The following is a 70,728-nucleotide window of genomic DNA, read 5'->3' as shown; positions in this document are numbered from 1 at the left end:
GTGAAACCCTTCTCACTTTGCTCACGGTGGAGCTCAAGGGAGGGTAGAAAATGAAGGAGGGGCAGACGAAGCCGAAAACAAAGCCGCGGGATCCGCCCGAGACGTTATGTTGTTCGTACTCTCTCTCTCTGTGTACACACTCGACCAGTAGGGACGGTTGGAAAAGGAGGAAAACAAGAAATATGAATGTCATTCGGATATATCCTTTTTTTATTTTTTGGGAGGGTGGGTGGATTATGTTATCGATGGCAACCAGAGTTTCTCTATTTCCGACACTTTGTGTGTGTCACGGGCACTTCTTTTTTCTCTCTTTCCCTTTTACGATTATTATTTTTGAATAATAATCATAAAAGGGTTTTAATTATTTTTGTAATTATTCACTTAATATAGACGATGATGATGATTTTGTGCAACCCACAAAACGGGGCAAACGAAAGCCCTTTACAGCAGACCAGTTGTGGGCCATGCATGAAAATCTGACTGACGAGATAACAGATGTTCTTAAACATATCACTGCAGTGAATTTCTATACACCATTCGGCTGTTTGGGAAAAATGTTCGAACTATCTGGGACTAAGCGATTTCATGAAAGAGACATGACAAAATTTTTAATTGATTAGATGTTTTATACTGATTAGAAATGGTGTCACAGTTTCCCTGGGAAGCCTGGTCAATCGATGTATTTCTTATTCTTCTTATTCCCCACCGCCGTTTCATTATCAGGACTCTTATCTAAACCGTTGTATACTGGTGGTATAGACAGAAAGGGAAAGGTAAGTACCTTTTGGATTTCTATAAGTAATGGGTATCTATTATGTTCCAATTACAGCTCTGGTAAAATATCGTTTTAACTAATAAACAATCAGCCGAAATTTCAGAAACTATTAAAGCAGTTATTGAAATGAAATGGCCAGTATACTTGTTCTCACGTGAAAATTTGCTCGAACCAGAGAAAATCATTCCTTGAAGAAGAACAATGACTTGCTAGATGATACGGAAATGCTTCCATTTTACGTTTCTAAAATAAGACTGAACAACACGATTTGAAAAATAACGAACTCCTTGTCCACGATGATAGCCTCGAGTTGGACGATACGAATATGTGTTGCATTATTTTACAGTATTGTTAAGAGAGATGGTTTCACTACTAGTGATTCCAATATTAATTTATTATAGACCTTATGTTAATATTATAGCTTTTCATTCCCCCCCCCCAAAAAAAAAACTACTTCAAGAATTAAAAAGGCATTTTGTTTGGAAAATAATACTGAGCAAATAATGAAAAAGGCAAGCCGAAGTAAACAAATATCGTGGGATTGAAGATATTTTAGAAAGGATTTTGCGTTTTCATTTGCTGTTTGGCGAGTAATCAAAATCTTTTTGATTTTTTTAAAGATTTAATATATTATCGTTACATTAATTTATAATAACAAATTCAATTCGAATAATGCCTGATGCAGTACGTAAACTATGCTAAACTAAAAAAAAGGAGAAAGCACACAGATTAACGAGGGATCCAGATATTCCCATCTCACTTGAAGGAAAACAGTACTGAAATGAGGGGTTTTTAAACGTTTAATCAAAGAAGATAAAAAAAACAAGAAGTAATTTTTGCCATATTCTCAAAGTAACTTACGTCACTGCATTACGAATTGAATTATTATAAATGTCCGAATTGCCATTTTCAGAAACTGTAAATCCGTCTTTACAATGAACGATTTTATGTGCGCAACGAACAACGTGTATGATTTACCCTTTTTGTTTGCTACAATGAACTACGACAAGGCGCTCCGTACAAGGGTATCTTCACAAAACGTTGTTTCAACAAAATGCATGCTGATGGAAACTGCGCATTGGATTGACAAAAAATTTCCAGAGTGATGGACGTTGGGCTTTCCAATTATGTGGTCCGCATTCAGGTCCAAACTTATGCGAAACATTTATTGACGTTCTCGAGAAGGAATTTTCTAGAATTCAGAAAGTATGTCAACTTATCGGCACCTTAGAGAGACTATTTGTTGAATTCGTTGATGTAATGTTAGTGACGCCTAGCTCCAAATACCCATCCTCACCGCAACCATGATCGGTCAGATCTCCTTCCTAGCTTCTTGCTGGGAGTTTATGACGTAATATGAACAAGAGAAAACCACTTGCTGATCCAGACAAACCATTGGGATGGGGAGGGGGGCAAGATGAATCATAAGATATAAAACACACACTTTTTGAAAGTCAACATATACATAATTGTATGTGTAACGAACTAAGTGGCTTTTACGTTGACGAAAAAATAGCTCTTAGGTTAGGTTATGTTGCCCAATTTCAAATTTTGTAATCTGCTTATAACAATAGTTATAATGAAAAAATACTTTGTGAATTAGAATTTGTTGATACGTTTCTTTTTTCATGATTTCATCAATCCGATGTAACGGTTGTAACTCCCTTCGAAGAAATCGCTCGCCAGCATAAAACAGATCCTCCGTATTTGACTGTAGGAAAAATGCACTCATTGTTGTAGTGTTCGAACGTTGTTCTTCTAATAAATGTCCGCCTGTGCGATCCAAAATTTTCGAATTTCGTTTCATCTTTAAATAAAATTTTGTTCCATTGCTTGTCCGTTCATTTGACGTGCTCTTCAGCAACTTTAAGACGTTTGCGAATGTGTACTTTACGGAGCAAAGCTTTCTTACAGGCCACTCGGCCGTTCATGCCAAATCCAAGCAGACATCTTTTTACGGTGGACAAAGAAACTGGCTCATTAACAGATTGATCTCTTGTGTTAACACGGACAAACTTTTTCTGCGACTTCTTTTCGATAATAATTATAAATAACGCGCTGATTTTTCTTATATTTTACGCTTAACAACACATTTAGTATTACGGCCGAGGACAAAATTTCCTTTTATCTCAAAACGTTATTAATATTGCACACACTCCGGCCTACAGTTTTAGAAGTCCGACGAAAGGTAAAACCGCTCTCTCGGAAACTAAGAATTTCAATTTTCTCCAACGAAGTTAAATCACACGCTTTACCCATTTAAATTCCTTCTACGGGACTTGTTTCCGCCACAATGCAAAAAAAAAGTATGAAGCCTTTTCGGCTGTCAAAGGAATATAGAGAATGAAGTAAGGGAGATTTAAGTGGGATGGGTGAGATAACCAAGGTCGAATCAATCACCAGACTTGACAATGTCAAGTTGAAATCAGACAGATTTAATTATATTATTAGACAAAAGTGTAATGTTATACTTAAAACCCCGCCACTGAGTATCTCTTGTTGTTTGTAGTTTGCTGCGCCTCTGGTGACTCAATGATAAGTTTTGATTTTTGCTCCCTAACTTTTCAGTTAGCCAACTTCAAGGGATAGGGAAGGGTTCTAATAACATTAAAAGTTCTCTTACCAGGAATATGGGAAAGATAAACAGCAAGGGATTTTTAACTTCTTTAATTATTGAGCAGTTTACGTTTAAGTGAGGTTAGGATGAAAATGATAGATATCAGTCAATTTTTCAAAATTAGATTATTACCTGGAATTTCATGACTTTATTCTGCCTCGATCTGGATTCCGCTGACTCGACTGGATGCGGAGAGTAATATAAATTTGGAGCGGGGGCCTTCCAATTCTTCAGGATTTTCTTGACTGTGGTGTGTAGAAATCCTTCACGCCGTAGGTTCTAAAAGATATTGGTCAGTACATAACCGTAATGATAGCTTGGGAGGGTGTGACGAAAGTATTCAGCTGGTTGGTCATCAATCGGGGCTCAGTTAAGGAAATCTTTAGAGGAGGAGGTGAAAATCGTACGGATTGGAACTGGTATCCGTCAGTGAATAGAAATTCATCAACTCAGCCACCTGAAAGAGTATTGTGCTTAAAACTATGCCATTTTTGTGCATAACGCTTTCTTTTGATCCGGGGCAGCATAAAGAGATTTATTTACTGCTCGCACTCACGACTCCTTTGATCCTCCGAAGTATGGGGTCTCCGCTGGCTGAAAGAACCATACGACTCCAAGCGCTTTTAATTCCCTTACCAACACGCCGTCACCGTATAGTGTCTCATCGTCATCAGAAAGTCACTTGAATGGAAATATACAAGGACGTCCACTTAGACGTGGCAGACACCTCTTTCAGCGCATCCGCAAATGTGTGCATTAGTCGCAAGTCCTCACAATATTTTCCACATTTGAAAAAGACAATAATCTCCTTCAACCGCGCAATCTTGGATGCTCCCACCAGGTTCTTCCGTCGTTAAAGACAGGATCGTCCCATTTAATGTAATTCACAAATAACCAACCAGCTTGATCTTGGCTTTTGTGGTAATCGAAAGGCAACAGTTGTTCAACTAATGAGTTGAACATTCCGGAAGCCTTAGACAAAAATCCCAATCGGATGTATTCTACACTAGTCACACGGAATCCTAGTGTGTCCGTGGAGGGATTCTAAAAGATTCCACTTTATCCGGGGTCGCCACCGAAACTGCAAGTAGTAGATTTATCAGCAGTTTCCCCGTCTGCAGCCAGCTGGATTACTTCTAATAAATGACCTTTATTTGGCACCAGGTGTGTGGCATGAAAGTCTTCATCTGCCAGGACCCTCTAAACTCTAATTGCCTTTCTCGCCGCGTAATCAATTCGGCCGAGGCAAAATAGAGTGTCAGCGTTGATATTTTTTGAACTCCTTCGGCCGTTTCTGTCATATCAGGTCCGGTAGGTAGCACTGATGGCAAAACATAGAGAACAAGACACAGCAAACGTGACACTTTTGATTTCACAGAAGGAAATGGTCCCATTTTTTCGCAGGCCACACGAACCGGTGATACGGTCGATGGTTGTATATAAGACGGATCCAGCTAACATTGCTCCCCTAGTGGAACATGCTATCCCCTTCACGGAATCACCACATCTGAAAGAGGGTTCTGCAACGCGGATACAAAGTAACGAAATTATGTAAATACTTCCTCGAGATTTGGTGGCCAAATCAAACACATTATGTCTCCGACCATCCAGCAACCTTTGATAAGCTATAGTGAGGCAAGAAATATTTCTTTGGTTACTTACTGACTTACTCGGGCAAGGGACGTCGGTCGTTTCATTAATTTTGTTCCGTCATGGCTCGTTAGTAGTTCTCGTAGTAGAAAAAACGAAATATTAATTGTGTTCAGCGAATCATAACATGGTAAATCTTATTATAATGTTAGCTTAACCTAATTGATTTCTATTTTGATCATCTTGACAGATTAGCCCCTTGATAGATGAAAGGTGTGTCATTGTGGACAACAAGATTCAAATCGTCAATCATTTTTGACATTGCAATGTTGAAAAGTTCGTTTCTTCGAGATGGACACCAAAAAGTTTAAAATAGGTATTAGCAAAAGGTAGTAAATATAAAAATAACTTGATGCAATGCAATCGTCTAGTTAAATTTATTCAATGAATTGTGTAGCGATAAAATCTACAAAAAAATTTTATGAGCCATGGACCTTACCGTCAGATCGCTTTCTCTCGCTATTCTCCCCATTTCTTTTCACAACGTATTCAAACTGAAATTCTATATAATACATAAATTGAAATTACAAGTCAGATTCGTTAATTCGAGACAACAAATTTGCTGAAAATGAGTCTCGGGGAAATTTTTGTTTATATTTTGATAGAGCGATCTTGGGTTGTTGTATATTTGCAGTAAAAATATACAAGCAGAAAAAAAGAAAATTAGTTAGGATAAAAACATTATTTTACCAATCGCATCTTTTTGGAGAGGATAGAATTCTTTACACATAACCTCAAATGAATTATCCGAATCTAAAATACGGCTACAGCCAACGATTCAAACAAGTCGCCTAGTTCTTTAGACACTACACGGTGTAGTGTAAAGAAATACCGTTTGGCAGGTGTAGCTACACCTGCCATTTCTTTGTAATATGTTATTTAGTACATTATTTATTATGATTTAAGTGCAGTACGGTAAAGTAAGAAAATGCTATAGAACGGAATACCACTCAATTTTCGTGAAAGATTACATACAATGAATGAAATGTTCTGCAACATTTTAATATAAGTCCCTGCAAGTTGCACTAGAAAGTCGACATATTTGTCAAAGTTTCAAGGCTGAAAGTGTTTTCCCTTATATTTAGTCATTTCCCGTTATTAAAAAACACCCGTTTAAATATTTTAAAGACGAACTGGAGTTTTTGTGCAGTGCAGAGTTCAGTAGAATTTGTCAAAAGCTACAAAAAGAAAACTGGACTACGAAATTAATGAGGATATGAAACCGGCCAAAAGGTGAAGAGTAGCGAATGATAAATTCGAAAAAAGTTGAAAATTTAAATGGAGTTAATTACTACTTGAATTTGCACCCTCCCATCCCATCATAGAATGTAAGCTAATTCTGTTACCACTTCTACGTGGTTTACAGGACTTGGAAGCTATCCTGCACTACCAATTCTCGATCAAACTTGTTCTCCTTGATTTTATAACCCATTCTACCCAGGCAAATACTTGAGTGTGAGAAATGAGCGATTGGAATACTTGGCTGACTCAAAATTGGATAAATTCAATAACAAAGACATTATGTTATAAAAAATCCTAAATGTCTGTGTTTCTTACCTCAAACATTCTGTTGTTTCTTCTCCTGTTTTTGCCTACCCTAGGGAAGTTTGATCCTAGAACGATGACGGAAATTGGCTACAGATCGCTATGCAAGGAAACTTCAGGAGCCCTGAAATATGGATTCCATAAATTCATAAAAAAAAATTTGGCAAATATCAAGTTACAAAAAATCAGACAATTTGTTGTCAATCAAGAGCGTTGTGGCCACACATTCTTGAAACAGGTGAGAGAAACTTCAAAAAAATATTTTGGGTCCATAATTTATTGGGGTAATCCTCAGAGAAAAATCTAGACATGGAGCCAACTGGTAAACCTACTAAACCTTCTAAACCTACTAAAACCGAAATTCACCCATTTCATTTGCTCATCTAGTAAGTTTTAATCATTGTTGAATTCGTTGCCTTTAGCTATGTAGTTATTGGACCTTTATGTACCGTTTTCACAGCTACAATCAGGCATTTGGAGGAATTGGCTTCGACGCGTTGGGCCCAGATGAAGTCTGTTTTATCAGACAAGACGACAAGTGTCGGGTCCCAATTGGTTTAACGGCTGCTAAAGAGCAAAGTCCCTTGCTAATGCACGTCGAATCTCGAGTCAGTCTACCCGATCACGACTGGGTTGTAGCTGAAAGGCACAAGCTAATACCTTCTGTCTATGCTGGGATAAATATTCAGTCAAATGGATTAGTTAGATCGACAAGCAGTTGGATATTCCGGCCGGACATATATCGCTATTAGATCCGGCAAGCACTCTTCGTCTACGGCATTTAGCCACGCTTTCGATTTCGAAAAGTTATTGCTTCTTCCCGAATTTGATTCGACAACTAAATCTGGAGAAGAACGTCTCGTCAAACCAATTGATGGTGGTCTTCACTGTTAATGGTGGGCCAGACGAAAATCCCCGGTACCAGAAAGTTATTAAATTGCCATTCATCATTTCGTCAAGCACGACCTTGACACTTGATTCATAGCTACCAAAACACCGGGCAGAAGCGCTTTTAATAGGGTGGAGAAAAAAATGCCCCCCCCCCTTAAGAAAGGAATTAAGTGGTCTGAATTTTCCAAATTATAACTTTGGAAGTCATTTAGACAATAACAGAGGTTAAACCATCGACTTAGATCTTGAAGAAAAGAACTTTGCCTTTGCAGGAACAGTATTAGCCGATATCTGGTCAAAAATGGTTGTAGATAATTTTTCGATGGTTGCAGAGTATGTCAATCCTGGAACTTCTGAGCTACTGGAGGCAGAATTATTGAATAAAGATCCAAATTGGGGCGATGTTCATATTCGCTCTAATCAATATTTCACACAAATAGTCAAGTGCGTGGACATTCAGTGCTGCTCAAAACCTCGGAGCAGTTTTTTCAACATTGTTCAAGAAAGATTCTTACTCCCACCACTCCATCTCGTTCAAACGAGCGAGGGACTGCGTGTTCCGGTCTTTACACACAAATTTCCAATCTTTGTTCTTGGCTGTGAACATGAAAATTGATCACTTGATTCCTCGTTCCGTCAATAAGCATAAACAGATCCCTACGATATTTATTGCCCATTTGTGCAAACTTCACTGAATGATCGAGTATGTAAAACGTGCAATCAGTAATTCGCCTTAATTGTGATGTTGCGTAGTCATTCGACACAACATAAACAAGTCGCAGCCGTGCCCGCTAGAAGAGGAAGGCCTACAAGATTAGCGGCCCGTAGGCAAAGCGAGATAATAGACTAAATCGCAAATCAGTAAAACGGAGAAAGTGTCGACTGGTTTGATGAACAAGATGTCGATTTGACTGATGTAGCTATTCCTAGAACCATCACCACATACTCCTGCTTTTCCTGTTTGATCGATGAATGATCATTTACAGTCACCATGGGAGGAGGAATAATGTGATTCATTGATCAGAAATAACATTGTAATTTGTTTCAATTATTATTTTTCAATGCGGGCGATCTTTTTTATATCCATTCGTATAAATACAAAGATATTTGAACTTAATTTTAGCTCTTTTTGTTAAATTTTTTTATTGATGGGGGTCAGCTGTTGTGACGTCATTTCAAGGGATTGGGTCAGACATTTGTGACGAATAGTGATGAGGGGGAGGGGGGTATAAAGTATTAAAAAAAGTGTGACGTCGTTTATGGACAGCCCCCACCTTCTTGCGCAGTACCGGCGAAACTATGCACTCCTTTTAGCTTCATATGATTTCATCGGCTTCATAGATCCTCCTTATCGAGATTGGGTGCGGTGAATGTGATGGACCATCCCAGACAGCACCCTTCCGTCTTTTAGCCGTCTTTTCTCCAACGTATTGGGACCGCGCATACCGTTTTAAAGACGAGGTTTTATGGGATGAAAACAGGCGCAAACAAGGGAATGTGACCGCTTTAAGGGGTTTATGTTGGGCCAATGCCGGTTTTTAAAACGAGCCAAAACCGGTTTTTTAGACTTCAAACAAAATTAATCAATTTTTTGTTTAAATTTAGCCTAAAACATGCTAAAATTTCTTTTTTTATTATTTAAAAATAAAATTATGGTTAAATATACATAATCGTACTTTCTGAAGCCGAATTTCAAATATAAAAGTTCTGGACGCTCTGCGGTTTGAACACAATTTCATTTCAAAATCGAATCACTAGTCCGATACCCTAGCCGCTCGCCCAACTCCAGTCATATTTCAATAGAAGTTTGAAAACGGTATTGTTAAGATAGGCATTTGGACTTAGAATTTTCTCTCATTTCGTGTCTTTGTGTCATTGTTCACAAGCCCAAAACACGGAAACGAGACCATTTTTAGACTGCTTTGGGCCAAACGGAATTTTATATTTGTGCCCATAAAAAACCAATTTGGGACCACACGAATTGGAAGGACAAAAGCCGTCTTTTTTCCGTCCTTTTTTTCCCGGCACGATAGGGGCGTCAGACGGAACCCTTTAGTTTTTAAGCGTTTAAATTAGACGGATAAAAACCGTATTTTTTCCGGACTGTTTGTACGGTACGGAAGGGACGGTTTTTTTACCGCTTAAAAACCAGGCGTGCTGTCTGGGATTTGTTTCACTAAAAAAAGCTGACGAGAATGGACTGATGACCTCCTGGAGACTCATCTTCTCTGCTGAGCGTGATTTTGTCGATTGTAGTAAGCGGAAAATCGAGCTTTTGATTGTGTGATCCATGCATCGCTGGTTTCGTCATCTAGGCAGATCGAATCGTAGCAATTGCAGTGGTGGTCGCACTCTTAATAAGCCACTATGAGATCTTTTTTCCTGTTCATAATTGACTTTCAACTGCCTTAGTTAGCTATAAGGTCTCGGACTAGCTTCACTAGGTCAGTAAAACGATACTTCGTGTTGTCTCGTAGCAAAACATTTTCGTGTACCGGTCCTTTTTACATATGATATCGAATGTAGGTTAAAAATTGATTTCTTCACAACTTGTTAAAATACAGAGATCCGTTTCCAGTTCAGAAATTCTTCTGATCATTTGCACAAGAACTCTGTAAGAGATCTGACAAGCTTCATTGTCCCCAAGGACGAGTTTTCAAATGGGAAGGTAGATATTATCAAGGAGCTCATGGGGCTCAACGTCACCAACTAAAGGAATAAGTAAATATTCGTTGTAAATAAGGTGATTCCTTCCGTAAATTTATCCAAACTGATAAGTGAATTATTTTAAACATGGCCTTTCCAAATACGAGTATGTTTTACACAATATGTAGGCGAGTTTCCAGTTCAAAAAATGAGCTGCATCCTTCATGGTATTTCTTGTGCACCTTGGCTCTGAAGGATTGGTCAGTTCACGAGGAATCATAAATTGGTTTTTGGAATGCCATAAAGTTGTTTGAATCGCCGATATTCTTAGTCTCAGCTAACAGTCTGAATAACGTGGCAATAATACTAATAATAATAGACAAGGATAGTTACAGTTGATGTGTAACAGCCATGATAAACCCAGAATCTGCTCTGGGGCGTACAGTCATTCCGACTGGTACCGGTACATATGTGGCCCGTCGTTCCGTGGCACAGGTAGGAAGGCAACATCAAATGATCTTGGTCAAAACTTCATTTAAACACTCACACAACACATATGCACAGCGGAAAGATGATTTTCCCTGACAGACCCACACTCGGAAGGAGGCTTCCACCCCCAAAAGTAAGAACATCACTGAAAAAGTGGATAGAAGAGACGAATATTGAAATGAAAGTGACAAGCCGTCAAGTAAGGTAAGAATTCTCGGAGGTGTTTAAGGTGTGAAGAAGGGTAAACTTGGGTTTTTAAGGTTTCTAAAAGATTAGCCTGCCTTTCAAGACCATGGGAACTTGGATCGACCTATCTGTTTGTTGGCGATCAGTGGATTCTCACACAATGATACCATTATCATGCACGCCTTCTTGACTGCAACGTTCGCAGCCACCATCATCTCCATTCCCAGTAATAACCTTCAAACATTTTCTAGCAGAAGCGTCACAAACAAAAGAGGTTATTTTGAAATTGTAGATATTTTTTTCGAAAACTCAAGGCCTTCGTGTTGAATTTGTTGAAATTCATCCGAAAAAGCTTAATCTATTTCGCAAGATTCGGAGTATACTCCTTCCCGGAAAAAATTTGAAAACAAAGGGCTCTCCGTCAAACAAATTGATAACCCTACAAAGAATCGGCGAAAATTGGACAGATTTCGCTTTGAAAACAAATATCTCGTCAATGTTATCTCGAACTAAACGCATTTTGTCGACAATAACATTTTTGTTTACATTCCTTTTCTCATCTATGGCATGATGCCCTTTCTTAAAGTAAAATGTCGGATTTAGTTTGAAAAGGAGTATTGGTAGTTTCTAGAATAGTTCTTAGTTCAATTGGAATATCGTGTCCATTGCCCTCACTGAGAACAGTAAGACTAAGTTTTTTTCATGGATAAAACAGGGCTAGCTCTTTCATGACGTTCTCGCGGTTGGCTTTTCTTCCGTATCCCCTTGCAGTCTAATTTCACCCCTCATTGCTGTTCAAAATAACCCCAGACGACAGTCCTCATAATAAATTGAAATAATTGAAAATATCTCAAAATAATGCGTTCAAAAAATTATTGGAATTAAAAGAACAATAAACATTCTTGTCTAATAAGCCCACCAACCTTTTTTGCGTTTTCACTGGAAAAGGACCGCATTTCAATTCACCTGTCTTGTAGTTAACCTTACGTCACGGGCGTTTACAAAGGTTTTGAAGCCGGTAATGGCTGCCCAGGTTTTCAATGCTTTAAACGCAATTAAACGTTTTCAACGCTTTCAACACTTTCAACGCAGCCAAAGTGAGCCTAACTTTACCTGAGTTCTCTGTTTCTAACCTAAAATGTGTTTTCCCATAAATACACGAACACATTACAAATTCAGTTACTTTTCCTTGTATTAATCGAACGTCACGGTGTTATCCGCCAAAATTCATGGATGAAAAAAACTAGTGCAGCATATAAGAAACAAGGTGGGATGTTTTCGACAAAGATTTGTGACGTTTTTACTTAACCAAGTTGCCTACACGCTTGTTCAAAAGAAAGGTTGTAAATAACGTGCTTCGGATACACCAACGAAACTCCAACTGACTGTCCTTTTTTTTCGGAAGAAGCAAACAGCAACAAAGACAACAAAAACAAAAACAAAGAGCTACTTCCAGGCCCGAAAAACGATATCTGTAAAAAATATACTTCAATTATGATTTCAAAAATGATTTGAATATCATTACTTGTTCTAATTTTCGGCCTTTCTTGGCAACCTGATTAGTCAACTTTTTGCCCTTAAAGTAACTCGCTCTAAAGACAGAATTGACTTAAGGGACAGAATTTATAAGATGTTTAAAATGTTATTTTGCAATATTGCCAATTTGAAAAAAATCTTTGTTATCTGTCTAATGTCAATATAAATGTAAAAAATGATTTTGATTTGCGAAAATGTGATTTAATATTATAAAATCACCCCAAAAAATATAACCAAAAATTGATTAAGATTAAAATCAAAATCACAGACAAGTTGATTGAAATCGTGATTTAAATCATTTTCGATTTAAATCGCCATTGATCTTCCGAACACTGCAAGTAGGGGGTTGCCGGTGAGCTGGAAATTTTTTTTCCAGTCTTTGTAATCAGCCTCACCACCTTCTCCTTTGCCTTCTCGTCACACTCTTTTAAAAAATCACAATATAGTTTAAAACGACTTTCAGTCTGAACAATCCAAATTTTTTAAATTACAAAGGGCATTCACAATACAATGTAGCTTCAATCATTATACTCATCATACCTTGCCCACTAGGTCAAAAATTCAGGTTAACTGAGATAGGGCTCTTCGTTGTCAGCAAAGAAAGAGGCTCTAAGGGTGTCACTGGCAGAATAAGAATTATCACTTGTAGATGTTCTTCTTTTGCTGTCATAGAGGACCGAATAGTGTTAAATAAAGAACGGATATTTGTAACACTAAAAAAAATACCTTTTTGGCACTTTGCTGTAACTGCCTCACTTGAGCCTCCAATTTTTGGGCCCGTTCCATGGACAGCTGTTGAAAGTCAGCAAACTCTTTTTTTTCGTTTGGTATCCAAAATTGATTGACTTAAACCACACGAAACAGCACAATATTACGTTGTTTAAATTCAATGTTAAATGTTTAAATTCAATTTCTAATTCGCAATTGTCCGAAGTTCAATGAATAGCAAAATCTAAATGAAAAAATTTACGGTGGAATGAAAAAATAGCTGTTGTTTTAATAGACGATTTAGAAATTTAAGCGAGGTAATTATTTCGTAAGGTTAGGTAATTGTTTTGCAATAATTGAAAAATGTATTATCTGTAATCAGAATTGCCATTTTTTTGTGCCGTTATTCCGAAATGGGTTTTTATAATGCAATGCAATATTAAGATTGTCGCAATATTCAAGAATTGATAATCCACCACATGGAATGTTAATAATTGGTCATCAAAGTAAACAATTGCCAACCTAGTTATTTTTTTGAAAATTTTAGTCAATTAATAATTTCGGTTATCATATTATTTTTACTTTCTTGATATTATATGCAAATGCGTTATTGTTTCAAACAGAAATAAAGAATTAGTTATTGTTCCAAACCATTGCAGATTTAAAATGGACTAATTTTTTTTTGTTCTATTTATATAAATTTTATCGTGTTTAATCATTTTTATCCTTTCATATTTACAGAAACCATCTTATTTAACTATTCAATGGCTATTAGCCCAGTTCAAAAAGTTCTCATCAGTCTTAATGTATAGCAACGAACGAAAAAGCTTCAGGGATCGATGGGTGATCCCTTAAAAGTATAATTACGTCAAAATGACCTCTTAAAACCAAAATTTATTTAAAAAATTATTCTTTTCGGAGTTCTTAAGCAATCATTTTTGGGAAGCAGGAATTGCTTCTTCGACATATCATCACTTTAAATTTTCCATATTTCATCCAACTCAAGTAATTTATTAATTTCCTCCAATTTAAAAATGGGAAAACTATTTTTATCTATCTCTTTCCAAACGAGAAGCTATAGATGGAGCAGTTGGATTTCACAGTCACCGTTATCAAGTTATCTATCATCAGTAGTTTGTAAAACCAAACTCAAAATTGATGACGAAGATACAGAGTTCTTCTTCAGTACTGATTATTCGAATCTCCGATTGCATCAAATATTCTTCTGTGTGCTTAACTAAGAATAATAAGACAGTGCCATTGTCCCAAAATGTAAAAAATGTAAGATTTTCAACCGTGAATATCTCTGTTAATAACTACATGGCTATAAGCCCAAACGCATAAAGTTCCCATAAGTCTTAATGCATGCATGCTTATAGCAGGTTTGTAATTTCCTCGAGTCCCATTTTCAACAAGTTTACTATAAAATTATACTTAATAATACAGCCATTAAATGACTTTCCTCTTACCTGGAAATGGGGGAAGATCATTAGCAAAGGGATTCTTGACTTCTTTAACCATCGAGCATTTCACGTTAAAGTAAGTCGGGAGGAAAATTATAGCCGTCGGTCAATTTTTAAAAATTATATTATTAACTGGAAATTCATGACTACATTTTGCCCCGATCTGGTTTCTGACGACTCGACTGGATCCGGGGAATATCCCAACAGAGCCAGCTGAGTCTTTACCCGCTGGATGCGGGCTGTTCTCCCAGTATTCTAGAATGAAGTCGCCAACAGCAAAATTGTGAACTTGTGTCTTCCATTTATTGCGGGTTATTTGGGTTGTGGAAATGCTTCATGTCTTAGGTTCCAAAAGAGATCGGTCAACCTCTGTGTATCACCGTAACGATATCTCGGGAGGGTCTGACGAAAATGTTCAGACTGCAGCACAGCTGTCGGGGCTCAGTTAAGAAAATCATTAAAGTAGGGGGCGAAAATCGTACGGATTAGAACTGGTGTAAGTTAAAGGATAGGAATTCAGCAACCCAGTGACCTAAAAGAGAAATGTGCATAAAACTATGTCAATTTTTGTGCTTACCACTTTTTTTCGATCCAGGGCAGCATAAAGAGCTTTATTTACTGGTCGCACTAACGACTCATGTGATCCTCCGAAGTGTGGGGTCTACATTGGTTAAAAAAAAACATACGACTTCAAGCGCTTTTGATTTCCTTGCCAGAACGTCGTCAACAGATAGTGTATCATCGCCATCAGAAATTAAATTGAAAGGAGATAGACAAGGACGTCCACGTAGACGTGACAGACACCTCTTTCGACGCATCCGCAAATGTGTGCAGTTAAGTCCTTACGATATTTTCCACACCTGAACAAGAAAACGATCTCCTTCAACGTCTCAATCCTCTGTAAGTATTGCTCTCCCACCATGTTCTTTCGTGACCGAAGACAGGATCGTCGCATTTAATGCAATTCACGCACAACTTAGCAGCTTTACTTTGGCCTTCAAGGTAACCGGCAGGGTGTAGTCCCTTATGGGTTGTCCAATATGCGTATTTCTGCTCTGTGTTGCTGGTAGTATGTATTCATTTTTCTTTTGTGAGTACAAATAAATATAAAAATTTTGTAAATAAAATTGATTCTCTAAATCTTTCATAAAAAAGTATAAAATGCTGCTCTTAGCCGCTATCTTGGCTAGAGCGTAATTCATCCCAAATCAATTAACCGTAAACTGCTCGATGCTTAAAGAGGTTAATAATGCCTTGCTTTTTACCTTCTCCAATTTCCTGGTAACTTGAATTCCAAGAGAATTTTTAATGTTATTTAATGGTATTAGTAAGTATAATTAAGAAACAAACTTGCTGAAAATAAGTCCCGAGGAATTTTTCGTTAATAGTTTGGCAGAGAGATTTTGGGTTTTTGTATGTTTTCACTAAAAGTATGAAAGTAAGAAAGTTCAGTAAAAAAGATAAAAATTTATGAGCTAGTTGGGAAGAAAACTTTTTTTTTCAATTTCATCTTTTAGAAGATGATAGACTTTTCACATAACTTTAATTCATAACTTTGAATCTTCCAGGTATTCTAGTTGCTCATTTCTCCCACAAGTATTTGCCTTGAATGAAAATTCGAATGATTTATAGACTCAAGAAGCACGAGCTTGTTTAAAAATTGGTAATGTAAGATAGATTCCAAGTCCTGTAAACCATGTACAAGAATTTTCAAAACTGGTGTAACCTTTGATGGGGTGGAAGGGTACACTCGCTTCCATAAATATGTAGGCCACCGCCCGCGGGTTGTACCGCTTCAATAATACCTTTATGCGCGCCTTTATGGTATATTCGACAATAGAGTAGGAAGGGGTTACATATGAAACCAAAATAATGATGGGATGAGTATGAAAACCAAAAAAGCTATTATTTCAAGGCTTTTTTCCTTAAAATTTTTCTTTAAAATATGAAAAGCTACACTGTGTTAAAAATGGCAAGAGTAGGTGGGCGAGTTTTTGGTCCGCATGAAGAATTTCACCGTGAATCTTACAGATTGACTGATGCAATTCGTATCGAAATAATTAGACTTCATAAAAACGGCATAGGGCAGCGCACAATCGCGCGTAGATTACAAATTCATCGAAAATCAGTGGAATTGTGGATCAAAAGATATAACGAAGACAGAAATCTGAAGGTTTATGCTAATGATGAAGGGGCTCCAAGATTGACTTCCGAAAATGAAGATTTTTTGTTGGCATGTTCAGGTGTGTGATCGTCTTAATGAATAATTTTAATTTTTTACTAAATTTTATTAATAATTACCATTTTATTTTTAGCCACTATAAATAATTTTGATAATTCTTCTGACGTAGCGGCTAAAGCCGGCATAAATTTCTTATCGATTCAATCTATTTCAAGACGATTGAATGAATCGGTTTACAATCTAGAATCGCCGCAATAAAAGACATTCTAACACCGGAACATAGAGCCGGAAGACTACATTTTGCTAGGCGCTACGTTGACTATCCCGTGGAATTTTGGAGGTGGGTTCTTTTTACTGATGAAAAATCGTGGTCATCGGCAGCACACGGTCAGATCCGCGTTCGGCGACATCAGAATGAGAGATTCAAGAAAAAGAATATCTATTCTATTAAAAGAAGCGGACGAACAACTGTAAGCGTGTGGGGTGGTGTGTGGTTGGGTGGCTTAACGCCACTGTATCGCGTTCAAAATAACTTAACTTCGGCGCAATACATAACGAATGTTTTAGAAGGAACTCTACTTCCTTACATTCGCCAAGCATATCCACATGGGGAACCTGTCGTTTTTGTTCAGGACAAGTATTTATAACAAAAATAATAATCATAAAGCAGATAACTTTATTTGTTTTATTTTATTAGTTCTTCTGTCCATAATTCGCGCACTACCCGACAATGGTTAGTTGAACACCCGGAAATTGTTGCTCTCGATTGGCCCGTGAAAGGAGCTGATATGAATCCCATCGAAAATTTGTGGGGTCATCTTGTTGTCGCCCTCAACAAATCGAGAAATGAACAGGGATTGCCTTTTCACGCACGCGACGCAAATGGAGCTGACGAGTTATACGCCCTAGTAAATTCTGAATGGCAAAAGTTAATGCGTAATGAAACGTATATCGAAAGCCTGATAGAAAGTATGCCACGGCGACTTCAAGAAGTAATAAATGAAGAAGGGGGGTGGACGAAATATTGATCTTTACCTAAAACACTGTAACAAAAAATTTTCCGCTAAAATAAAAAACTTTGTTTTGCTGACCCATCCCTCAAGTTTATTTTCTTCCTTTCACAAGCTTAAGTAAACATACCGTAAAGGTATATTTGAAGCGGTACAACCCGCGGGCGGTGGCCTACATATTTATGGAAGCGAGTGTACCAAGCATGCCGTAATTAACTTCGTTTGAATGGCAAAATTAATATCATCACTCGTTATTCTTTGACTTTTGGTGGGCGTCATATTCTCATGAACTAAATAGCTAAGTTTTATTTTAGTCACTTTTTGATTCATCCTACTGAACTTTGCAACACACTAAAACTTCGGCTAGTCTTTAAGATACTTTAAACGGTTATATTGGAATAACTGTAAATGACGCTTTCAGTCTTGAAATCGTAACAAATTAGCGGACTTCCTACTGCATCTTGTTGGAAATTTTCATTTTTATAGGCATTTTTGACGAAATGTTATGAAAACTGAACTTGACATATGGTTTATAATGTCACGGTCGGAATATTGACGTAACTCCCTAATTGAAGGTCTTTCGCTGGAACTAATAAGATCGGCCTTGTTATTGATTCGGTCAACGTTGGTCTTATTAACTAGGGACTATGATAGTGTATCATTGTCCTCTTTTTTTAAGAAATGTTGATTCCACTTTCGTACCAAGAACTGTTTTCCTCACCTTGTCTTTCTGGCTAATCTAAACCCTGATGGAAGGCAGATTCTCCCCAAACTCTCTTGAACGCACACGCTTCTATTTATTGTCTATTGTTGTTCTCTTCTCTTTGTGTATGAATCGCTTGCATCAATCTACTGGTTTTGTGCCAGAATTGGTGATTCCGCTCCCTGTCTGTGTTATTTCGACCAAAATCGAGTTGTTTTCCTAGCTATTGAGAACCGAATTCGCCGAGTGGTGTAATCAGAACAAAACAGACGTGACAATAAAATGTTCGTACTTTACCTTGTTACTATACTAAAATCAATGAAATAAATGATAACATTCTAAAACCCAAGTTTACTCATTTCATTCGCTGATTCAGTAAGGTTTTTTCAGTTTTAAATTTTTTGCATTTAGCTATGGAGTTTGTTGGACCTTGATGTAACGTGTGCAGGCTTTTGGCAAGGTTATACATACCCGAAAAACTTATCGTTGACAAGACCTCGACATAACTCCGACTAAGGTCAATTTTACACCGACGTACAATTAGTGAATTAACTCCGAAAAAACACGATTTCCCCCTGACTTGAGTTCCTTTGTACAGCTCTTTAGCAGCCGACTGTTACCTGCTAGCTAATAAAGTTTAGAAAATCAAAATAAGTTAATATTATCATTTGTATTACAAAGTTTTTTTTTTATCATGGCCTTTAAAACATATAGAAGATAAGAGGGCACAAACAGAAAATTAACTAACGACAGCAAGAAACTTTTCAATCATAAAAATAAATTGCAAAGATTATAAAAGCAATAGAAAAGAAAAAATGCAGGTTTGCCTTGTGAGGAGCAGAAAATTCGTTTAACATGTCAACTCGTAAAGCTAGTGATTCTGAGTGACAAGGGGTTGAATAAACAGAAGCAACAAGGTTGAAAGCACGAACAGACTAACACGGCTAAATGATTGTGGCACGCTGCAGCAGTTGTGTTGCGCCATACAACTCTTAACCATCTAGTGGCATGTTTAGCTAAAAATCGTCGTCTGGTGACAGGGCGGCCATTGTGGACTGAAGCATTCTTAATCAAAGAGGATAATTATTGCGTTCTTACGTGGGCTCTTTTGAGCGCTCAAAAAACCGCCCGAGTTCATGACTGGATTCTTTAAAATCCCACTTGGAGCGCCTCGAAATCTGAGAAGAAACAATTTTTTTGCTCGATCAGTGGATCAGTCTTTTCTTTGTTTCAAGCGTTTGTAAACAAAAAATAAATCATTTGCTTCTACTTTCCATCGAATAAATAATAATAAAATTACTTGTAAAGTTCTCCAATGCTTAATTATAGCTGAACTGATGACAGCGCCTTGTAAAGAAAGCTCGTCTGAATTTAGTGAATCCAGTGATTGTGTATTTTCCGAGTCTTCGACGTCATTTTTTCAATGTCAAGTGTGTCTACAGAAACAGAAGAGGTAATGTATTACCAATTATACTTGGCAAACCGGGCAAAAAGCCAAACATTGAGAATTATTTGGAAGTCGTGCATTTATACACAGACGAAGAGGTAAATAACATAAGTAGTATATTTGAAGCCTAATTTTTTGTTGGTTTCCCTCTGTTATACAAGTTCCGAAAGAACTTTAGACTCACAAGAAATGTTGCATATGAAGTGATCGAAAGGTTTTTTAAAAAATTCAGATTTCTGTCCTACTGCAGATAACCGTATAGAGGGTCTCCAAAAATAACACCAGAGGAACACATCTTATCATTCTTTTGGTAACTGTAAAGAATAGCTTAACATTACCAAATAATTGTTTTAAATAGTTGTTGATACGAAGGTTTGCAGGTAACAAATCATGAAATCATCCATCAGAGATATTTTTAGTCACTTTGGAATGAGTGAAAGTACCTTGCATAGATGTATGTCAAGAGTTCTTGATACAAATTGCACCTTCGGTTATCAAGCTGCCTACAACTGACGAGCAGAAAGAACGAATAGCGGCTTCCTTTGAAACGGTATGTAATGTAGATAATTTCATTAATTCATTGTGTGATAAACGATTTTTTTTATTTCCTTCAAACAGATATCTGGTTTCCTAATATAATTGTTAGTATCGATGGTTGCTATATAAACACCAGAATGCCAGCTGGAAAAGTTCAACAAACGTACGTTATTCGGCACGACGTATTTCAGTCACCCGCCAATGGATTTGTGACACAAATAAAATGTCGGTATTTTTCGGTAAAAAAAGATTTATAATTCCATGTGTGTTTATTGACAAGCATTACATACTTGAGAAGATCGGGAGATCGAGATCGAGATCGAGAGGATCACCTATACTTGTCATATTCCATTAAGTTGCCCAGAATGTATGATTCACGGTTTTTAAGCATACCTTCGTGTACAGTAAAGTCCAGAACCTGCGTGACGGAGGATTTCACTTGATTGGAGACTCTGCTTACCCTATTTGCCCATTTTTAATGACTCCGTATCGTGATTTTGGACTGTTAACTGTTAGACAAAGTAACTATAATTATCGTCTTTTTGCTTCACGGGTGGTGATTCAAAATGCCTTTGGTATTTTAAAGCAGCGATTTCGTCAACTCAAATGTTGGAATTTCATACTGTCGACAGGGTAACCAAATTTGAGATGGCAGTTTGTGTGTTCCATATGTAACATGTGTATCATGAAAAATGATACAGCGGCTTTCTATGACAGTAACTTGAAGATCGGTGTAGATAACGATACCACCTGTCATCCTGAAAATGACATACCTGAAAACATTCCTCGCAGTGATCTTGTTGGAACAGCAATGAAATTACTTGGGGAACAAAAAAGACGTGATGTCACAAATGATTTGCTTTGTTGTTTCAGACCCCGGCATTAAGATATGAATACAAATCATTTGTGTCTAAATTTTTAAACAATTAAATCATCCAGATATGTCTTTTGTCAAGAAATCACACATAGCAGCCAAGAGATCTAATCTTCGGTTTTCCATGGCTAACTGCCGTTCAGCTAGAGCATTCTTTGTCTTGATACGTTCTTCTCTCTCAATTTCCTTCTTTGCTTGAACTTGTTCCATAATTTTCAGTTTCTTCCTTTTGTGTTCTTTTTCTTCGTCAAATCTTTGTTCTCTGCGTTCTCTTTCCTCGGCTTTTTCCTTTTCTTTGCGATTTTTTTATTCTTGGAGATGAGACAGAAGTGATCCCGTTGCAGTCAGACGTTTCCTGTTTTGCTGCTACAAGAAGTCATGTCATTGATCAAAGCAGTTTTGGAAGAATTGGTTGTAGTCTCTTGATTTTTCAACGATTCCTTTGGCTTTATACTTGAACCTTTTGAGGCAAGGGTGTATCTGTAACAGCTGTTTGAATATCAGCTCTAAAATTTGTAACATCTTCCTCGTCACTTGATACTTGTTTACAGTTTGTTTGGGAATTTGACTATGCTTCACCACACCGACTCCTCGCAGGACTTCTGAATCAAGGGAATCGTCAATTGATTTTATTTAAGAAAACTGTTTCTCGAAAGGAACAGCTTTCCTCTTTCTACCTTCTTCGTTGTTCGAACTAGCAGAAACATGTTTCTTCTTTACCGTTTTGTATCTCGGAACAAATAAAAGGGTTTTTGAAAAGGAATCAATAAGATATCGTATACGACACATCAAAAGAGAATTTTACATCGAATTGCACTGCTCTGCAGATTTATCATACCCCAAGTTGTTCAACTCTGAAGCTATCTTTTGCCACATAGCTTGGAGGTTTCTAAACTTCTTTTTTTGGTCCAACATTAGGAAAGAACTCGTAGTACTTTTTAAGAAGTATGCTTGTAGCCTCGTCATTCCACTTATTATCAACTTTTGTTTCTACAAATTAAAAGTTATTAATACATGAGCTGAATACGTAAAAGAATTGTGAGATGAAAAGTACTTTTGTTATTGCCTCCTGCATCAATTTCTACGGATATAACGTCGTCGTTATTTTCAGTGATGTGTGCTGGTTCTTGAAAACCTAATTTGGCAGCAAGAAAATGTCAACAATTAACACATACACTTCAGGATAAAAAATATGCTGACAATACTTTCAACTGTTTGTTGTTCTGTTTCTTTTGACTTAATTTTTTCTTTGTCAACATAAGCAGGGTGTGGATTGATTAATTAACAAAAATATGAATTTAAAAAATGAAGTGAATGTTTAAAGAAAATCTTTACCATTTATGTCTTTGCTATTATCATGAATCACTGCAAAACCTGGGTGTTGTTGATCAATTTCATAATTTAGGGAAGCAAAATTAGCTTTCGTGAGAAGATAATCGTAGGTTTCTACAGACATGATCTTGTTTGCAACTAAAAGTTCCTTACTCAAATAATGATTTCCAATTACATCTATGATTTAAGAAAAAAAATAGATATAAAACAAGCTGCAGGTCAGGAAAAGCTTTTCAAACATAATAGAACATGACACATTACATATTGCAGTAACCAAGCAATAATTTCAAGTAATAATGACCATCAACAACAATTCCACAGAGAATGTCATGTGTTTCATTAAAACTGCTATTCCCTTTTCGTCAGTCATACATGCCAAGTACTGTATATCTTGGTCCTCTATATCTTTTAAACGAATTTTTTTTAATGCAAAACATGTGCAATATAGAGGCCAGTTCATTCATGACGTCCTGTTTGTTTTGAATTTAATGAAGTGAGAAACTATTCAAAACGCTTCCATCTGTAGTAGACTCAAGAGCTTTTGTGGATGTCAGAAACTGTACTCATCAGAACAGGGATTGTGAAGGATTTTTTGAGTTTTCGGCAGTCAACAGAACATGTCCGCCAAATTTGCAGTGTTGATGAAGACTATGTCTCTAAATATGTTAAAATTTCTCTAATATCTTGAAAAGATTTAGGAACACATCCACTTAGTGGTTTATTCACCCTGAGCTGATGGAGTATCAACTTGTTCAGCAATGATTTGGAACCTGATGGGATTCATTCATATTTCTATATCTGATAAGATTCTATTATAGTTTTCAATAATTGGCTATTTCTTTATTAACAGCATGTATTTTGACAAATCATAATAAAGGTGCCATTACGTAGATCAAATACATTTTATCAGAAATGTTTTCTGATATTACTGGTATCAACAGAACACGGTTTTGCAATGTCTCATAAATATTGAATTATTGTTCATTATTGTTCCTAAATTGATATTGGTGAAACCCGATCCCAACAATTAAAACCCTAAATATGGCAAAACAGTATCATGTGAGATGAGTGAAGCTATAAGCTGACAACATGCTATACCAAAAAACCTGTAACACGCGATTAAAAATGTAATTCCGATTGAGGTAGTCAAAAGTCAAGGATATGCTCATAAATATGAGCATGGAATGGAGCAATAATATCAATATATAATACATATAAAAAAATGATAAATAGAGCAGGAATAGAGCAATTTCTCAATTCATTTTTTTATGTTAAAATATTGATCATTCTTCTCATCCTGGTAGAAAATTTCTATGTTTTTCCATGTCTGAGTCAAAGCCAAATAGAAAACAAGTGGATAATATATTGTGACACTACTGGCATTTTCAATGAAGGATAAAGCATGAATTTTCGGGCGAACAGCTGCCAATTTTAACGAAAAACTTAACAACACCTTCTGTTAAATTAAATTCAAGTAATTCGTGAATATTAAATAAGTTAACCGGGCAATTTTTGGAAATGTATGTATATTTGTTTTACATGTTTACAGGCCATAAAGAAGTACTTAAAGTAATTGCTGAAGAAGAATTATGATGCACGGAACAGTAGTGCATTTCCAACAAGAAAAAAGGAAAAAAAAGGATTTATGCATTTGTGTGTAAAGCCGAAATGCAGATTTTCTGACAAAACGCAAATGCCCTGGACATTTTTTTGAATTCCGGACAGAAATAAATTTTAAACTAATTATATCGAAGCAGTTTTTCATTTTTAGTTAATTTTCTCAAGACATCTAATTTAGTGCAATGGAAGTTTTTAAGATATTTAAAAAATTTGTTTTATTTATTTTTTGTATTTTTTTAGTTTTGATTTTAAAAATCAAAACATTGAGCTGTCAAAAGCTGTAAAAAATCAAAACATTGAGCTGTCAAAAGCTGTTTTTGTCAGTTAAAACTTTTCGACTTGGGATCAAAACGAGTTTTGATTTTTTCGCTTATTATCTTTCACTAAAACAAATAGTTCTGGCATTCTAAAACAAAAAACCAAATTGAAATTTATATTGTAATTTGCGAGCAATTCGAAAAGAAAATCGGCGGAAAAGCCGTGACGCGATTGTCCGAAAACTACGAAAAATTTAAAAAATAAACAAAAAATTCAAAGTTTTTAAGTTCGTTAAGTTTTAAGTGTTTTCTCGTAAGTTCGAAGTTTTTTTTTTTAACTGGATCGGAAGATTAAGAATACTTTCTCATTTTGTCTAGCTGCATAATAATAATACGGCGTTAATATACTTCGTCTATTTAATGACAATGTTTTTGCATTTAAGCATGTGATTCGAATTCTGGACAGCATACGAAAACAAAATTATATTAACGTTGCATTACAAAAACCACAAATCCTAAAGGCTCCATGGTAAAAGTCAGGAATGCAAATGTGAATAATTGACGTTTGATCGCAGTATGTGGGGGGGGGGATTGATCGTAAATTAAAGAAGATAGTATTTCGACAAACGGCATCTGTTTCTAAGAAATAAATTCTATGAAATTTCATGAATGTAAAATTTTTTGTATTTTTTTAAATGCTTGTTTAGATAACGGCATCAACGGATCAACCTTACTATTTATTAGGAAAATGAGCTATTTAGAAAATTAGACGAGAAGTTGATTTGAAATCAGCTTCCAGTTTGTCCCTAAATACAACAATTTAAAAAAAATAAAAAAACCAAAATGGAAAACGAATTACATGGGACGTAATGTTAGTTTAAACACAGGATGGGCAGCAGAGAGATGGAAAACCATATTTTAACAAAATGATTGCTCTTGGAAAGCAGCTTTCATGGATGTAATTACCGCAAATTAAAAAAAAACGTCACACGGCTGCATTTTTTAGTGGTATTGGGTGGAAATCAATCAAAACAATTTCATTTTCGAAGGAAATTTAAGAAATTCGTATTATGATGTGGCTACGATATCCATCAAGGTATAAAACGAACGAAAATGTTATCTGCTCGCTGCTTCTGGTAGAAATTGGTTTAGCACAAAAATGCAAAAAGCATCTATTCACCCTTTTTTGTTCCGTTCATCGTTGAGACCGTTCATATGGACATATGAGGCAAAATCAAAACAGAAGCAGAAATCGTCTCTAAAACAGAAACTCCAGATATTTCGAAAATTTAATTGGACAAGATAGACGTTGTAGCCAATACTTTTTTTCTAGGGAAAATGAGGTCAAAAGTTTCATCACAATTGAAGAACCTTACAGGATCTGTCAAAATTGCCTACAAGTTTCTATCCCTAAAAAACAAATAGAGGAAATGAACTTGAAATTTTCTAAAAGTAATGATGTGCTGTGCTAAAACTTTTAACTGTGGAGGTTTAGGTGAAGATTTTCCACAATTGGCTCATCAACAGGGGCCTATTTAAGACGTAATTACACATGGGAACAACAACCAATTCAACAACACCAAGTAATTCACCACATGATCTGACCACTTGTTTAGATAGTCAGAAGTGATGCAAGGCCTTGGCAGCATCCAACGTTTCTTTGATCCGAAGAGATAAGTTGTTTCTCTTTTTTAATTTTGAATCCATTTGGCGGTTGGACGATTATTTATGAATGCAGTTATCCTTTTGGCGAGATTAGCTGCTGAGCTGCCGCTAACCATGTGCCGATCTGGGTCGTCGCAGTGTTGACCCTAAACCACCCGGATCGGCACATGGTTAGCGGCAGCTTCTAACAACCACCATAGACTACTTGAGAGCTCACAGCTCGTTCCGGAATAGTCCTCATCTTCACCAGGCAAATCTCTTCGGCATTTATATATTTTGTTTAATTTTTTTGTTTTTGCCGTTTATACTCCCCGCCTATGTGTCGTGTCTGATCCACCCGGGTCAGACACATGGCTAACGGAAGTTTCTAACAACCACCACCAAACGCTTTGATAAATTATTTGGCTCCTGGAGTACTACGATCCCTGGCATCACCCCAAATATGTTCATGCCGGCCATCACTGAAGTCAACCCGACGGAGCCCGAAAAACAGGAAACTCTTGACGATTCTGTTAATTTTGATAACCTTGAAGATGACCCAACCGATGTGTTACCTATTGAAACCAATGTTAATCATTAAAACTAATAAAAAATCTGGGCACAATCACACTATTATCTTTTTTTTAATGTCATTCCACATTGGAAGTACGAGAAATTGGCATAGAACACAAAAAATACAAATTAGACCTTTTTCCAACAAATCTGTTATCCAGAATTAATTCGGAAACAGATGTAGTCCTCATCTTTACCAGGAAAATCTCTTCGGCATTTATAAATTTTGTTTAATTTTTTGTTTTCGCAAAGATTTTTGTACTCCCCGGCTTTGTGTCGTGTCTGATCCACCCGGGTCAGACACATGGCTAGCGGCAGTTTCTAACAACCACCACCATTCTGTATCTTCCTTCATGAACGAGCCACCCGACACCACAGCCTCTTCCTGAACCAGCAGTATCACCAGGACGGGACCCGATCCATCAGTGGCCAGGAAACCCTTCCAGCCTGGACGGAGCCCACAACCGAAGGAAATTTCTCTGTCTTCCGCGACACTCGTGGACCTTCTGCAATCCTGGACAACGCTGTCAACCCTTCGCTATTCTTCATTGGGATCTTCTTTCTACTAGGACACTTTACAAAAACTATCAGTTTTTCAATTCGAAACATACGATCTTACGTATTTCCCCTTCAATTTGTTTTGGCTTTGCCATTTTCTATATATTTTTTATCGTTTTTGTCCTGGTTCAGTGCTTCGACACACTCCCAGTAGCCTCACGCCTCAAGATTTGGAAAAAATCTTTTTTTCTGGCCATAATTCGCACCAAGTGCCCCATCTTAAAATTACACCAGTCACAGATTTCTGACGCTAACTCTAATCATGTTCCAGTCCCTACATCTCCTCCCGATGTTGTCGTAAATGGAGATGCATCGGAGTCAGTCGTAACCCAGTCCATCACGCTGAGCATTCCTCCGCCCGATGTTGTTGTAAGTGTAGATGGGACAGAGGGGACCGACAGTCCAAATCAGCCAAAAGAGACAAGGATCTTTAAACGAGTAAAACGCCGGAATATAAGACCTCCCATATAGCTATATCCAACACAATGGATCAACAATCCAGTATCTCAAAAAGGATTACAAACCAACGCTAACTCTAATCCTGTTCCAGTCCCAACATTGTCAACTACCAGGATGATCATTCCTCTTCCCAATGTTATCGTAAATGAAGATGCATCGGAGTCAGTCGTAACCAAGGCCATCTCGCTGAGCATTCCTCCTCCCGATGTTGTTGTAAGTGTAAATAGGATAGATGGGACAGAGGGGACCGGCAGTCCAAATCAGCCAAAAGAGGCAAGGATCTTTAAACGAGTAAAACTTTGGAAAAGAACTCTGATACTCATGCAACCTATCAACGTCCAATTTTTCAAAAAACGAATTCGCAAACGTAACCCATATTTTCAATTTAATTCCTATTGCTACATCGATTTTTAATATAAATTATTTTTATTTCTTTTAGGCATTACAAAAACGCTGGTGCAAAATATGCATGAAAATGTATCTCTCACCTTACGCTCACTACAAACTTAATTTAACTATGATTCTTATATTATCGAAAGGAAATTTTTTTACATTTGAAATAATAGAGAATTTGACGTTTTTAGGTAAAAAAATGTAATTGTGACGAATGTGATAGAAGCTACCAAACTGCACAGTTATTGAGACCACATAAAAAATATTCTCACGATGGTTGAATTAATTTAATTAGTTTCAAATGTTTTGATATAAAAAAATTTCTATTTTCCTCAGTTGACGAAATTGCTTGCAATATTTGCAATAAGATTTGCAGAAATAGAAATCGTTTGAAAAAACATAAGCTATGTCACGAAGGTAATTTGATTGAAATTAATTCGAGTAATCTTTTAAATGATCGTTTTTTTTTTTTTAGATAACGAATTTTTTTTTTGTTAGATAACGAAGCTAACTGTGATGAGTGCGATAAGTGTTTTAGAAATCTAAAACTTTTTAGATATCACGTATCACGTTCACCAACACCAATGTAGCTTAACGAAATAAATTTTTATTACATTTTGCAGATACGACAATAACAATATTTTTTAATAGTTATGGAAGTTATTTTTTGTGATTGTGGAAAAAAATTCAAAAATAAGACACTTTTGAGATGTCACAAAAAACAAGTTCACCAAGGCAGTGCGTCCTATCTTTTTTTTGAACCTGAAAATAGAGATACTTTGTTTTAAATTTCTCAAAGATAAGATAAAGATAAGATAACCCAAAATTTAGGGGGAAAAAAGATATAGAAGATAGTATCTTGAAAAAAAAAACAGATAAGATAAGATAGATTTGCTTTTTTCAAAATAACTAAAAGATAAGATAAGAAAAGATGCAAGATACTTAATTTTTTTTTATTATTCTTAATTGTTTATTCACCACTGATTACAGTTTATTGCTTCACCCAAGTACAGATAAAGAAAGATTAAATTCTACTTGATCTTGCTTTGTGAATTTGGAGCATGTGAAGCATTGCATTTAATGAACATTAAATTAGCAAACAAATCATGCTTTATTCAGTTTCTCTTCGCTGACAGTATATCGGAAGCGGTGCTAAAGGCTTCCTCAATGGAACAGGACGAGTCTGCGACAGACACAGCGTCTCTGGCAATTTGACTCAGTATTGGAAATCTACTACTGTTTGCTCTTCAAAATTCAGGAGGCTTCGTGTGATGCAATTCACTCTCAAGTTATCAAACGAGGCATAGAGCGTGGTTGCGACTACTGAATACTGACTAGAACCTTTTTCTAAGCGTGGTGGAGACTGGAGAGGACTAACGAGAGAGAAGACTGAAAAGGGTCTGGCTCAACAGCTAGAAAAGTACAGTGGCTACTAGAACCAAGGGCCGATCTTGAATAGTTGAATGACTGAAGTGAAGTTGCAATTTTTGACTTCAAATTTCCATCACTAGATGGGAGTAAAAAAAAGTATCTTGTATCTTATCTGGTATCTTTGGGGGTTTTCGCCCCAGCCTGAAGATAAAGATACTTTTTTTTGCGATTTTCAAGGCAAGATAGAAGGTACAGAAAAGATACCAAAAGTATCTTATCTTATCTTATCTTATCTTTCCGGAAAGATAGGACGCACTGCACCAAGGTAAATTTGATTCGGGTTATTATTTTTGGATTGTATTGATTGAATTTTAAAATTCATTTTTAATATTTTAAAATTCATATTTAATATTTTAAAATAGAATAAACAAAAATAAGTAATAAAAAATACATTTGATTTGATTTTTGGGGGCAAATTTCAAAAATTGTGAATTTCAATCACAAAATAAGCATTTAAAAAATTGCCTAACCCAAATGAATTAGGTATTTAAGGATAGGGAATTAAATAAAGCTTAAATGAAATCAATTTCTGGACCCATTGATTCGTAATTTAATATATTACGAACGAAAAACCCCCTATTTTTATTTACTATACCCCCGAGAGGCGAGGGGCCTACTAACCTAGCGAACCTGGCGGGGAATCTTGGGACCCTTTACTAAACACCCCCGGTCTTGGATAGCCGAGAGTGTACCTTTCCTATTATATCGTGATTATCCCATCCTTTTACTAGTTAGTTGCAACATGTAGTCGCATGGAATTGCAGTGAAGGAAGTTGTTGTGCTTTACTGCTTATAAATTTCTAAAAATTAAATCTTTTCTTAAAGCTATTATCTTGACTCCACTATTGGAACAATTCGACAGTGGTGTCTCTTAAATGACAATTTGGAACCCATGTCGCAATTAAGCTATCGCGACTGGTACTTGCGTACTGCGCTCCGAAGAATAACACAAGGAAGTTATGAACCTCCCATGCAAAACCAAAATTTGATCACGAGTTTATGGGCAGTTGTTTTTTCTTTGTTTTTTGTACAACCGCATCGTAACCGGGATATTTTTTAACAGTCATTAGGCCTAAATAGTAAACTTTAGAAAAATCAAAAATGTCATGTCATTGCATTTCGTTCATGGTTAATATTTTCGCGCTCGTTGCATGCTCCACTCGTTTACTTTCCATTTCGTAACGATAAATAATAAAATATATTTAGTCAATTTGTGAAAAAGAAAATCTATAAATATTTGAAAAAATGTAACCTACAGAAAGGTTTCAAAGGTTCCTTCTAATTACGCCGCTTAACTATCCCCTGACCTATGCAATGAGAAGGGAAAGGATTCAACTCATCTTCACGATAAGGAACGTCGGAACCACAACCACCTATGGTATTTTCTCGGTGGTAGGACGGTTCGTTCAATACGCATTACGCCGTATGCACATGTGCAAAGAAGAACGTTCAATAAAATTTCAACAAAAACCCCCATTATAGCCTATTTTACAACGAATTGAATATGACCATTTCTATGTCACAATTAATTTGTATAATATAAATAACAATATAATTTACAATTTTCAACTGCTTTTCGTGCATCGTCATCAGCTTCCTCAACCGGAAATCAATCAATAATCTCATAAGCAAAATGTTTCTCATCAGCAGCTGAACAACTACCGTATAGTCGTATACTGCGGCCGTGCGGCGTGTTTCTCAGCAGGTGTGACGTGAAATCAATTCGACTAGCGATCACTTTTAATTTTGCAGCAATCATCAGCGTTATTTATTATCTATTATAATATTACATTAACGAAATTGAGAGTTTTAGACTCACGTTTTGTGAAAATAAATTTGGAAAAAGCAAAATCTGGCAAAAAAACAGGTCGTGAATCGTCGTTGATCTGTCTGTTTAGCCCTAATACCTGCCATTGTTTACCTTGTCATGAAGTTTTCGTCTGCTGAAATGTTTCGTTGCAGGGTGGTCTAATCTGTCTAATCTTATTAGAGGAAGACCTTGGTTCCTCATCTCCCTTTATTCAGGGTAAACTAAGGTTTTTCTATTCCTGCTTTAAACTTTATTCATTGATTGTATTGTCTGCAGCTCACTGTTTAGTCGTTTGATTAATTACCGATACGATTGGCAAGTTTCATCTTCGTTGGTCCATAGTCCACACTCCACACCTGAGGTAATTGTATGAAAGCATTTTTATATAAATCTTTTGTTTAATCCTGTAGTCACTTTTTTTCATACCATATAAACAACTTTAACACTCACCATTTACTTAACCTATTTCTGTTACTTAAGTACATTATCAGATTGCATTTGCTACATATGCTTCTGATTCTACACACATACTTATCATAACGTGATTCATCCGGCAACTAATTCCATACTGTAGCTGCTGGTTAGTTTGAAGGCGACAGAAATTCAAAATGGCTCCAACAAATGAGAAACGTAAGGAGAAAAAAAAGTTTATAACATATCATGACTTTTTCCATCCCGTTTAGATTTAGTACCTCAAGGATGGAATTCAACAACATTTCATTTTCTATTTTAGGAGTGCCCTTTCCGCCAAATCACAAATTGTCGGTAGTTGAAGTATTTGATACGAAGACGGGTAAACCTCAACCCGATGTGCTGAAACAGCATTTCATTTTGGAGGGTCGTATCGAGGAGGCAGCTGCACTCCGAATCATAAACGAGGGAGCTAGCCTACTACGTCAAGAGAAGACTTTAATCGATATTGAAGCGCCCGTCACAGGTTAGTTAAGTTAGAATTTTAGAATAGTTGGTACAAGTGGTTATTGGATATTCCACGACAAGTCAAAGGTTTGGTCCTTTCAGCCATGTTACTAAATTTATGTTTTTTTACTAATTTTTCTCCCCTGCCGGACGTCAGAAAATGAGAATTTATAATCGATGATTGTTGTATTTAAATCAAACTTTTTATTGTGCATTTGCATACTTCTTGACCTTCCAATATTAAAGGATAGAAGTAGACACTGATAATTTTGATGGCTGCCACTTCTGCTAGCTTAATTTTTTATTGGGATTTCCAACATTACAAAAAATTTAATGAAAATCGATTTTTTTCTGAATTTTTGTACTAATTTTTTTTTCTTTTTATTTCCCTTTTTTTCTTTTTTTTTATTGTGGTGGCTGGACGGACGACCAATCAACTTGAATTCGAAATTAGTTTGTGGGGACATTCACGGACAGTTTTACGATTTGATGAAACTGTTTGAAGTAGGCGGATCTCCAGCCACTACAAAGTATCTTTTCCTCGGGGATTACGTCGATCGGGGATATTTCAGCATTGAGGTAAAAAGAAATTGTGATGTATTGTTGTCAGTTTAGATATTAACCTCGGTCTCACTCTCGCATGTTTGCTCAAAATTTTACCGAATGCGCATCCTCATTCCTTCATCTGTCATAGATTTGACTGTGTAATGTAGATTAGAAAAGCAAACCTTTTGTCATTATATTACGCCTACCATTTCGATTTTGAATGCGCACGCAGTGTCTGTGTGCTACCTAGGGAGGTACTTTTTAACCATCTGTAATCGATTGTCTCTTTTTCACGTTCTTTAACATCCGCCGCTGCTGCCCACTACCGTTGTGTGCTTAGTGCGTCCTCTACCTGTGGACGCTGAAAATTACCTACCCAACCACCCTCTTCCTGTTGCGGGGCAACCATGAATGCCGGCACCTGACGGAATATTTTACATTCAAACAAGAATGTGAGTTATTAGTTTAACTACACCCTTTCAAATTGTTGATACATTTACTGAATTCATTTATAGGTAAAATCAAGTATTCGGAGCGCGTCTATGACGCTTGCATGGAGGCGTTTGATTGCCTTCCTCTAGCTGCCCTGATGAATAAGCAGTTCTTCTGCGTCCATGGTGGTCTCTCCCCTGAGATCCACTCGCTCGATGACGTCCGAAAAGTATGCTTATGTTTCGTACCATTATGTTTTAACAAAATCGTTTCACTTTAACTTATATTAATTTATATTTTTTGTCTGATGATTTAGCTGGATCGGTTCAAGGAGCCACCGGCGTTCGGTCCCATGTGCGATCTCCTCTGGGCTGACCCTCTGGAAGATTTTGACAATGAGAAGAATGGTGAACACTTTACTCACAACTCCGTTAGAGGTTGTTCTTATTTTTACAGGTAATGTTATGTTTTGTTTTTACTTATTTCCATTTTTATTGATATTATTGTCATTACATATTGTTATTTTTCTTTCCAACCATAACAGCTACGCAGCCTGCTGTGAATTCCTTCAGCAGAACAATCTTTTGTCAATTATTCGAGCGCATGAAGCTCAGGATGCTGGGTAAGTTGTTTGTTTTTATTCTGATTTGTCATGGGTCATGTCATGGGTCATGGGTATGTTTTTGACGTTGAAATAGAAATTTTATTTTGATTGATCAAGTTCTCTTTGGTTCGCAGTTACCGAATGTACCGAAAAACCCAAGCGACTGGTTTTCCTTCGTTGATAACCATATTTAGCGCTCCTAATTACTTGGACGTCTATAATAATAAGGCGGCTGTGCTGAAGTACGAGAATAATGTGATGAATATCCGGCAGTTTAACTGTTCACCTCATCCCTACTGGCTACCCAATTTTATGGATGTATTCACCTGGTCTCTCCCCTTTGTTGGAGAGAAAGGTAAATAGATAACTGAATCATTTTAAGCTTTTGGACCTCTTCTAATTGTTTTCTTTTTATAGTGACTGAAATGCTGGTCGGCGTCTTGAACATTTGTTCCGACGACGAACTCGTTTCTGAGGGCGAAGAGAGTCTTGAAGACGGTAAGTTTTATTTTAATTTGGTTGGGAATGCATCCCATCCCTTATTGCTTCTGCATTGTAACTTTTTATTTAACGTCTTTCCTAAAAACTTTTCAAACTAAACAATGGATGGAATGCCTTCCTCCTCTACTTGACATTTTATTTTGAGTTGTTCGATTTTTCATCGATGTTATTCTTGTATTCATGTTCTGATCTGTTACCTGTAACGGGAAATAGCTGCTATTCGTAAAGAGGTGATCCGCAACAAGATTCGAGCTATTGGTAAAATGGCCCGTGTCTTTTCCGTGTTAAGGTAATATTTTTTTATAATGGCTGCAGTAATTATATTTATTATTTCGCGAGAATAACACTTATAATATCATAGAGAGGAGAGCGAAAGTGTGCTCCAACTGAAAGGGTTAACCCCTTCTGGCTCACTACCTCTTGGCGCCCTTTCTGGAGGCAAAACAACGTTAAGAAACGGTGTGTTAATTTCTTTTCTATCGTATTTTATGTTTTTATAATTTCGTTATATATTCTTACAGCCATGCAAGGATTCTCTCCTACTCATGAAATCCGATCATTTGAAGAGGCCAAAGGCTTGGACGCCATCAATGAGCGCATGCCACCTCGAAATGATGCTTGTCCTCCGGTCAGCGAAGCGACAAACTATTCGAGTGTGTCACCCACTCTAATTGCGGCGACGGAGACAGCTGTGGTGACTGAGGTCATTTCTAATCCAGTGCCAACAAAAGTAGATGTGGAGTAAGTGGCGACTTAAATAGTAGCGGAACAGGAATTTTTTTTTTTTTTTTTTTTTTCATTCCATGATTCCCTTTTTTTTTGTGTTTAAATTCTGTTTGTTTTGTATAATTCTGTTTAACTATTATTTTTGGATGTTATTTCTTCCCCTCATCTATACCACCTCCCGTCGTCTCTTTCTCTCGTTTACGCCCACACGACTGAAAGTCATTACTCGATTATTCACAGTTCATGATAATAATCATAATCGTTAATCCATGATCCATGACCAAGTAAATATTATCTAGTTGTGGTAAAAATGAGGAATCAAAAAGCTTTATTAACCGATCTCGTTGGTACTAACTCGAAGGCAGAGATATTCGGGGAGTAAACACAGTTTCTTGACTGTGGCTTTTAGTCAATTCCCACCCAATACTGAACCAATGAAAACCAACCAAAAAATTATTTAAATTTCGGGGTGAATTTTCTGAATTCCTAAATCTAATTTAAGAAATCTAATTTTCGTCGCTAATTTAATAAATTTTGATTGTCCAAATTCTTACCGGATGAATGATTATCGGAATTATAACCAAAAATCAGTCCAGTTGACTGCATATAAAATCCACATAGAGAGTGCACTCCCCAAGAAAGAGAGAGGCGACCATTACAAACAGAGAGAAGCGTATTCAAAATTTTTATAAAAGATTTAAAATATTTACGGCTATTTTAATGATTTCAGATGATGTTTAAAATTCTAAACAAATTTTAATGTGTCAAATCCCAACCCGCCCGAGAAAAATTATGCGTGTTGTCATGTGTTAGCAAAATGTTTCGTGATAGGTAGAAGTAGGATGACATTTCACATTGTCATTGCTGTGAACAGCAAATAAAACGGAACGTTTTTAAGTAAATTTTATTCTGGATGTAGTAACCAAAGTCCTCCTCCTCATCTGATTATAGTCTGATCGCTTGTCATTCATACCCCCATTATTAACTAAATACAACTTAAATAAAAAAGTTTTCAGTGTTATTTTTTTATAGTCAGAAGTGTTCTTATTAATAAGTCTATTTTTATTTACTAATGTTGAATACGAAACGAAATGTTCTCAAGTATTTCGAAAAAAAATCGATATGCGCGATTACTTATTTGAATAAAGATATTTGAAGTGGATTTTTGAATTAGTCTAATTATTTTTGAATCAACAGCATAAAAAACAATTGGATAACTTTTCATAGATATATTATCATTCCAATGTTGAGAATAAAATTTGTAGTCAAGACAAGTTTTTTGAGGTGTGTGGTTTTTCAAAATTTCAAATTGACTTGTAATAAAATTGTGTAACATTGAAAAAACGGGGGAGGGATCTTGTAGCAGATAGAAGTCATATATTGAAAATTGATTCCGATCTACAATAGGCTATAGTTAATTTGATATGAAGCGTAATTAACAAATAGATTATTTGAATAGTACTCTGTTTGACATGGGGAAAAAAACAAGTGACTATTATATATTAGATGTAATAAATAAATGTTATTCTTTGAGGCTGCAATGTTGCAGCAGAGAATCGCTAGCGTCCGATGACATAAATCGATGCTGGTAATGATGCTGAGCATCGTGCCGTTGATGCTGATTAATCCACCGGCTTCGGTGGGCGAATCCAGTTGTTCGCAGCTCTGTCCGGCTTCCTCCGCCGACGTTCTTGGAACCAGGACCACTGGTGTCGAAAACCGGATCGCAGCGACTGAACTCGCGAAACAAAGCATCAGTCCGTTCGTCAATGCTGTAATCTCTGGTCAACGACTGTTGAGAATGGTGCTGATGAAGCCGCTGTTGGTTTTTCCATCCTATAGGTGGCGCCGATGGATGTGGGGCAGATGTCGAAGCGGAACGAACTTTCATTCCGTAGCGAGTGCAACGGGCGAAAACGATCGGCTTGTAGCGTTCACATTTTTCGTCGTGTAGCACTTGGCTCCTGCACTGGCAGTTCGCTTCTTGCGGGAACGGATCATTCAAATCGTCTTCGCTGAGGCTCATAGTCCGTCCTTTGATTGGCGTCTTAACCAGCCCAGACGTCGGGAGGATTGCTGATTCCAGACTGCGATAACCGCTGTCATTGCGGAGCGCCAGCATCCTGTGATGGCTGACTGATGGCGGGATGGACGTCACTTCCAGACCGTTGGTGCTGTCTGTTGCTGAGCTTTCGAAACTGGTCGTGACGTGATCCATTCTGCTGGCTTCCGTGGACGACGTCTCGATCGTGTCGATCGAATCAAAACTGCTCTGCGGCTGATGTTGAGGTGGCCTCTGCACCGGAATAATTGGCCCGCTTGGATGTGGGAGTCGGGAATTCATCGAAACACTTCGATACGACTGTCTTTTCCACGATCCGCTAGAATTCGGGGCCAGCAACATGGACGCTGATGACGGTGTTTTAGATTCGCATACTGCCGATAAATCTTGAGCCGGCGCAATCATGTCGTAATTATTTCGTGCTCGAATCTCCTCTTCTTCACTGACCAAACTTTCAGAATTCGAATCGAAGGATTCCACGTCACTTATCGCTAAGCCTTTGTGCCCAAATGTCTGAAATTAATTTTGATGTCACGCAATTCGATTAGTACAAGGTGAACTTACCTGGATTGGTGATTGTTTCTGGTTCCGGTGAAGACGGTTCGTAAAAATCATTGTGCTCTTCCAGGTTAGCCCTTAGCTCCCACACTTGACGATACTGGGCCTAATATACAAATAATTTCGTTTTAACATTTATGATGTACATTGATCAATTCAATTAAATTTTTACATCAATGGTCTTTTCTAAACGCTGACGGAATTCATTTTTGCTTCCGGCTTCTAAGCAGAAGAACAAATTATCTTCGTTGACCTAAATAAAACACACACTTTTATTCATCGGTTCTCATACGAAAAAGCTGAGTGGATTTTTTTACGCTTTCAAGACTGCCAGGATCGTTGTAGCGGATAGTAATACGCGGGGCTGGGCCGACAGCTGACGTCTGCAACTGACCGCTAGTTCCATCAACGTCGACCATGACGGATGCCGCGTCGTCTCTTTTAGCGCTGGCCGTTTTGGCTCTCGTTTCGAATCCTTCCCAATCTAGACTCTCCGATCGGTTTAAGTAGCCATCGTACAAAGATTCTTTGGTTTGTCTGTTCGTTACAGTAAGAGAAAAACAAATGTTAATTATTTCGCATTAGTCGTAAATTATATTTGAATTGCAAATTCGTACCCAAAATACTTGTGTTGATCTTCGCTTCGGTGTTGATGGTAATGACGGCGTCGGTTTGTAGAAGATGGGCTGGACAGTTCTCCGCTACTAGGAAAGGAATGACGATGAATAGTCAAAGCGCCATCGAAGAGTATCAGATCCTTGTTGACGGGTGAGGCTGTGACGTTATTGGAACAAGGGCAGTCGACCGTGTGGCAACGCCAGCGTTTGGTGGCCGGGCTGGCCATCATCTGACAGCGCGAATGCGGTTGCTGGGCTATGCTAGTTGAAGGTAAACTGTTTCCCGCTATTTCAGTGGCCGTCGAAGAAGAAGAAGACGAGGCATCTAGGCCGTCAGTCAATGTTTCCCTCATGCTTCCGCCGCGTTTGTGTAACACTCGCCGGTTGGAGTGAGGAGATGAGTACACGGAACCGGCCTCGACGCTGCGCTGGTGGTAATCCCGAAGAGCCCGTCGCGTGTCGTAGTTGAGAGCGTACGAGTCCCGGCTAGCGGCTGCCGTTGGCGCAGAGCGGTAATTGCGGTGAGAGTTGCGCCAGTCGAGTCTGCGTTTGCTAACGGTCGACGAAGTGGCCGATCCGTCGTCGTGGGTCGCCGCGTGGCGCAAGCTTCTCCGGCGACCGTCGGCAGGTGCGGAGTTGACGGTCGAGACTGGGATATTGTCGTCATCTCCAGCGACGGTCGAATTGTCGACACTTTGCTGATATTCGCGACGTGTCCAGTCATCACGTTCCTCGCTAACCGTCAACAGTCCGCGGTGCGTCGTCGGCGATTCGTCCGATACCCACGAGTCGGCTCCGCCCAATATCGATGATGGTGACGCTGCCATATCCCGAATGGGTTCAACCTTGAAAATTTAAAAATTTAGGAAGTGAAATGCCAAAATCGAGTATAACTGTTAACTGTCCATTTTGCAAACAAATCCCAGAAATTGAATTGAACTGCTCTGATGTGTATTTCTTGAAAAGATGCGCTTTGCTGATCTTATTCAAAATGGATAAACGGCAATAAAACTACAAATTCGCGTTGTCTGCGTCTTAGCCCTATTTTTAGTTGAATAATCATCATACCTGAATAACGTATGAATCACTAAGGTCGTCTTTGATGATCGATGATGGACTGGTAGCGATGCTACCGCTGCTACCCAGTTGATGTCCTACACTCGGCGACGCCAGTGTTCCTGACAATGGAGCGACTGGCTGCGACGTCGTGACGAGTATGGGACCAGCCGAAGTTGACGAAGTCGTCAATTTGTTATTATTGCAACTAGTGAGACGATGCTGAACTTTGCTGACGCCGCTGCTCGTTAAGGCCACCGATACTTCAGCTCCCCAGCCACTGCAATACAATAAGCAAAATCAATAAAATATGGATATAATACTGAGCTAGCATAGCAGGATGCCAATGATATCTGTGCTACGTCAGTATGGGAAATCAATTTTGGCCCAGACAGATCAGCTCTTTCCTAAAAAAGAAGTTTCAACATGAATCGAAACCTACAATATACCAGATGGGGAGGACTCTAACGACCGTATCCGGAGTGTTGCAAGAACAACTGCTCGTTGTGGACGACTGTTCAGCAGTTATCCTGGAGAACGGCCTAGTGGGCGACGTAGATTCGATGGACGTTTCGGTGTGGCGATGCGATTTGAACATGAGCTGGATCCACTGCCTCCACGCACTGTCGAAGATGTCGTCAGACGTACAGGGACAAATTTGATGGATGGCCATGTCCAAAATCTCTTTGACGGCCTCGAAAGACGGACAGTAGTAAAACACCATGGCACCCGCCTAATCATAAGCACATCACGGATAATAGGCCACGACTCATCGCCAAAAACTGATTTGATGATAAATCGTTTTGCTCTTATTTCCCTCCTGCTGCCGGAAGGAATCGATGGACGTTGACACCAGGAAAACTCTCGACGACACTGCAGCGTCCTTCGATGAATGAGCCACGAGTGTGTACCGATCCCTCCCGATCGTGAAGGAACAAACAAAACAAAACCCACCCCAAAAGAAGAAAAAAAAAAGACGAGAAAAATGACGAGAGAGTGCACTGAATGTACTGCGACGTCGTCGACGGCTGCGTCGAATCACAATTCAGTTCGAATGACGTCAGAGCAGCTAGCTAGCAGCAGCTAGCCCAGGCATCGATCGGGCCATCAACGTTCTTCTGTGGCTCTTCTTCGCCCTATTCGTCCACATCCTCTTTCGACGACCCATCCGCAGCATCCGGCAGATCCAACGAATCAAATACAAGGCCGGCTTTAGCATGAGACTGTCTGTCTTTGCGCAGTTGTGGCAGACTAGTATATCATTTGGTCGCCATGACTACCATCTTTTTCCTACTCTTAAATCCATGCATCGATCCTCTTCCGCTGCAGTTAATCCACGAGAGGGTCTGCATTTGCATCAAGGGTGTCTGACTTTGAGGACTTGAGAAAATTAGAGAGTAATTATTCTCTTTCTCCGTCTTTCTCCTTCAAGGGTTTAATTGACGCTTTGCCTTTCAATATCAACGTCTCGTTCAGATTACAGGATGGCCTACCTACGTGTTGGTACACGGTGCTATTTCGCGTGTATTTTTAATAATCGCCTGCATTTTATAATAGTTAATAATAATAGTAGGTTGATGAAAACCTGAAGAAGAAAACCTCTGTATGGTTTAATTTAACTAGCTCAGGTGGAATTTTTTTCGCAATCTAAAATTATTTCAAATTGTGCTTTCACGACTTTTTTATAATTTTGAAATTGAAAATAATTTTGTCATTTTTTTTAAATGAGATTTTTACCGAATCCTTCCAAATTCTTCAAAATATTCTTGAAAATCTAATCTAGATTAGTGTGGTTAACACTAGATGGCAGTGATTTTGTCCGACTAACTAGCCCGCGGTTTTTTGAACGGAATAAACAAGATGAGAAGAAAAAAGCTCGCGCAAGGAAAAAATCAATGAGAATTCCCGACAGACGACTACCAACAAGCGCCATCTGTGGCACAGAAACAATAACGGCACGCTCCCGAATGCGGTACTCTAAGCCCTACCCATGTCGGTTCGATCTCTGCATAGTATATTTCTATGACATGTTCCACACGCAACCCTCTTATAGGTCAACGGTTTTGCAAGGGAAACGATTGACGTCGTCAAGCCACTCATTTCGATGGGTTTTTGTCATCTACTGTCGATGGTTCGCGCTGGCAACTGACATTAGCCGACTTAATCGAACCATCTAACCGTTGGTCGCTATGAACCTGCAGGATCCGGGTAGACAATAGCAGAGAAGAATTATCCGATTTGATTGACTCGACTCTCTTTGGCCAAGAAGAGTGTTCTCTTTGACCCTTTCGTCTGGTACGTATGGAGAAACAAGGAAGATAACCATCAAACTTGACATTCAAAAGACGAGCCATTATATCGCCCATCCTGCGTTCTCGTCGTTTAGAAGCTTTTGGCTACAAAACACGCTCCATGCCAGAACATCAGTGCTCTTGGCTGTCTTTTATAACTGACTAGTTATAACCCTGAAAGTTACTAACCCCCCCAACCCCACCCCGCCAGCAGTCTCACTCTCCCTCTCTCTGAGAGTCAATTAGTAACAGGCTCATTACTCCTCTAGGGGAGAAGGAGGGGGGGGGCATCGGGAAAGTCAAAAATTTTCCACAGGCGCTGTATCGATGTCTAATTAATGAATGCTGCTGGGTTATTGTTGGCACCACGCAACGACCCTTTTATTTTTTTGCATACAACCTTTAGTGCCTAAAAAAGTCTATATGCGCGGCAATAAAATAGGGGAGAGGTATACGTGTGTAAAGTGCAACTTGTAACCATAGGTAGAGAGAGACTCCATAGCAGGACGAGAAGACGGAACTTTGTTCATAAGGATTGCTTCCTTGTCTGCTATCTCTTGGGAGAAACCGAGAAAGTTAGCGCTTAGGTACGCTATACGTAACTAGACCGTCCAAGAGAAAAGTATTCGGGTGGTACCACCTTTAGTACATAGTCAAAGTTTCAACCAGCAATAGAAAAATGGTAACAAAAATCCGCAAAAATCAGGATACGTTATTAACTAAAGGTTACCTCACAACCGGGTTCGCCGTATTCCTTTCGCTATTGGTTCGTGACCGCAAGCGAGAGCAGTACTTGCAGAGGAGCAAAATGGCAAGGGTCAGGAGCAATCCGCCGGCTATTCCTGCCACTAGAACGTAGATGGTAATGTTTCTTTGTAAGGTCGTTCCAGTCGTCCCTACCACCTGTTGGAAAACATACACGGTATATTTGTCTCTATCAAGAAATAGCAAATGACTAGGAGTTAGGTATTCGTTTGCAAATGTATGGCTAGTTTTATGCATGACCAAGTTCCAATCTCTTCTAAACACGCCAATAAATAATTAAACAGACAAGACAGCAATCATTTCTACAAACAGCGCGCTCAACCTACTCCATAAAAAATCATAATCGATCATCAAGCAAGCGCGAAATAAATAATTACATTTTTTATTTTACTTTTTTGTCATCAGGGATCTGTTTTCATATTCAAACGGCATTATTATAAAGCATTCACCGTTATATAAAAAGGTCTGAATAAGAATAAGGGATCCGGGAGACAAAGTCTGTCAGGAACAGCAGCAGCCAGTAATAGCCCAACATATAGACGTTGAATGTCTGCTGGTGCGCTGGTGGTCTCCACCTTGTGCAGTCTAGATGTAGGTATACATTCATCTCGTTCGATCCAATTACAACCCACTTTCTGTTTATTGCGGCTGTTTTTCGTTTCGGGATTCTTTTGATGTTTCTTTTTAAGAAATGAGAAGATGTTTCCCTATACTTTCTCAGCGCAAAAAGAAAAAGGAACGACACACAACGTTGTGTGCAGCAGTCCAATTTCTCCAAAATGCTTCGATAGACATAAAATCCTAAGCGCGCGCTATACAGGTCTACGTGAGAATATAAAATCCTAAATAGGATTGTCCACGGATATATGAAAAATTTTATATCCGAATCGATTTCATCGATCGAGGATGAAGTTAGGCCATCAGACATATAAAGTGAATCCGTTCACCGGCAACACCTACTGCTGTATGTTTGTTATTATTAGTCTCTCGCAATATAATTGAATGTCCCTCTGCCAATTTACAGGGCTATAGTGCCATTTAAAACCAAAGTATAGTTTTTTGTTCTTGCGAGTTGAGTTGATTTTAAACCAAGATAATCTTAGTTTGATTGGAAACACTCTTTCTTTCTTTGTGGGTCTAATTTCGTGTTTCGCGAAGGATCATAAACGATCTCACAAAGCGTGTCCGATACCCATTATCCTGATCAAAAAGTTCCGAACGACGAAATAAATATAAAATCATCAGCACGAACCAAGAAAAGAAAAGAAAAAAAAAGTAACTTTAGAGATGAATAAAAGTTTATTTAAAGAAATACCAAAGGCTATATATAGTGTTGATATTGCCATATTGGACATGAATCACGCGACTGATATTCCTGTCTTGGCAATGTTGTTGGCATTATCGGCACGTTTTCTTCCCATCATTATATATTGTAGGCACTCTAATACATCTATATGGGCTACTTTTGTTTCGATGTTTGGGCAGGCAGGAAACTGTGACGCAAGCAACGGCTCACTTTCATCTTAGAAATCCTTGCAATTCTTTTCGTCGATATGCCAAGAACCCAGTCCGCCAAAGTTATAAGGATATCATTATCGGAGCAAAATGATGGGCGTAAAGAGAAACCCTCCTTCCAGCTGAGAATCTCTTGTTTCCCTTTCTATTTTGACCCTCAAAAGAATACTTTTAGAAAGAAAACAAAAGAAATTAGAAGTTAAAGTGCGCAACTGATCCATGAGATCCACTATATTAGCTACTTTGCTGCTCTTTATATACCTTTTGGCCTTCTATTTCCAGATGATGTCCGTCTGACATTCTATCCATCCATTGCGTAACCCACCGCGTTTATTTCAAACTAATAAGCCGATGCAGTCGTCTCTAACTATACACCTGGATTCGCTTCCAGGGGAGAGAAAGAAGAAGGGCAGTTTCGAGAGGAAAAAGCATCATATTGGATGATCCACGTGACTAGGGTGGTTCGTGTTTCATCCATCATCATGTCCTTCATGGCATTACTGTGGGATTGGATGAAGGGAAAACGGTCAACAAGGTAGTTCTGACGCAGAGTGTCGAGCTTTCAGAGGAGTACATAATACCCCCGGACTCTAACAGAATAAGAGGCCGTTTTCTGAAGTTAGGCCTACACACAATATTGGACAGGGTGATGAAGTTAGCAACCTGTTCCGGAAAGCCGACGATTTTTTTTCTCTGCTTCCCATGTCAGCGCCATTTGGTCATTGTTACGTTTAAGGTTTAACCTGGACAAGGGGAACATGTGGGCTCAACTCGGGAGAAGATCAAACAAGATCTAACAAGAAATCAATAGAACCCGTGCGTGCAGAATATTCAATCACTTAAACAAAAGCAGAAATCTATAAAGCGAAGTCTCTCAAGTTTTTCTCCCTACTGACTTCGTCTATGCATATATACTAAGAAGTCGAATTCACTCTTCAATAAGCTTTCAAGTAGAAACGAATAAAGAGTAGTATTGTCATCTCCATGAATACTGCATGCGTTATGAATATTTTTGCAAACAGAAATCTTAAGCAATACCGTAGTGACGTGGTGACCAGTAATAACAATTTAGACACGCGAGAAAAAAAAATGATTGAAATTACCGGCTGTCTGGTGGTGAAAGCTCTGACCAATTCCATTTCAGATAAACGGACAACGCAAGAATAAACGTCATCACGCGATCCTGGCTGGGCCAATCTGTCGAACCAAAATTTAAAAAAAAAAATGCGTTTTTATATATATATTTTTTTATTATTTCGCGTGACAAATAGACGAGGAACATGTTTGGGACTCGCGAAAAGGGTATATATATACACACACATCCGACGCAACCTATTGCGTTAATGATTTCGGGGGAAATGTCAACGAGTGGGATACTGCACCCGAGTTACATGTATGCTTCTAATTCCAACCACTATAAAGGTGAAAGTTAAAAAAAGATATCTGTAGCATTAGTGGCGCATAATGTTAAATAATAAAATAAGTAGATTTTATATTTCTCCCACGGCAACAGCAACTCGCTTATTTGCTGTGTTATATGGCTCAATGAATTATTGAGTTGGGCGAACCTTGGCAAAACTTCATCTATTTTTTTCTGACAAAGACATTTCACCTCCACCGACATATGCATTTCTTTTTATCGGTTTGGGGCTCACATACGTCTCACTAGGCACGCATTCTATATTCAGGACAAACTTGAGGCGTACGCGATCAAATAATTCCTAATAATGTCAAAGTAATAACGGCACAAGCTATTACTGCTTCTTATCCAATCCGACAAGGCTCTGTTGATTTCGCGAAGAACTTTCCAGTTGAAATTATACTTAATAGAGCTCCACTGTGTGCGTGCCACCTTCAACTATTATTCATTACGAGTGGTATAATACTAAAAGACGCAGCATGTCTTATGCAGTCTAGGGTTAAATGTAGTTCAAGCTAAACGTACTGTAAAATAAACTATACGATAACAAGAATCGTGCTTGGTTTTCATGGGCTGACGTTCGCGATTTGTTTTTGCGCTCTCGGAATCGCGGAGCGGGACGGGCTGCACACAATATCCCTTATGCAACCAGCATGAAAGATGGATGGATCAATTACACTGGCAAACGTATACGGCACCTAGCTCATTGTCTATTTGTGTGTAATCCCGCTCCATTTTTTTTTCTTCTTCATACTTTGTGTGTGCGATATACTCTGTTTTCTGTTGTGAAGAGCAAGGGCACGGCAGTAATTGATTATTGATGGAAAAAAATAAACTGACATCAACATTGATGGCCGATGGAAATAAAAAGAAGGAACCAGAAAACTGTTGCTGAGGAACTCTCTTTCCATGTCTCATTCAAAACTTGGGTCTTATTCAAATTTCAAGGGCAATAGCAGCGCTAGCGAAAGCTATTTGAAACACAAGCCCGCATCTAAAAAAGAAGAGTAAAAGATACAAAAGTTGGCAGAAAAAAAAAAAAAATTAGCATATCCAATATCGCCGCGCATATCGTCCCGCGGGAATGTCTGTGGCGCTAACCCCCCCCCCCCCCCCCCAAAAAAAAAAAATGGGAACGAGTTCTTTTTTTCCTTTTATCAAAAATTTAGTTTTTAATGATCCGAAACGTTGTCATCCGATCCCAGACAAAACGAGGTGATCTCCAAGAAAGTGGAAAGCTAGCTAAGACGCGCACTTTCTTTAAGTTACAAAAGTCCTTTCGAATGCGAGCGCCATAAAATTGGATCAACGTAATTGCCCCCCCCCCCCCAAAAAAAAAAAAAAAAAATGGGAGAAAACTCAACTTTAGGTCCAATAGAATCAAATTGGAGGAAGTTGAAACTTACCATCGAGAAGAAGTGGGAAAAGGTTGTTCCAGACGAAGCGACAAGAGTTTCAGTTGATGTCAGAAAAATTGCTGCTGCCAGTAGGTACTAGAGAGAGTGAAACTTCTGGAGCTAGTGAACGGTGCGAACCGCCGACGTGCTAAACTCTTCGTCAACTGGCTGCTGCTGGATCCATCGCACGATGCAGACCCCCTCTCCACCGTCCTTTACGTGTGTGTGTGTGTGTGTGTAGGTCTTACATATTCCACGACCGTGCGTACAAGACACCTGTAGTCTCGAGCTGGAACAAGGAAGAACAAGGATTTCCGCGTGCAACGCAAACGCGCAGACTCACCATCATTGCGGGTCTATCGACGTCTTTTTTTTTTGTTTGTTTTGATAGAAAAGAACATGCAGAGCAAAGATTTGTTCAACTCAAAACCTTTTCAACCCCACCTACATTTATAACCCCTTTTTTAAAAACAATTCAAACAGCAGAAGGTGGGCCGGCTGGCTGGTCGGCTGGACAGCCGAGCCGAAAGAAATGTCGATCTTTGACCTACGGTATATATTATCCGACGTCCCGTGTTTTGTTTTTTTTCCAAATTATTATGCCAATACTTTTGTAGTGTTGAAAGGGACGGTTATGAGATTCTAGAAAAAAGTATAGCTAGCAACGTCGTCCCAGCGGTTGTCCATAGTGGACGACCAGATGATGTTTCTGTTTTTATTTATTTAGACTTGTTTTTATATTCTCTCTCTTTATTTTTTTTATAGATTTGTCCAGGGAAAAAAGGGGGACCGGTGAGCGAAAGAAATTGATCAATAATCCAGGCAACAGGCAACGAGGGTAGAGCAACCAGAAAAAAAAGGGAGAGGAAGGATGGAGTATGATGGACTGGACCTGGGAGTTGTAGAGAGGCCAGCCCTGCCGGGGTTACTAGTCCCGCAAAGCAATCACCCGGTTGGTTATTGGTCGGTGTGCAGACTGGGCAACGGACAAAAGTGAGAGCGTGTTGCGATGAAGAACAGCACAGGAAACAACAATAGAAAGGGGCTGGGGGGGGGGGGGGTCGTCGTCATGGCAACTCGCAGATGATGATGGTTTCTAAAACGTGACGAGTGGTCGCACACGTTCTCAAACATCATTTTCTTGCGGCGGATGGGATGGCTATATTCATTACAAGTTTACAACGTTGTTATTTCCCAGTTCCGGCAGTTATCGATCACCCGTAATATTTAAAAGGCGGCACGCCGACCAGACCAGTGGTCGGAGGTCTCCAATAACGACGGACCCGAATGCCTTTATTTCCTCCCTTCTTTCTATTTCCTCCGCTCTTCCGACACAACAAATATAAAAAAAAGAGCCAACCATGTAGGCAATCACGTGCCGACATATCGAGTAATTATTCCGATTGCTGCTGTTGTTGTTGTTGTGTACCGTAGTAACACGTGTTTTTATTCGAAACTTGTTAGTTGATTAATACATTTTCTCGTTGGCAAAACACACTGATGATCCGGTCGATGATGGTTATGTATACCTGTTGCCGAGGAGAGGCCAACACGGGGGGTCAGGGCGTTTACCGAATGGAAGCATAATGATGAGAAACGGGACAGCCGACCAGCGGGGCCACAGTTGACATCCAGCGGACAAAGTATCGCCTGTGTGTGTGTGTGTGTCAACAGAGGTAGTACACGGTTAAGTTATTTCGACAGTAAATCATGCAGAAAAAAGGTGGAGGAGAATATCTCCCGAAGAGTTGGAAGGGGTCATGGGTAAAATGATGAAATGGATTTTCTAGGTTCCTAGGTTCAATACGCACACAACAGCGCAAAGCTCTCGTCGCTTTTCTGCTGCCGTCTTACAGGTGAATGCATAACGGTTGCCATGGCAACAGCAAGTAAGAACGAAATATAGGATGTACAGGACGGAAGGAGGGAGAGCCAAAACGGGAAGAAGAAGACGAAGACGAAGATGTAATACCATAAAAGACATAACCCAACCTATGACTAACTCACTTTGCATCAATTCCATCGACGTCATTGCCAGCAACCAGATCCATCAAGACGGCCGTCCGGCATGGATGCAGGTGATACCACGGCTCACCGAGGAAAGGATGTTCCTGAACGTAGGAAAATGAGATTAAAATCTATACTTGGCATCCCAAAACCTTTGAACTTCCTCTCCTTATATTTATATGTTGCAACAACAACTGCTGCGCATGTTATTCAATAAAATTCAATAGATTAATGACAAAAATGACATGGCAACTGCTCCCACCTAGAGCCTGTAAGCTCTACGCGGAAAAAAAGATAGTTGAGAAAACTTTCTTCTTAACGACTGCCGGTATAAATACGTTACAAAGTAAGTGGCACGAATAAAGACTGATGATTTCTTACAATGTCTTTGGTAATCACTAAACTTTATTTCGGTGGGGTTTTAGACCGAGCTATTCGCCATCAGTTAGCTAATTAACAAGTAAACTTTGTTAGTTAAAAAAAGGGGGAAAAACCTGTTGAGTCAAGGAGCGAAGTCTTTCAAGTTCGTCGGATGATGGGCGACATTCTGCAGCAGTCAAATCGTTCCATAACTCTTCGGCCTCTACGCAGCTTCCGTCTTGTTAGAAAAGTGACAGAAAAGAAGAAGTACGAGCAACAATGAGCAACTATGTATTAATTTTTCACCCAGCCAAGAATAGAAGAGAGACGGCTGCCTTTGTGAAATGATCAGCTGATGTATCCACATGCATACACAGCGAGTGCAGTGTACGTAGTAGTAAATCAATTATACGAACCCGATCTCCAGGCTCTCAAATAGAGCGTGGGCACAGCGTGAGCCAGACTGTATAGCACATGAAATTCCCTGCAGACGGGTCGGAAAGAAGGATCGGGATCGATGCTGCACGGATCCTGTGGGTACGGTGACAAATGACAAGGCGAGGGTGGAAGTAAATATTTCCTTCACCATTTTTTGTCCTCATTTTCATCGACGTCGTCTAAACTGTACACTAATAATCCCTCCACCAAATAATAATAATAATAAGAGGAGGAAATATAATCGTGAATTACATCGTGCTCCGAGGGCTCGATGGCCGAGTCGTGATCGATATCATCATCTTTTAGTCGAGTTCCGCCGGCGGATTCCGCCGAGGGCTCTGCAACAGCTACCGGGTAGTAGTCTATCCGCTTGCTCAGATAACCGCCACAGTGTTCCTCCTACAAGGGAAGAAGAAGAAGATGCATCGTGTTCGAATAGATAACAAGCAAAACCGATTAGACGAGATGTAGGAGCCATAAGCATTTCCGAGAAACTTTGTCCGAAGACCCCCTCAAGGACCTTGTGCATTGAACGCTGCCCGCTAATGTAATTCCTATTCTGATGCAGTTGTTTCACCATCTGGCCAGCAAATGCAACCGGCCTCGGCCAGCACCGAGCAAAAGCGACCTTGTAATTATCATTTCATTTGTCCGAGAACTACAATATATCATTACATGGTTTGCTGGTCAAATTGTGTATCATAATTTCCCAGAGGCTATTCTTCAAACAGGATTGAGTGGACCGTTGCAAATATACATAATACAGCAACTGATTACTCCGAAAAATGAACGACATTTGTTATCCCATCGACGAATAAAATACGACAAATTTGTGAGTGCTGCATTTAGATCTATGGGCTATTACTTATGGACATTATCAATGATATCGTCGGAGCGGTTTGTGGTCTACCAATATGGGTCAGCCTAAAAGGTTTTCTGGGCGTTAGCTTGTTTTTGTACGTGCTGTTAATCGTGTTTGGTTAGCAGTTTTCGTTGAACGTTGCTTTTATATCGACTATGGGTTAGCGATGGAAATCATTTTGTAAAAACCTTGGTCATCTCCGAAATGACATATCTTCCTGAAATCTCGAATGAAACTCCTTCTCATCACTGATGCACGCACATTGTTCTCATCTCGTCGTACGCGAGTGTCCAACTTGTCCCAGCTGCACATCCATCAAAGAAGGATCAAGGTCTGCCTTCGTCCTTACACAGTAGCATCCTTAGCTGGGTCCACTTCTTTCAAGGGCGTGTCCAATCAAACAACGGACCGAGAAAGTTGAGCCAAGAAACACTCGACAACTTCTTTTATTCAAATATTTTAATGAGTATTTTTTTTTTAAATAAAACGGTTTCTCCAACTAAACCATTTCTGAAAAAATAAACATCATTAGGGCTAAATGCTCAGCCCCGAATTAAATTCGTCTGAATTCAAATTGGACTTGGTATTGCGCAACGAAATGGTTAATGTCGGAATCTTATATCTAATTTAGAAGCGCGATGTGAGTTTGAACGCAGTTAGTGAGCAGTGAGCTGTTTCCCCCCTACACAGCAAGAAGTGCGTGGCTCAAATAGTTTTCTATTGGTTGGCGTCACGGGCCAGATGACTAATGAATCAGCGCAAGACACAGGAATGGCAAAAGACGGGCATGGGGCAGCAAGCAATCAAGTCGCAGGACAATGAACGCCACCAATAAGTCAATTGACTTATTAAGGCCGATGTCAAATGAAATAGACATGGCCTTTATTTGGCGTCATCGTCGATGTTTTTCTCATTCGATTGACAAGGTCTGTGGGGGTGTAGAACTACTATTATCGGGAGAATTAATTAGGTTCCATGTAAGTTCCGACGATCGATCACAATTATATATAAGATGCAAAACGCACACGGCACAGTTCCATATTTCCCATTTTCTACGGTCCTTTTAGTGCAGGGGCTTTTAAAAACATCCTGGCGCCTGGCGGAGCCAAACTAATCCAGGATTTGCTTCTACACACATACGGTAAATCAGTTGCATTTGGACCAAGGTTTGCACAAATATATTTTGCAGTAGAATGGGTGGGCTTATAAAAGAATTTACTTTGGCATTGTATAGTTACGTATGGGGACAGAGATAGAAGAGTGTTTTTTTTCCGCACTCATGACAGAGGAGGAGGAAAGGTAGAGGTTGGTTGTTATGGCAACGTAAAAGTTTCTGAGAAAAGGCGAAAAAAAAAAAATATTTTGATACCCTTGAAAAATAGAAGCGGATTACAAGCGAATACGCAGCCGCTCGCTGAATTCTATCAATATTTTCTTGATTCAATCATTCATCATATGATTTATTTCGAGTCGGCCGCCGTGGAGAAGAGTGCCAACAATTCCAATCGCCATCTACTGCGAACACGACAAAGTGAACGTTGAAAATTTAGCGCGGCCAACCGAACGACGACGGTCGCCGGGTCGCCCGGCAGCTCATTAATGACCAACGGTTCGGGGGACGCAAGAGATGCTCTCCACTCCATTTTGCTCTTCAACGGCACGTTCACGACAGTACTTATGTATTACGTTCACGAACAGCGAACCGAGAGAGTGAAAGAAGTGGACTTGATCAGAATCAAGGATTTCCCCCCTCCACACATTTCCGGACCCGATGCCATAAGATTCATCGCTGTGACTACTAAACTGATGAAATATTTTCCTGTTTATCGATAATGGCCAAGAAACTTTAGGCGATGCAAACGCAATTACATAACTATTGAATAACAATTTCGTATAGAAATCGAATTCGACTACGTTGAAGCCATAACCAAAATTTAAAAAAACTTGTAAGTCCCTTTGCACGCAATACAATAAAAATGAATAAAAGGCACAATCCTGTTGGTTTCAGGTGTTTGCGTGCGCTGCGCTTACGCGACTGGTTTCCTTGCTGGATTTATTTTTCTAAAATATCGCCCGAAGCCAAAACCGCTCACGACAACAAGAATAAAAAAAAAATGCGCATGCCGGAATAAAAAAGAAAAAAAAACCTTGGGCAAAGCTGCGCAATCGAAAGTAGAAGGTCATTTTTAAAAAGCGGCAAGGCAGGCGGGATAATTCCACGTGATTGACTTAAATGGTTAAAAAGAATGAAAAAAAAAAGAAGAAAGGTTTGAAACGAAACGTTGCCAGGTGGTGAACCAATGAAGAGTGAGGAGGGAAAAGAAAAAATAAATCGATGGATTCCGGAAGACTTACCAGTGATCCGCGAAAATGCCATCCATCGCCTATCGTTCCGGACACCGACAAGATATGACGAACTCCAATCACGAACTCTTCCCACGATATGGTACCCTAATTGCATAATATTTTAACAATAAATCATTAATTACGAGTTAGTGTAAAGCACATTTATAACACAACATACAATCAAGAAATGTTTAGCGGACTAATTTAGCGACCTTGAGCACTTTGTTATCATCTCTTGACATGACAACATTTGTCGAATTTTTAATAAATTACCCCGTAACCCTTCCCATCTGTTAAATGTTTTTATTACTCAAATTATTTTTAAAGAAAGACGCAAAGATAAGATGGAAATGTTTTTTTTTTCAATCTTAAATTCTTTTGCCGCAATGTAACAGACAGCTGATGTTCGATTTCTTTTTTGACCACCAGGTGGCAATAGTGAACGAGAAGGGGAGGCGAAGGAGGGATTGAGTGGGGGATGTGGGAGGTGGAGGGGGTGAGGCATTGATTTTCCGATATTTCCCTTTGCAGCAGGAAAGCCTGGCCCATACACAACACACGTCGACATTACGATAGAACAGAGATGCTATGGCAACTCGTAGACAATTCAAACCCCCCCCCCCCCCCCCCCCCCTCTTTCGCCCGCCTGAATCTCCCTAACGAAGATGGGAATGAACATTTCAAATGATAATATATTTTTTTGTTCAGGAGCAAGGGTTTTTCTATTTTTCTCAACAGACGACAATGAAAACTTACCATCCGAATGACGAGACGAGGTAACGGTTCTTTAAGTTTGACTCGAGAGAGACGAAAAATAAACAAAACAAGAATGAACCGGCGAACGGCTGAATCAAAAGCGAACTGGATAAAGGGTGGTGGAATGGAGGAAATAAAAAAAGATGGGGAGAGAGAGAGAGAGAGAGAGAGAAGGGAAATAACAAGAGAAAGGGAAAAGCCGGCTGATTGGTCGGAGGATGGCAAATGGAATAGGAAAAAAAGGGGAGGATGTGCAACACCACAGACAGTTCTTTAAAGACGTACAACCTTAATGATATTCATTTATCTTTAAAGATGAAAATGACGTTGAGTATTTTTTTTTTTTTTAATTTCGAGGTGGAAAGAACTTTGGTGTTTGCCAACTTTCTTCAGTTCGTTGACGCAGTTGTCAGTTCAACATGGCCGGCTAATCTCTTACTTCTCCCACGTTGTTCCAAAAAGTTATAAATAAATTGCCCCCACGAATGTAGTTATCTGATTTCTTCTCGTCAACCGCATGAAATATTTATTTGACTAATACTGCACGCAATACCATTTATTCTCGATAGAAAAGCGTCGTGATTTTGTGAAAACCTTTTAAAAACGAACAGGCCACCGCTAGAGAGCGGTGAGCGCTGGAGAGCACGCCGTCGCTAGAGGCGCTGCCAAACCCGGATTTTTCGATCGTGGGGAAAAAGGGAAAGAAGAAAGAAAGAAAAGCGCGCACACATGCACAGATATACTTGGCGCTTAGCGTAGACATGTGCCGTCGGACCGGCACGCGTGCCTCACCTTCCAAACTCGAAACTGCGCTTCGGTTTGTGCGCCTCAGGGGATACTCTGAGAGGGCGCCAGATGACATAGGAGAGGAAAAAGGGGGCCCCCCAGTTAAGCGCTATCACTACACAGTGGGCCAGTATTGCGCCAGCCACCCAGTCAGTCTTGTGCGTCCTATCGTCTGGTCTGACGCTGCTGCTGCTGCCGCCGTTTCAACTGAAATCTACCGCCTCGCTCGTATTTCCAGCCCAAGAAGAAAGAAATAATTGGACACGAGTGTCATTCTCCCTTTCTCCAATTGTGAGAGTGCCTGTCTATGTTGCCGGAGAATTATCTCCAGTGGATGTTGTCAGTGTGGTTCTGCAGCCAGTGTGTGTACGCGACGCGGCCATGAGTTAGAAAGTGTGTGGCGTCACGCGTGACACTTCCCTCTCAATCGAGACTACTAAACCCAGTGTGTGTGTGTGTGTGAGAGTGTGTGTGTATGTTAGAGAGAAGGGATATCTGTATTTCTGTTTTGGGAGCCAGTTGAAAATGCTCTGTAGACAGACTCAGTTCTGTTGACAAACCAAAATAAAGGAGGGCCAAACATTATTTCGCGAGTCGACTGTGATGTGCGTGAGTCAATCTGGCCGGCCGTGCCCCCAAAGTAGCGAAAACGACGAAAATTGACACTACGATGTACGCGAAAGGCAAAGGGTCCACGGTACCCTCGGACGCCCAAGCTAGGGAGAAGTAAGTTTGGATTCTTTTTCCGTTTTTATCTCTTTATTTCGGCGCGGTTATACGCGCCGATGTGTTTTGTGTGGATCTGCGTGTGTGGAGGGAGATTGGGACTACGCGCCAATCGACATTGGCAGCAGCAGCGTGCTTCATTCCAATATCCCTCCTTTTTTAAAAAATAAAATCTCATTTTGTTTGTGAAAAGGCACATAAAATGGAAGTCTGCTTAGTTGTACAATTCCGAAATAGATGTTTAGACCATTTCCACATGGACGAATACTAATATCGTACAGTTTTGTGGTGTAGCGGCTTGGCTTTTGACTCGCTTGGTCCCTTGTGTGTGTTATAAAAAGCTGCCAAGATGGCCGCCGTGTGTGTGTGTTGTCCTAACAGTTCTTGTGTGTGTCCCAAGCTTTTTTGGCAGAGTGACAGCAATGCAGTACGAGTAGAGAGAAAGAGAGAGAGAAAAAAAGAACTAAATATTCGACCGGTTCCACGTCTGCCATTTTCACACGTTTTATTAATTTTCGAATGATTTTTTCTTTCCCCATAGGTTAGCATTATATGTCTACGAGTACCTGCTGCATGTGGGCGCCCAAAAAGCCGCACAGACATTTCTATCCGAGGTAATACATGATTCAAACAAGAAATTATATTTCATTTCTTTTGTGTGTATTCCATTTGGATGAGACAACTCGATACTGCCCGTTTTAAAGGGGGAATTTCCAGCGGCATCTCTTGCCAGCCGGTGGAAGTGGGGTGGTAGATGTTGTCTTTTAAAGTGGATGGTCGCTACTGCTGGGCTGCCTGCCTGCATGTGCGGATGGATGGACTGATAGATCGATACTCTGGTCGAACTGTCTCTCCGTCTATGTGACTTGACTGACAGCGTTCAGCTAACCCCCGTTTGACGATCAGCTCAGCACGTGGAATACAAAATCTTGTTCTAATAAAAATATCGTTTGTACTTTAGATTCGGTGGGAGAAAAACATCACGTTAGGAGAACCACCCGGATTCCTTCATTCATGGTGGTGGTAAGTTTTGAGACGAGACGAGCCGTGAGATTTAATGTAAATAACTTGATTTCAAACTAATTTTTCGTCTTGGACATTTCAGTGTATTTTGGGACTTGTATTGCGCGGCGCCGGAACGCCGAGATACGTGCGATCACTCCAGCGAAGCCAAAGCCTTTCACGACTATGTAAGAAGATGGTCTGCCTTGACCTTTTTTAAAAAAGATTTATTCTTAAAAACATTTGCCGAATTTTATTAGCTTCATTCTGATATCCAATGTAAACTAGTCTTTGGACTTGTCCCATTTGCTTATTTTTAATCGTAATTGGGTCCTTGATTACCGATCTTGTGTTGGTGTCGAATTTGATTCCTTTAAAAATAAGTTTTTAAAATCTCATTTCTTTGTTATTCAATATTTATTGATTCCTTTTTTTTTTTTTTTTTAACTTGACAGGGTTTCGTCAATTCCGGCTATGGCGTCAACGGCATCGCCCACGTAAGTAGAACTCTCCGGCATATATTTGTATCGAATGAATTTTATTTTTACCAGATAACATGTGGCGATTCAAATAAGGCGAACGCTTGTTAGGGACTCTGTATTTCATTTCACGTGCAACGTATTTCATCAGGTGCAGGGCAACAGGTGTCCCGAAATTGTTTGTCTAACTGCCGAACGATATTAGAAATGTGTCCACTGTTTGGATATGCGCGTGTCTCAACACAATCCACCATGTAGCGTAACATCCACTTATATATTTGGTTTCCATTTTTTTTTTTGGTTTCAAAATTAAAACCGGGTCAGGACAAAGAAGTCTGGGGGCAATCAAGGTGGGTCAATTTGACCCTCGTCTTTTTTCTTTCCTTGTGGGAAAAGTTGCAGGTAGACCCGCTTCGGGGAGAGGGATAAGGATTTCTCTTTTTTTAAAGCTCTTCTGGTTCTTATTTTTTTGTGTTTGGAACCCTCGAAGGAGGAATGTGTGGGCTCTTGCAGGAACCAATAGGCAACTCTGGTTCTCTCTTGGATGGTAGAAAAGGGGAGGAGATATACCTATTGTTTGAATCCGGAGGGGAGACAGATGGGGGGGGGGGATCTTTCACTTGGATTTTCGTTGGATGTGTGAATATTTCTAACGGTCTTGTTTCAAAATAGAAAGAGAGATGCTTTTGTTATTTTCTAGTAGAAGCTCTGGATTACTCGATGAACGAGAGAAGGACAACAAACAATTGATAGGGAAAAATTGAGTTGATCCATCCGGATGCTGTGTGTAACCGAACAGAAGAAAAGAAACAAGTATGTGGGAAAAGAAAGACGAAAAGAGAATAGATAAGAAGTAGAGAGAAGGAAAGAGAGAGAGAGAGAAGAAAAAGAAGAAGACAGAAGGCTACCTGGATGTACCTTGGAAACTTGGAAATTCGACGCTCAAGGGCATGAACCGGAGAAACAGGCGGTCAGTACCGGACACCATTCTCCTTGACTGTTTGCACGCACACACACTCGCCGACTTGTAATCTCATACAAGCATTCACCGGTTCTGCCGTGTCTCTACGAAAAACAGATTCAATGAACCTCCCTGCTTTTTTTTTGATGATTTCGCTAATATTTATAAAAATAAAATAAAAAAAAATGGGTGGTCTTCTACAAAAGAATTTCTACGGGGATGTCCCTGTGAATATAGACTTTACGGGGGAGAACATGTAATCGACTTGGGATCCTCCGTCGAACGATCGATCCACTGCGTGTGGCCACGCGCGCATGTCTTGACGGCGTACTATCGAAAAAGAGCGAAAGAAAAATCGAAATCTGCATCAAGTTTGATATTTCGGAGATATTTAGATTCTTATCTTGACGGAACTGATGAGTGCGAGGGCCGTGAGGACATGATTTGTTTTCATCTCCCGTCATTATGACGGTACTTTACCTCTTGACCTTATCGGCGTTCGCTCTCTTTTTTATTTCCATTTTCTCATCTCCGTTCTCTCACATGCGCTGTATTTCTTCCCCTTCGGTAAGTCCCCGTTGCCATAGCAACTCTTTTTTAGAAAGAGGGAGGGTGGGAGAGATTCGGCTAGGGCGTCGTTGGGTGGAAGGGAGACGCTCCTAGAAAAGGTGGAGAGGAGGGGAATTATTAGTCTCTTCTTTTTCTTTTATATTTATTTATATTTTCTCTCCCCCCTCCATTCTTTAGAGCCCCAAGTATCGATTTTTGACTTATCGGGCCAGTGTGCGGGCGAGCGCCTTATTTGTTTCCGTTATTTTTTCTTTTTTTCGTTTTTTGTTATTATTTATTTGTGATAGACTACGCCAAAAAAAGGATAGTTTTGCTTATTTGTTTGTTTGTTTATTCTATTTTATTTGCCCTGGTTGTCTGTGTGTGTGCGCGCGCGTTCAATGCCACATGTTAGAATGCCGGTCCAGTGCCGAGCCCGCTTGGCCAGATGGCGCCAGGAGACGGCATGCCAGGAGGCCCGATGCCGCACGGATTCTTTCCAGTAAGTTTATCCGTTGCACAAAACAAAAACGACTATTTTGTGGGGGGTGGGGGTATGTGATGAGGGGGGGGGATGCTAAGTAATCATTAGGGTAGGGTTTTCATTTGAATTAATTCATTAAAAAAGAATGTAAGATTCAATCAGCCTTGTCAAAATTCAGTGGGTTGGGGCTGTTTCTATTTCATGCCGAACGCGGAATTTCAATTTAACAACTTTTGTCCTCTTTTGGTGCAGAATTCGGCGATGAGGCCGTCACCGCCTACTCACCCCGCCTCGCAGCCCTCGCCACATCCTCAGCCGCCTACACCACACTCTCAGATGATGCCGGGACAGGTACATTAGTTCTGTTGGGAATTTATTTTTATCTCAGAAAATATTTTATCTTATTGATTATTTTCTTTTTGTCAGCCGTTTATGGGACCACGTTATCCAGGCGGACCGAGACCAGGCAGCGTTCGGATGCCTCAAATGGGACCTGAATTCGGAGGGGTAAAACAAAACCAACAAAAATTATTTTTTACACGTGACAGACCGATAACGTTTCTCTTGTTTTTTTTGTTTTTTTTTGTAGCCTCCCGGCCAACCGATGATGCCCAACAGTCTGGATCCCACTCGGCAAGGTAGATATTGAACGCCCATACAAACACCGACGTCTTATCCATGTGCCATATCTGAAATAGATCAACTCCAAACCTCTTTCTTCCTTACATCTTTATCATTAAAAAAATACCCTTATAGGATTACATACTATATTTTAAAATATGAATATATAGATAATGTTTATTGATATTATCTTTGAAACTCCTTCGACTCAGGTGACGGCGAGTTCGTAGGTTGGCAAGGTACAGATAATTCAGCAAAGCCTCTGTCTGTATGTGTCTTGTGTCTTTCTGTGATTTTTATTGATTTATTTGTTTCCCTTTTCGATTTATTTATTAATTTTCCTATCACCAAGTATTTTAACGCTTTGTATTGAAACCCCTTTACTTTTAGTTTGATTCTTTTGGTTTAAAAGAATGAAAGAAAAAAAGTTCATTTTCGTTGTATTGATCCACGTAGACGGCCACACACACTAAATTGAAACTGTAGTTGTTTCTAAGCGACTCGTGTTGAAAGTGCCGGCGATCAGATGACAGATCGATTTGCCCGTTTTGGGCCGTCAAGCGTTCTATCTCCTTTTTCGTTTTTTCTCCTTTGTTGTTGTTTGGTTTGTGTTACGTTAACGGCTTTGTGTTGCACTTTCTTGTTTCCGCTGGCCCTGCTTTATCATTTTTGTTTGATTTTTTTTTTATTTATTCATTTTCTCGTTTGTCTTACATGGCGTCTTGTTTCTTACTCGAATTTTATCTTTTTTTTTATCAACAGGTCCTCCGATGTCCGGCATGGGTCCCAGACTCGGTGGTCCTAGAGGCCCGGGAGGAATGGGGCCGATGGGTCCTGGAGGTCCTGGCGGAGTTCCGGGAGGATATGGCCCTGGACCGGGAATGAGAGGGCCAGGTCCCGGTATGATGGGCCCTGGCGGTCCAATGGGTCCCGGAGGCGGTGTTCCGGGCGGGCCCGGTGGACCTCTACCAAACATGGGTGGCATGGGTGGACCTGGCGGACCCAGGCCTCAGTGGCAACCGAATTCATCAACGGTAATTCGAATTGATTGTAATATTTCAACTATATATGGAGACTCAAAATCGTTTTCCTTTTTGGTTTGCAGCCAATGAACTATCCATCTTCATCGCCTGGAAACTACGGGGTAAGTTGAAGGCGGCCAGATTGAAAAGAGGATGTAACCCGTGATATATCTACAACACACATATAACTTTTCAGTTTAAATCGTAACATCCAGTTTACTCTTTTATGATTTACTTTTTACTTCACCCAATCTTTTTCGACCTCAAAACTAACGACTATTTATTTTGACAACTTTGTGCGTTTCTCTCTCCGCTGTTCTCTCTGTGCCTATTTTCTTGTGGTTCGGCGATGTTCGCAACAGGGTCCACCCGGCTCTGGACCACCAGGTCCCGGCACACCCATCATGCCTAGCCCACAAGGTGAGTTGTCCTTCCTTCCGGGCCCCGGAAGGATGGAATCTCTTGCCACCACCACAGCTACACACTAACGGGCACTGATTGACTGACGTCGATGTGTGTGTGTTTTTGTTTTTTTCTTATTATCATAAACCAGATTCGTCTAGTTCAGGAGGGGACGGCATGTACACGATGATGAAATCTGTGCCGGGTGGAGCCATGCCAGGAGTACGCGAATTTCTCATCTTCCCTCTTTCTTTAAAAAGAAAATCAAAATCTTCTCTCACTTCCACTCTTTTCTTCTCATTTCTTCTTCGTTTCCTTCGAAACCACTAACTTTTTTGTAGTTCTATTCTGGATTGGTCACCTAAAAACTTTTGGATAATTAATTATATTTTAAAATTAAAAGACCTTCTTGCTTCTGTCTTCTGTCTCTATTTTGGCCAATTTTGATGTTCTCTCTCCCGAAGTTCAACTTGGCTGTTGACTAATTGTTCCTTTTTACTTTCAAATAAAAAGCAGGACTTCCCGATGGGTGGCGGACCTGAAGGAGGTCCCATGGGACCGATGGGTCCTTCAGCTATGGGCCCAGTTATGAACGGCGGTGATGGTCTGGACGGCATGAAAAGTTCTCCAGCAAACGGTGGCCCGGGAACGCCACGTGACGACGCCGGTGGGAACGGCGGCGGAGGTGGGGGCGGAGGAATGGGTGACTACAACCTAGGCGGCTTCGGGGGCCCCAATGAAAATGTGAGTATGTCCGGCAGCTTCTTCGGTTCGTGAAAAAAATGAAACCCGACGAATGAAACAAAAAAAAAAACGAACGAACAGAAAGGAATAATTGAAAAGAAAAACAACAAAACAAGCAAGAACCTTTTTGATTCTGATTTGAGACGAGAGAGGATTTCGCGGGTCACACAGGGCGGGAAGGGAATCGAAAAACAAAAAAATAGAAAAATGTAGTTGTCTCTCGGCAGTAGGAAAAAATGCCAACGAGACAAAATCATTTTGAAAACGTTTGCTATATTTTAAATGGCCGTTTACCGTCCACCATTCCCCTCCTTTTTTTTTTTAATTTCACTCTGGCCGTATACATCGTCCATGCCCTCCCTGCTCTGTTTATTTCTATTAGAATGGATTCCTCCCTCCCCTCAATTTTTCATTTCCTAAATATTCGATCCGTGTGCTGTTCGCCATTCTCTCATTTTTGCCGGATAATTTAAATTATATTTTCTCCTCCAGCCTCTCTATGATGCTGCTCAAATAGAAGTAGCTTCTTCTTGTTTCCCTCGAATTTTGAGGGAGAAAAAACATGCAAGAATTGGGAGGGAAACTGTATTGGTAATGGGCATCAAACATTTCCTCTTTTTTTTCATTGAAACATTTTGTTTGTTGTTTTTTTTTTCTTTTTTTTTAAATTCAACTCCCCATTTTTTTATTTTATTTTACAAAACGTGATTTAACCACAACAGCTCATTGCACCCCCGTAATCCTTTGTCGATTTTATTGACGACTGGATGATCATTACTCGTTTTATTTCTCTGTAACCACATTATGATTGGATTTTGTCGGGAGGGGAGGGCCGTGCGTGAATTATTGTGAGATACAAGTGAATCATCATTCGGAATCGTCTTATATATTCCCCCACTCCTCCTCTCCCTCCCCCTCCTCCCATTTCGACGCAAATGACCTCCCCCTCGCCACCCACGAATTGCAACTTATTTTACGACTCGTGTTCTATTTTTTTTAGCCGTCAGTCTGTAAACAAAATATAAGTAATCTCTCCTTGACACGTTCTTTCACAACACTCTCTTTCCGTTGTTTTCGATTTTTTTCTAATCTCTCACTTTTGACTTAAAAACAAATGTAATTAAGTGGTATATTTTTTTGAATCAACAAAACTTAACTTTTGTTTGTTTTTTCCCCACTCCTAAAAAAATCTTATTGGCCATGATATATTTTTTTTCTGCCCAACTGGAAATCGATTGTTTCTTTTTATTCTGCGGGGGAGGGGAGGAAAACATTCAATAAATACTCGAACGTGCTTTTCAATTGATTTCATTATGGTTCGTGTTACTTTCATTTTTACTTGACCCTGTAACGACCCATTCAGTCTCAATAGAATCGTCTCTAAAGAATGATATGTAATAACTACGAATAGATGTCTTATTTGTGTGTGTAAAACGCGTGATCGTTGTGGAGTGAATGGGACAAAATTCTAGCGACTGCATGAACCTAATGCTGTATTTGATTGAGTCGACAAAAGACAACAAAGCTATTGAAAACTATCCCTAGAGAATCGAAAACAAAATACCATTCACCTTTTTTTATTACTGAAACAATCAAAACTTATTGGAATCTTTTTGTTTCATTTAATTTTAATTATTTCCTTACTTCCCTGGTATTATTCCTTTATTTATTTTTAAAATCTTATGCCTCATTTTCTTTTACCTTCCAAATAATTCTGGCTCTAATTGGTGTGACGGACAAAAACAGCAATTCCTCCGTATCATAACTTATCGGTAGCGCTCATTCACACCTGGTCCTACCTATATCTTTCATTCATTTTTTTCCCCTCTTTAACTTTATAACTCGAGGGGGCGGCTGGATTTGATCAATTCCTTTTTTTTCCTCCTTCGTTTTGAGTGGTATTCAACCCGAGTGACAGAGGGCCAAAGAGAGAGAGAGATCAATAAAGAAATGTTGGGGACAACCAATTTGTTTTGCTGCCGATTGAAAGAAGCAAAATAAGAACAGGTGTGTTTGTGTGTGTTCGTGTGTGTGTGTGTTCTTTTCGTGGACGGTCTTGTACCTTAACTGTCTCTCCGACGTGTTTGTCTACCCCTCACACAATTCACACATCCACTATTCCAATTTTATTTATTATTTTTCAATTAAGATGGTTTGCCATTATTTTTGTTTTTCGTTGGTTTGTTCCTTGTTTTTTTTTCTGCGGTGGCGGTGGTTTTATTTACAACATTCATTTTCATTCCAGCCGCCAAATCAACGTCAACGACACGAAGCACAAATTCATTGGATCTTGAACAGAAAATCAAGACGCGCGAGTCAATAAAAGATATTTGTACACAATTACCGCGTTTCATTTGCCTCTTCCTGGAAGTTTTGAAATTAACTCACCGTTTGTCACTTGCGCAGCAAAGACACGATCGTTTTAACTCCTGGAAAGAGGAAGATTTGACAGAAATTGTAAAGTGATTTCGACGTTTTTTTTTTTTTTTTTAAATTTTTTTAAATAGAAAATTACCCCACAAATATATGGCAAAAAATAGTGATAGAAAATAGCTCAAATTTTTTGTCGCACCTTTAGGACCGTCACACCAGTCGAAAGTCCAGTTTATTTCTTATTGCTTTTGTCCATTTGCTATAAAAAGAATCCAATCTGATCGTTTACAGATTACAAATATTTTTGCCGGAATGGTACAGAAAAAAAATTTTAAAGTGGTTTTCACGAGCTTGTCGAAATGTCGACAAACGTCAAAATCGAGAGAGAAAGATTTTTAAAATTTTATTTGACTTTTCTTTGAACGAATGAAAAAGAAGGAGAGAGGGGCCCATTTCAATTTGCTTGAGCCACTCTGGTTTGTTCATCGTTTGCAGGATCAAACGGAGTCGGCGGCCATCTTGAAAATCAAGGAAAGCATGCAGGAGGAAGCCAAGCGATTTGAGACCGATTCCGACCATCCCGATTACTTCATTCAGTGACCACCTTGCCCTTTTTTTTACCCTTACCATAAGACATCTGCGCACACACACACACATATACAACACACCTTGAAAAACGAAACACATGATCGCGCGTTTGGTTGACTGTTGGAGAGACAACGACAAAGAACGTTTTGGCGCACATAAAAATACCTTCAACACTTTCTATTTTACCTGTTTCTTTTACACTCCCTCCGTCTTTATATGGCTGATAAATTACTCTTCCATCAACGTAACGTTTTCCATCATTTCCTCCCTTCCAACGGTTTCGGTATTTCCCCATATTTTGCCTCCTTCCTTCCGTTTTTTGAATCTCGATTCCGTCCGCTTCTCATTTTTACTGGATTCCCCTCTTTGATTTTAAATCTTCCACAAATTTGTTTTTCTTCTTCCTACAATTTTCCTTTTGTTGAAACTATTATCAAAACCCAACACACAAATGTTTCTCAATTCTCCCTTTTACATGACGAAGGTGGAAAACGTGCGGTGAATCTGTGTCTGCATGTTTGCTCTTCCAAACTAACAGCAAAACAAACAACGTGTGTGTGTTTGTCTTGTTCATTTTTCTATTCCCATCTCTCTCTCTCTCTCTCTCTCTCTCTCTCTCTCCATCTCCATCTATTATCAAAAACATATTTACTGTTTAATGTGTAAGCAGTCGTCCAGTATCAGAACTGAAAGAGATATCCAGTTCTTCCGGTGGGTAGGGAGGAGCTGAGGGTGGGGCATCCCGTAACAACGTTCTATTTCAGGTGTTTTTGTGGCGAAAGCCGTTCATCATCATTATCTTTATTTTTTATGGTTTTTCCTTACCGAATAATCATCATACCGTATGAAAAACCAGATAGAAAAATCGAACAAAAAATAAACTAAAGAAACAAAAGAATAAAAAATAGAGAGAAAATAAAAGAAATCTTGAAAACCAGAAACGGTTCCTTGGCGGATGCTGAAAAGTCCTACATACAATTATACATACATATACTATTGCCCAATCCCTCAATCCATTTTACCATTTCTCTTCCGTTACCAAATGGTATACATAACAAAGAAAAAACACATTTACCTAAAAATGATTCTATAAATACATGTTTTCTTCCTTCCCTGCTCTGCTTTGGTTCAAAATGTTTTTTTCTTGTCGCAAGAGAACATCCGAGAGAGTATTTCCTACATGTTTATGTTTTACTTTTTGGCAAAGGAACGGTACCAGTTCCTGCTAAAGATCGACCGGTGTGTCTTGTACCTTTTTTCTTTCATATTATTAAAAAACAGTCCATTTTGTTATTGTTTTGCTATTTTTCACACAACTATTCATCCACACCTACTCTTCAATTCGTTTAATTCTCCCACTACGTCACCCCAGCCCAGAACTTCCAGTCATACGTAGATAAAAAGCTACAGAAATGTTGTTTAAGTTCGATTGGTGATGCATCTCTTATAAGGAGCCAGTGATTTGCCTAAATTTGACTGCGTTCACGGAATACTACAACAAAAAATTGTCTAACTGAAGAAAATTTACAATATGAATTGTTTTCCAATTAAAAATTTTTTTTTCTGTTTGATTATATTTCCCTCTTTCTGTTACGAGTCAGTGAGTCACCATAATTATATTGTCATTGTTCTACCACAGCAAAACGTTTTTTTTTTGTATTGATCCGGAAACTGAATGATATAAAAATATGTGAAAAACAATGCAATCTAAGTGTGTTATGACTGCATAAAGTATTTTGTGGAGGTGATCATATCGTACTAAAAAACGAGATGAATTTGCTGATTTCTTGTACGGTATTATTCAATTATTGCTAATGAATAGACTTAATCTCTTATGAACTATATCGCAAGCTGCTCTGATGAAGGGAGAGAAGTCCGCCCCCCCGTGCATTTCTTATGGGGAAAAGGGGTTTTTCATTGACTAGCAGTTTTCGCGCTATCATTGACTGCTGCGCTGCCAAGTATCTGGTAAATGAAAAGGCAACCCCGAAGAGCTAGGGCTGTAACCCGAAGCTAAATGGGCGTTTTTTTTACATGGGTTGCCTAGATGGTCTTTTTTAAACACGGGTTTGAGCGAGTTGGACAAATAGCGTAAATGGGTCCGTCCCGGGTCGCCCCAAGGGTCACAAAAAATTTACCGGCCGGGGCACGGCCGGTTTTTTTTTATAAATCGGAACAGACATACTTTTTAAAAACTTATCAATAGGTTTATCAATAAATATAGGTCAATATTTAGTAACGTTTCTTTGTTTAAATGAACCAAAAATAACATTGAGACATAAAAATTGATTTGAACATGAAAACATCAATTAGCCGAACTGAACTTGAGTTGCGAGATTTAGACAAACTTTGACGTTTAAACGATAACTGTTCGCCATTTGAAGTATATTTACGTTTAGACATATTGTCTTCATGTCATCACGTGTTCTGAAGGTATACAGCGTTTACTTTACTCGTTGTGACTTATCATCATGTTGGATTTAATGGCTATCCCTATCCTTCACCTTAATCTTTCTGGTACTGCAGGTACTGGCTCTTTCTAGCTGCAGAATAGTGAGATTCTTTATTTGACTAATAGATGGCGCCAATGCTCGGGTTGGACCGCGGACCTGGTGGTACAACCCCCACCCCGTGCAAAAATACCTCGGTTTGTTCTTTTTTTTTTCTTTAGCCCGGGCAGTGGCCCGGGTTTTTATGGCCTGGACTACAGCCCTACGAAGAGCCATATACCACAGAATGGGAGTACTTTGCAGAGAAAATTTTATATTTTGACAGTTTTTTTACCATAACTCCCATCTAGTAGAAGTAAAGTGGAAAAAGAAGTTTATAGAAAAAGAAATGACGAATTCATGTGCATTTGTCGTATCTCGATACCTGTTGTTGTGGGCCTGCTGTAAGCATTTGAAATTGATGCTCCAAATTCCTTTAAACTACAGTGAGTCTAGGTGAAATTGGCCAAAAGTCTAAAGAAGTGGTGAAGTATTGAGTTGATGCAAAGTTACCCCACGTTTGCATAGTAATGCATTCCTTATGAGAATTTGCAGACAAATTAAAATTTACTCAATAAGTCAATGACGGATGGGAATAAAAAAAAATGTTTTTACAATAGCTTCTTCGACACGCCGTTTCCGATTTATTTGATTCGGTTACTTTACCCCTCTTATGCGCTTCTTCCCCAAATCATCACTAATTAAGATTAATTTAATCATATTAACCTTGTTTTCGTCCCTGACATCAATCAAAATGTTTTCAAGATAATCGAAATATTGATTTAATGTCTCGGCGGATCCAGAAGCTCGCTTTCTTGAGTTTTTCGGGGGCGATACGCAGGCTCAGAATGTCGCAAAGACGATTGAAAAATGAATAAAAATATCTCGACCAAGGAAGCTTACCTTTAGAAACATCTTTCTTAATTTCAAAAAAGAATTTTTCTACGATGACTCTTATTGTGTTCTTTCAACTAGGGAAACTCCCATTCAATTATCGTGATGATTCTTTCGACAATACCTTTCTCTATTTCCATTGTCATATTTTTTTTATGATCCACACTCTTCAGATGCAACCTGTCTGTTTCGTAAAGTACTGAATGGAATTTAGGATATCTATCCTACTTTTCGTGATAAGCTATTCCCTTTTAAAATTTAAATTAAAGCTGCTGCTAACTGTTCTAGTGTTTATTCGGATAGCTTCGATATTTTTTGCTTCCTCTCGTAAGCTAATCCCTAAAACGCGTAAGGAAACAAAAGAGCTTGAAATGGAAGCATGTGTTGACTAAAAGACCGGGGGCTACTTTACACAGGGGGTTGCCAGCCACTGCAACCGGTTAAAATACCAACCTGGAATCCGAAAGTGCTACGTCACGTTCAAATATTGGTTTCAACCCGGTTTTCATATATTTTTCTCAATATCCCAAACTTGAAATCCGTCGTGTCGTATCATGGCTAAACATTGGATGATTGAACCCGGTTTCATTGTTTGTCACTATACAGACGAGTTTTGTTTTCAAAGACCTATTGGACCTGCGTTGCCTTAACAAAGGGAATTGATATAATTGTTCAACAGTTAGGATTGTATGTCAATAAAGAGAAGACCTCAACCTTTTGTTGACCCTTTTTTATTACCCAGCCTTTTAACGCAAACATGACAAGAAAGACAAGGGAGCCGCCCCTTTTTACATCAGACCTTTTTCACTAGGTATACCCAAAAAAATTATGAATTCCATTTTCCGGTTTTGAATCCGTTTCCTCTGTTGGACTGCTGTTTCCTGCCACCGGAATAGTTTCGATTGAAGGATCCACCACGCCTGAGGAAATAAATAAGAGAAATAAGTAAATTGGGTTGGGCAGGGCGAGGAAGACCAACAAGGTTAAGGCCTTCTTTTTATTGACATACAATCCTAACTGCTCTTCGGTCGCTACGCGACCTCGAGCAATGGTACAATTGCATGTCAATCGCTTCGACCTCAAGCTTGTGATTTTAAAGCATCAGTTGACTATTGCCAATCCGTCCGGCTCTGGCTCGACAACCGGGCGTTGATAATGTCTTGAAAGGACGGATTCTGTAGCCCAATTTCTAGCTTTTAGTATACGCTCCACCGGAATGCCGGATGCGAATTCCTTAGAGGCTGCGGACCCTCTAGTCGAATGCGCCGAAAAAAAATTTACGTCAATTCCCGAGTCTGCCAAGACTTCCTTGATCCAGCGGACGACTGTGGACACCCCAACTGTTTTGTGAGGGGCCTTCAGGCCTAAACGAAGCGTTTTGCCAAAAACGTGGTTTGTAAAGTCGAAAGATTTAATTAAGTAGGCGGACATGCAGGCTACCGGACACGCGAGGGATTCCGGATTTAATCGGACGAGCACAAATCACTTGAGAGGTCCTTTCTGATTTTTACGCAATTTGGACAACGCAAATTTTATGATTACTCACCGGAATTAAATCATGCTCGATAGCAGCCAATTCGTAAATTCTGCACAGGGAGGTGAGTGCCAGGAGAACCGTTAATGTTAAAGTTAGTTGTTTAAATAACAAGTAAGAAGTTAGGTAACAAGAAGATGAATCAACGTATTTTCAAGTTTTCTATTCAAAACCTTGAAGAGAAAAGCCTACTGAAGAACGACCTCGTTTCCGGAAAGCAATTATAGTAAAGAAGTATTTTTTGTAATTACTTTCTTCTTCGTTCTTTGAATACGGTTTCATTTTTCAGAGGCTGTCCGTGATAGTCTTCCATTTCACAAAGTCTACATAGGAAAGTTTAAAAGATATATAGGAAATTTATTCACTAGAACAACAGAAAAAATGGTGACATTAAGGACACGCCTCATTAAAGAAAATTAATTTGAGAAATACAAGAAAACACACGCCAAAATGTTTGAGTCGAAAAGAAGAAAAGGAAACAATAACTTTTCTGATAATTTTTATTCTTCCGATGACAGTCCTCCTCAATAAATGACTAAATGTTCGTTTTCAATATTTAATTCTTGTTTGAAAGCCATTTGAAAAGTTAAAATATAAATTTTGACAACATTTAAGTAACAGTGTACCCACTTGACCTGACCTGCAATATTATGGATCGACGATTGAAGCCTGACATAGAAATATTTTATTGTAGTAATATTAGAATTGTCGAATATATACAAGGAATATACAACTGAGGCATCAGTATTTAACTTAAAACTATATTGAATTTACTAAATAACTGTATTAACTATACAAAATTACTAACTATACGGGAAAACTCAATCGAAAAATTGGGTCTTGGTTGGGGAGAAACGTTAGTGAAGTAAGTAAATACGTATAGCCTAGTAAATTTTTTAAACGTAAACATAGAAAAACAATACAATCAAGTATAACACTGCACGAAAACAGTTACCGTTGGTAGTAATGCAAAGAAGAAGGGAGAAGGGGAGTTGAGACGGTCACAAACACAATCTCCCCACACGTTCGTGGTGGCGAAAATGACTGGGGTACAAAATTGTTTAGGTTAGTTGTCTGCTTATACCATCAATTTCTAATGAAATACGCCTGTTTGCTATGTTATAGGGAATCACCGTGGCAAACACGTTGATAGAACATTTAGAAGGATTTTTTGAGGTGTTGAGAGATACACGGAAAGATGATTTTTTATGTTGGTTTCCGAGAGGACAGAGGTTCCTATACTACCTCTAATAGAGCTGTGGATTCTGCCTGGATCAATCGTCTACTCAGAATGTTGGAAATCGTACCACAACATTAATAAGTTTGACTGTTGCGAATCGCCTGCTTTGCTAACATACAAACACATACACTTTGATTGATTGATAACTAATAAAATTTACAATTTCCTCTTCACTTTTGTTTATCTAATTGGAGAAACAATGATTAATTACACTCACATTACAGTCAATCACGATCAATGTTACAAAGATCCTGTCACCGGGACACATACTAATACCGTGGAAGGTATTTATCACGGCTGAAAACGGCATGCGATTTTCTG

General features: G+C 39.1%; 4 protein-coding genes across 15 annotated transcripts; 2 read left to right on the top strand and 2 right to left on the bottom strand.

Moving 5' to 3' along the window:
* The first annotated feature begins 31,414 nt into the window (after positions 1–31,414).
* Positions 31,415–36,073, top strand: LOC124320589 (serine/threonine-protein phosphatase 2B catalytic subunit 2-like). 3 transcript variants are annotated; one of them, XM_046783429.1, is made up of 14 exons: positions 31,415–31,552; positions 31,613–31,697; positions 31,911–31,966; positions 32,070–32,273; positions 32,709–32,833; positions 33,141–33,252; positions 33,316–33,461; positions 33,549–33,688; positions 33,777–33,854; positions 33,971–34,191; positions 34,254–34,334; positions 34,551–34,626; positions 34,699–34,796; positions 34,859–36,073. In XM_046783429.1, exons 3-14 carry the CDS (start codon positions 31,945–31,947, stop codon positions 35,080–35,082), a joined length of 1,527 nt encoding a protein of 508 aa, XP_046639385.1. In that variant the 5' UTR covers positions 31,415–31,552; positions 31,613–31,697; positions 31,911–31,944; the 3' UTR covers positions 35,083–36,073. The 3 variants fall into 3 exon arrangements, with proteins under 3 accessions (XP_046639385.1, XP_046639384.1, XP_046639383.1); XM_046783428.1 differs by having other exon boundaries at positions 31,828–31,966; XM_046783427.1 differs by having other exon boundaries at positions 31,817–31,966.
* Positions 36,074–36,283: 210 nt separating this feature from the next.
* LOC124320581 lies at positions 36,284–47,231 on the bottom strand. Of its 2 annotated transcripts, XM_046783414.1 has the most exons (9): positions 46,754–47,231; positions 45,031–45,124; positions 42,378–42,550; positions 39,369–39,636; positions 38,301–39,145; positions 38,001–38,220; positions 37,856–37,936; positions 37,690–37,789; positions 36,284–37,622 (listed from the first exon to the last, which is right to left on the bottom strand). In XM_046783414.1, the coding sequence occupies exons 2-9, from the start codon at positions 45,064–45,066 to the stop codon at positions 36,586–36,588; spliced, it is 2,760 nt and encodes a 919-aa protein (XP_046639370.1). In that variant the 5' UTR covers positions 45,067–45,124; positions 46,754–47,231; the 3' UTR covers positions 36,284–36,585. The 2 variants fall into 2 exon arrangements, with proteins under 2 accessions (XP_046639370.1, XP_046639369.1); XM_046783413.1 differs by lacking the exons at positions 42,378–42,550; positions 45,031–45,124; positions 46,754–47,231 and adding an exon at positions 39,806–40,982.
* Positions 47,232–47,334: 103 nt separating this feature from the next.
* LOC124320601 (ubiquitin-like-conjugating enzyme ATG10) lies at positions 47,335–54,142 on the bottom strand. 3 transcript variants are annotated; one of them, XM_046783450.1, is made up of 7 exons: positions 53,802–54,142; positions 52,767–52,862; positions 49,802–49,948; positions 49,528–49,642; positions 49,246–49,349; positions 48,752–48,855; positions 47,335–48,394 (listed from the first exon to the last, which is right to left on the bottom strand). In XM_046783450.1, the coding sequence occupies exons 1-7, from the start codon at positions 53,814–53,816 to the stop codon at positions 48,313–48,315; spliced, it is 663 nt and encodes a 220-aa protein (XP_046639406.1). In that variant the 5' UTR covers positions 53,817–54,142; the 3' UTR covers positions 47,335–48,312. The 3 variants fall into 3 exon arrangements, with proteins under 3 accessions (XP_046639406.1, XP_046639407.1, XP_046639408.1); XM_046783451.1 differs by lacking the exon at positions 53,802–54,142 and adding an exon at positions 53,514–53,787; XM_046783452.1 differs by having other exon boundaries at positions 48,309–48,593.
* Positions 54,143–54,410: 268 nt separating this feature from the next.
* Positions 54,411–66,019, top strand: LOC124320591 (single-stranded DNA-binding protein 3-like). 7 transcript variants are annotated; one of them, XM_046783431.1, is made up of 16 exons: positions 54,411–55,025; positions 55,567–55,639; positions 55,987–56,048; positions 56,131–56,215; positions 56,483–56,524; positions 58,432–58,518; positions 58,753–58,851; positions 58,927–59,007; positions 59,090–59,138; positions 59,334–59,360; positions 59,884–60,155; positions 60,227–60,265; positions 60,506–60,563; positions 60,697–60,767; positions 61,062–61,289; positions 64,158–66,016. In XM_046783431.1, the coding sequence occupies exons 1-16, from the start codon at positions 54,970–54,972 to the stop codon at positions 64,260–64,262; spliced, it is 1,434 nt and encodes a 477-aa protein (XP_046639387.1). In that variant the 5' UTR covers positions 54,411–54,969; the 3' UTR covers positions 64,263–66,016. The 7 variants fall into 7 exon arrangements, with proteins under 7 accessions (XP_046639387.1, XP_046639391.1, XP_046639386.1 ...); XM_046783430.1 differs by having other exon boundaries at positions 54,412–55,025; positions 61,059–61,289; positions 64,158–66,015; XM_046783435.1 differs by lacking the exon at positions 58,432–58,518 and having other exon boundaries at positions 61,059–61,289; positions 64,158–66,019.
* The last annotated feature ends 4,709 nt before the right edge of the window (positions 66,020–70,728 follow it).

Source organism: Daphnia pulicaria, chromosome 1 (assembly GCF_021234035.1).
Source record: "Daphnia pulicaria isolate SC F1-1A chromosome 1, SC_F0-13Bv2, whole genome shotgun sequence".
Taxonomy (NCBI): Eukaryota; Metazoa; Arthropoda; class Branchiopoda; order Diplostraca; family Daphniidae; genus Daphnia; species Daphnia pulicaria.
This window is presented reverse-complemented; position numbering and strand designations above follow the sequence as displayed.

Bases quoted from the DNA above. Each gene is read 5' to 3' on its own strand.
- LOC124320601 (XM_046783450.1), bottom strand. The intron at 49,949-52,766 runs GTAAGTCTTCCG...CTTCCCTTGTAG, and splicing joins GGCATTTTCGCGGATCACTG to GAGGAACACTGTGGCGGTTA. The intron at 48,395-48,751 runs GTGAGTTAGTCA...ACACACACACAG, and splicing joins GTCGATGGAATTGATGCAAA to GCGATACTTTGTCCGCTGGA.
- LOC124320589 (XM_046783429.1), top strand. From the start codon at position 31,945: ATGGCTCCAACAAATGAGAAAC. The intron at 34,335-34,550 runs GTAAGTTTTATT...AACGGGAAATAG, and splicing joins CGAAGAGAGTCTTGAAGACG to CTGCTATTCGTAAAGAGGTG. The intron at 34,797-34,858 runs GTGTGTTAATTT...ATATTCTTACAG, and splicing joins CAAAACAACGTTAAGAAACG to CCATGCAAGGATTCTCTCCT.
- LOC124320591 (XM_046783430.1), top strand. From the start codon at position 54,970: ATGTACGCGAAAGGCAAAGGGTCCACGGTACCCTCGGACGCCCAAGCT. The intron at 58,519-58,752 runs GTAAGTTTATCC...CTTTTGGTGCAG, and splicing joins TGCCGCACGGATTCTTTCCA to AATTCGGCGATGAGGCCGTC. The intron at 59,361-59,883 runs GTACAGATAATT...TTTTATCAACAG, and splicing joins CGAGTTCGTAGGTTGGCAAG to GTCCTCCGATGTCCGGCATG.
- LOC124320581 (XM_046783413.1), bottom strand. From the start codon at position 40,080: ATGGTGTTTTACTACTGTCCGTCTTTCGAGGCCGTCAAAGAGATTTTG. The intron at 38,221-38,300 runs GTACGAATTTGC...TGTAACGAACAG, and splicing joins GATCAACACAAGTATTTTGG to ACAAACCAAAGAATCTTTGT. The intron at 37,623-37,689 runs GTAAGTTCACCT...TTGGGCACAAAG, and splicing joins AGAAACAATCACCAATCCAG to GCTTAGCGATAAGTGACGTG.